We start from the raw sequence: 72089 nt of genomic DNA, 5'->3' as shown, positions 1-72089 counted from the left end.
AAAAACCTGTTCCTAAAATGTTAACTAAAATTTTTATTGGTAGTTCATCTCAGGATAAAATCTCACAATAGGAAATTAACCTAAAGCAGTCATATTATAGCACAAAAAATTAAAGTTTAGAAGCTATCAAGACTACATTATAAAATTTTCAAAAGCCTCCTAATATTTAAATCAAAAAAGAGGGAAAGTAGAAGAATATTATGTAAGGAAAAATATCCTGTAAGTAAATTACATCTAGAAAATTTGTACTTTAGAAAATTAATTGTAATGCTAACAGCAAGACACCTATGAAAAACACACATGGTGTCAAAACAAGCCAGTGGAAAATCATTTGGGCAAAAAATGAAAAAGGATCCCAAGTCAAATATATAGAAAATATTCCTTTATTAACTTTTGGTTGAGAATATGTTTGTATATTTTCAGAAAACAACTATGAGACTATGTGGATTCTGGCAACAGAGAGGAATTGACAGGACTACTCCAACCATGAAGACAGAAGAGAAGCAGTCCAGAGATGGAAGATGCTGAAGACACCTTGCCATAATAGCAGTCAGCAGCTGTGTATCACTGCAGGTTGCCCAGGACCAAACCAGAGAGGATTGGACCTGCATTACCACCATTTGCCCACCATCCAGAACTGAAATATCATTGCTGACATGTACACATAAGGAAATGTTTGACATTGAACTTGGGTCTCAAAAGAACTGTTGGCCCAGAAAGAAACTCACTACGGACTGATTCATATGCCTTTCAGCATAACGATTATCGCTTGTCTCATTTTTTATTCTTTTAAGTATATTTCCAGTAGGATATGATCTCACTCATCTAAGGGAAATGGTGAACAACATAGACTGATGAACAAGAACAGACCCAGAGATAAGGAGCCATGGGTCATACATTACTTTGAATAAAGCACTTTTGATGTTTCTCTTGAAATTCTCATTTTTTTTATTATAAATCCGCATTATTAACTGGTATACCTGGTAAGCAAGAAAGATCCTGACTTGTTTAGAGTAAGTATTATAAAAATATGCTTGCTTTGTAACAAATATATTTGAATTTTATATTAAAGAGGGCAAGCTCAACAGATATGTGTATTTTCTCATACCTGATTAAGTCTGAAAGTATTAGTTGAACAAATATATAAGTTTTAGGGATATAAAAGTAATTGGGAATTTTTTATTTGCTCTAGATTTCTTGCATGTACCAGTGCTTGATGTTCAAAGTTTAAACAGCTTTGTACATATATGCATATCTATACATGGGGTCAGTGGATATGTCAGGAATATTCACATTCGAAAGTCATATTTGAAAATTGAAGTGATAAATGTATCAGTGTCCCATACCTGTTATTTACAAACATTGGACCATTAAAATTATATACCTTTAAAGTTTTCAACCATGATTGATACCACTGTGATTTATCCCAGTTATTAATTATTAACTGGAAAGGAGCAAAGGGAAGCTGCAATGTAGAGACATGCCCAGTATAGTCTAAATGACTTAGAGAGGGTACTTGTCTATGAGTCATACCTGGGAACAAGCCATTGACCAAAATAGGCATGCCCACTGCAAGTGCTAGAAATCTGAGATACATAAAAGGTGTTCTCTCTTTTGGCCCTCTTGGCTCCTGCCCCTCTTGTTGCAGGGGGGAGCACTCCCATGCCCACAGCCATGTGGACTCCATACAATGGATTAATGGACTGGAACTAGCTTCATGCTGTGCCGGACTCAACTCCACTATGGAACTGGATCTCTGGGCACTGACTTTGCTTTTAGTTTTGCTGAATCCACAGCTGCGCCTTTCCAGGACTGGTTTAAGGGAAATGGGACTTTTCAAACCAAGGAATATAACTTCACACAAATAAAAATTACTTTCTTGCCGAAGGCGGTTTGGCTCAGTGGTAGAGCGTCGGTCTGCGGACTGAAGGGTCCCAGGTTCGATTCCGGTCAAGGGCATGTACCTTGGTTGCGGGCACATCCCCTGTAGGGGGTGTGCAAGAGGCAGCTGGTCGATGTTTCTCTCTCATCGACGTTTCTAGCTCTCTATCTCTCTCCCTTTCTCTCTGTTAAAAATCAATAAAATATATTTTTTAAAAATTACTTTCTCCTTGTGCAGAGTCTTAGAAAATTCTTTTCCTCAAGATATCGTGAGAACCCCAGATCCACTAGCAAAAGAGAAATTCCACCCATGTAATTCTCTGATAGCATGATGAAGGCAGCTCTTTTAACATATTTTATCGTACACAACAGACTTTTCAGTTAAATTATGCCAACACCACAAACACACACATTATGCCCCTCAGGAAAGATTTAAACCAAATCAATTTTGCAATTGAAAGTCTGTTTCACTGATCTGTCATAGTGCCAGCTTGAACATTTAGGGTGGCACCTTTTCTTCAGCAGTACTCATCTTTGAAACTTAACATTGACTCATACCGGTAATTGTATTTAAGATGATAAAAACTGAGCCCTCAAAATGAAAGAAAATGGCCCACAGAGTGAGTTAAGCAAGTCAAACCAGAAATGCAAACAAGACCAATGCAGTCTCTTCTCACCTGGGAAGATTTTAAGCCTGAAGGGTAGAGCTCAGAAAGTTTCTTGTAGACTTTAGCAAAATAAGACAATGTGGCATTAAGGATTCCTCAGTGAAGTCTCCCAAGTTGAAACAAAGCTCTGAAACTAGGCAGCCAATTGCAGGATGCCTGAAGAGAGAAAGATGAAGAGACATCAAAGGAGTGGCTAACACCTATTTTCAGAGATTTCACTATTAGGGAAGTTAAAAGAAGTAGGCCAATTACATAAGGAATGTTCATGTTCACTTTTAAGCTTTCTCTCCAACTCAAGTCTACTCTTTTTCTCTTTGTCAGACATAGCTCAGTGTACTATCCCCCAGGAAAGGAACCCCAGCTATTAAACTACAAAAGTCCTGGGCAAGACTCATTTATATTCTCTGACTTTCCCCGCCATGGCAGCTCTGGTCAGAATTTCAGAGGCAGATGAAGGGCTAAAAAGCTATAGGTGAGAAGGAAGAGCTAAGGGGAAGAACAGTCTGATTATTTTAAGAGGTGAAAACACAGCGAGGACTTTCTTTTAGCAAGGTCAGCTTTAGAGAATGGCATGTCTGTCCAATTTTAACTGTTACAAACAATCAAAGAAAGACAAAGTCTAAACAGACTTAAAATAAAATAAAAAGATAATTAAAGAAGTAGATATGGAAGATGTGAGATGGGAAATTATTATACACAAAGAAAGGGCTATCAATCAATTCAAAAATTTGGATAGAATTTTAAAAACACAACAACGAAGAAGCTAGCATGACTAATTTTATTAAATTAAATAATTAGTTGTTTATTTATATATTCTAGTTCACATAAATCATAAGCAAAGTGAAGGCATCTCCTCTATAACGCTGCATAATTCAAAACGTGTTTCAGAGGCTAACTTCCTCAAAGTTATCTGGAGTGCTAATTAAAAATGCATATTATTGGATCCCATCCCCAAACTCATGAATTGGAATTTTTGGAATCTGGTTAAAAAAAAATCAGCATTTTATAGACATTCTCTAAGTCATGAGTTTCCAAAGCATGTCTTTGTTTTGAAGGAGCAAAATCAATGGTGGGTAAAACTGGAAGCTTAGTGTGAATTAAAATAGTGACACCATATAGCAGTAGCTGTAGTGATTATATTCTTCAATGCCATGTATTTGCAGTAAATGCATGACACAAAAAGCCAGTTTAATTTTTAAGTTTTCTCAGTGAATCATCAAAATTAATAGTTTTGTTAAATTTTAATCCTTGAGTATTATGTTTTGCATGAAAAATATCTGCATAAAACATTTTGATAGATAACAAAGTATAATGGCTGCTTTAAAAAAGCATTTGTATTACTATATGAGTTGCAAGCTTAACTAGCTACTGTTTTCATAGGACACTTTTCACTTGACAGATTGACAAACTATGGTTATTGAGACTTGAATTTTTCTTGGTGTTTTCTTGAGAAATTAATAAAGTGAGCCTGTCATGTCAAGGAAAACAACTGACAGTATTAGTTGACAATGATAAAATTCAAGTTTTAAAGCAAAAATTCAAATTTTAAAAACATATCTACAAACAAGAGCATGACACTTTCTGAAACAAAGATATTTTTGTTAAGATCAGTGGTTATTTTAATGAATATGATTGTTGACATGATATAATAAAATGTGTCATTATTAATAAAATCTGTGTAGCTCAGTGAATTAATATTTTCCAAATTACCAATGAAAGATGATACAAAATTATGCATGAGTAAAAAATCTACTCAGAGTGCAAGATAAATAAATGGCTGCTAACGAAACAGAATATGAAAAGTTAATTTAATAAGTTTATTAATATGGTTTGCAATGTGATGTTGTAATTAATCTTTAAAAAGCTACCTCTTATTAAATTTTGATGTAGTATCAAAGAAGAATATCTACAATTATCTATAATGATTATTAAAATATTCATTCCCTTTCCAACTATGTATCTAAGTGTGGCTGGATTGTCTTTTATTACTTCAAAGAAAACAACATATTGCAACAGATTAAATGCAGAAAAGTTATATGCCTTCTGTTATGCCAGATATTACAAAGAATTGAAAAATATAAAACAATTGCATAATTTAACTATATTTTTGTTTTGGAAGACAAAATTAATTTTCATAAAAGTGTGTTATTTCAGTAATTATGTAAAAGGTAAAAATTAGGTTATTCTCATAATTATTAAGAGCATAAATGGATCATATATCCAAAAAGTTTGAGTAGCACTGCTCTAGTTTGATTCTCAATTACATTAGAAAATTATTACCTTAAAAAAAGAAAATCATTATTTTAATAGTAAAGGTAGGGACACACGGGAATATATATATATCCTAATATGCAAATAGACCGAATGGCTGAACAACCAAACAACTGGTCACTATATGTGCACTGACCACCAAGGGGCACGTGCAAACATGGAGGTGGCAGAGTCAGCAGCAGGTGGCAGAGCATGGAACATGGCAGGCATTGGCCACAGCGGGATGGTGGAGCAGGTGAGTGGGGGTGGCAGATCAAGGCGAAGGAGCCAGTCACTGTCATTGGGGCGATCCTCTGGTGGTTACTGAAAATTCTTTGCTCCCATGTGCCAAGATCCCACCAGGTGCTCCCACCTGTTGCCAGCACTCACACCTGCTGCTGGTGCTGGCCCTGATTCCTTGGCACTGTCAGTGGGTGTGAGCAGCAGCTGCTGGCCCCCATCACACCTTAGGGCTTCTCCACCTCTCCCTGCTCCTGAGGGGTGATCTGGGCCAGCAGCCGCCTCTCACACCTGCTGCCAGCAACCACCCTGCTAGCACCCATTGCTGGTGCCAGCCCCAATCGCTCTGTGCCATCAGTGGATGTGATTAGGGCCAGCACTGTCAGAGTATGAGTGGCTGCAGTGGGAGCAGGGCTGCCAGCAGGTAGGGGACTAGGAGCCACGGCAGGAGGGGCTGGGCAGGGACATGGAGGATGGGCTGAGACCCACCCCTGTGCCCACTGCAGCCTTGAAGCCCACAGTTTCTGTCAAGGTACACAAATTCGTGCACTGGGCCCCTAGTTTAATAAGAGTGATAATAATCCCTTTCTGACTAGTCTTAACCATCATGTAATTCCTTAAAGATTTCTGCAAAGTTTGAGTATATTAGTAGAGCTACTTAAAAAAGTAAAGTGGGGGAATTTACTTGAACTCTCAGGATCTTTTCAGCTGTCTTAATCTAAATGACTTTAAAAGTACTTAATCTAAATTTAGTTTCAATGTGACATACCTTGAATTTTATAAACATTTATCAACCAAGGATTTTTTTCAAAGCAAATTATATACCCTGGTCATGCTATATAATTGATTAAATATAAATCCTCTTGTGTACAGAAACTTTTAAGAATTGCTTGGTAGACACAAACACTACATTTGAATCTCATTTTATGCTGGTTTCTGCAGAGTTGCTTAATTATTCAGCTAGCCACAGTCAACAGGGACTCAGGGTACATAAAAGCTCTGCTGAGAAATAAGAGAAAAAAACAAACACTCATTAGGCACCCACTATGCGCCAGCCTCTCTGCCAGGCATATATTTATTGTCCCCAAAAAGTGTACACATTTTTTGACAGCTCAATTGATGTTTCTTTCTTTACAAATTTAAACTATTGGAATTAATAATTATTCAAAGTGTACCCACATTTTTGGGGCCACCCTGTATATATTCCTTTCCTTCTTAGACTTTAAAAACTAGTGAGCAAATGTGTGTGTATTTGTTTTTTCAAGAGTTTTCTCCCAGAGTAGCTGTTCTCTACTTTGTTAAATCTACTCCTATAGTTGACATAGAAATCAGGGAACAAGGTCATTTATAAAATTTAGGAACCATCACCCCATTGAATTGTTTGGCTGCTGGGACCATTCTATGTCTTTCTTTGAACACAGTAAAAACCAGTACCTCTATTAACTTAGAGTGTTCTGTTGTGATATAGCTGTAGGATAAATTGGCAAATAAAAATATAACAAGCTTATATTAAGATTATGAAACCAGCATATTGTAGCTAAAATCATAGGATTTTTTAAAATTTAAATTCTTTATTGTTTAAAGTACTACATAAGTCTCCCTTTGCCCCCCATTGACCTCTCCCTGGCCAACCCCATCCCTCCCAGCACGTGTCCTTATCCCACAACATTGTCTGTGTACATTGGTTATACTAATATACATGCATATAAGTCCTTTAGTTGATCTCTTACCCCCTCACCCCCTGCCTTCCCTCATAGGTTGGACAGTATGTTTGATGCTTCTATGACTCGGGTTCTATTTTTCTTCATCAGTTTATATTGTTCATTATATTCCACAAATGAGTGAAATCATGTAATATTTATTTTTCTCTGACTGGCTTATTTCACTTACCATAATGTTCTCCAGTTCTATCCATGCTGATGCAAATGGTAAGAATATCTTCCTTTTTATCGAAGCATAGTATGCCATTGGGTAGATGCACTACTGTTTGTTAATCCACTCATCTGATGATGGGCATTCAGGCTGTTTCCAAATCTTTGCTATTGTAAATTGTGTTACTATGAACATAGGGGTGCATATATACTTTCTGGCTGGTGTTTCTGGTTTCTTGGGATTCAGAAGTGGGGTTACTGGGTCAAATGGAAGTTCCATTTTTAATTTTTTGAGGAAATGCCATACTGTTTTCCACAGTGGCTGTACCAGTTGCATTCCTACTAGCAGTGCACGAGGGATCCTTTTCTCCACATCCTCTCCAGAACTTGTCTTTTGTTGATTTGTTGATGATAGCCATTCTGACAGGTGTGAGTTGGCAACTCATTTTTATTTTGATTTGCATCTCTCAGATGATTAGTGACTTTAAGCATGTTTTCATGTCTCTTGGCTTTCTGTATATCTTCTTTCAAAAAGTGTCTATTTAGGTCCTTTGCCAATTTTTGATTGGATTTTTTATCTTTCTTTTGTTAAGTTGCATGAGTTCCCTATAAATGTTGGAGATTAAACACTTATAGGAGATAACATTGGCAAATGTGGTCTCCCATGCAGTTGGCTTTCTTGTTGTTTCATAGATTGTTTCTTTTGATGTGCATAAGCTTTTTATTTTGATATATTCCCATTTGTTTATTTTCTCTTTAGTTTCTATTGCTCTAGGAGCTGTAATGATAAAGATATTGTTATGACAAATGTCTGCTACATTGCTGCCTGTGACTTCCTCTAGGATTTTTATCATTTCCTGTCTTACCTTTAAGTCCTTTATCCATTTTGAGTTTATTTTTGTGTATAGTGTAAGTTTGTGGTCAAGCTTCACTTTTTTTTTTGTATGTATCTGTCCAATTTTCCCAACACCATTTATTGAAGAGACTGTCTTGACTCCATTGTATGCTCTTGCCTCTTTTGTCAAATATTAATTGAGCATAATGGCTTAGGTATACCTTTGGGTTCTCTATTCTATTCCATTGGTCTATATGTCTGATTTCATGCCAGTACCAGGCAGTGTTGAGAATAGTGGCTTTGTAGTATAGCTTGATATCTTTGATAAAAATCCAAATTGAAATCATCTTACTTTCTGTGTCAACTAGAGCAAGTCTCCTCATCTGTAAAATTCCTCTGATTCCATCATTTACTAACTCTGTGACCTTAGCTAAGTCTTTTAATTTTCATGAGAGTTCCCTGTTTCTTTATCTGTAAAGAGAAATAATCAGCCCAACCAGTGTGCCTCAGTGGTTGAGCGCTGATCTATGAACCAGAAGGTCAAGGTTTGATTACAAATCAGGGCATATGCCCAGGTTGCTGGCTTGATCCCCAGTGGGATGAGCAAATATAGATAATTTATTTACAACATATTGGATAGTGTTTGGCACATAGTAAGCACCTAATACATGTTAGCTCTCATGTTTTTGTAGTGTGTGTTTTTTTAAACTAACCTACTGGAAATAGCTTTAGTTTAGCACAAATTCTGTCAGATCATCAAACATCATTCATTGTATCTTTCAGAGAATAGCAATAAAACCTTTTATTTTTCTCCCATAACTTCTAAGTTTGTGCCAAAACTACCAAATTACATGTATTAGTGTCTCAAAATTGGTAAAATACTTTCCCCATTTGAAAACCCCACCAAGTCCTGTGGGTGTGGCTTAGTGGTTGAACATTGACCTATGAACCAGGAGGTTACAGTTCAACTAGTCAGGCACATGCCCAGGTTGCAGGCTTCATCACCAGTAGGAGGCTTGCAGGAAGCAGCCAAACAATGTTTCTCTCTCATCATTGATGTTTCTATCTCTATCTCTCTCTCTCTCTTCTTCTCTGAAGTCAATAAAAATATATTTTTTTAAAAAAAGAAAACCCCACCAAGCACAAGAGGAATGCAGAGTGTGTATAATTATATCTTTTTACAGATAAGGAAACAGGGAGCTCTCAAAAAAAATTAAAAGATTTAGCTAAGGTCACAAAGTTAGTAAATGATGGAATCAGGAGTCAAACCCACCTTTGTCTGACTCTGCTGCAATGTTATTTTAATCTTTAACTGACAATGATCAATAAAGCTCAGACTAATGGCAGCAGTCCTAAAAAGATCATTCATCAAAGGAAACATCAAAGGTCAATTCCATTTGGTTCACTAGCACAGACACACTGGGCAACAATGTAGATTTAAATACTCTTAAAAAAGATGTCAATAAAAAGCAAGAAAAATAAATGAGTTTCCATTAGTTTCTAGACAGGTAACTAGGAAATCCCACCAATCTGAACTCCTCCCTTCCTCAGCATTTTGTTTACTGGAAGCTGTTCCCAAGTTGCTTCTCAGGCTGTAACAGAAGCTTTAAGGAAATAATGGTGAAGTGTAGAACTGAATGCAGAGAAAAATCACAGAAGCACTTTAATCAGGAGGCACTTTAAACTTTTATCTTGAAAAGCTGCAAAAAATTGTTGAGCTGTGTGATTGGTGTAAACAACCCTTGATTTTGTAGGGCTCAAAGAAGACATTTGAGATCCTTTCAAGGAGGATGAAATAAGAGGTAGGCAGTAATTGCTTTGACATTTTTCAGGAAAAATTAATAATGAATATGAGTAAAGGGTCAAGGAAAAAATAACAGTTCCACTCTGGGGGGTAACAGAGAATGCGAAAATTAAACTAAAGAGAATGTGATCAATTGTAAAGTGGAGGATTGCTTTTTGTCCCCTAGGCAGTGATTAGGGAAACTTGATTCATTTTTAAAATAATAAAAGGGTCAAACTGACAGTAATGTCAAAATTATTTGACTGCAAGATAGATTTATTACCTAAGATGTACAATAAATATTCATTATGTAAGATGCCGAGGGAATGGTGGGTTCTAGCTAATTAAATTGCTGTGCAATTGAAGCTAAATCTGAGACTTTCTTTAATCAATCTGGTCTAGTGAACATACTTGAATCTATTTGCTAGATGAGTATAGTACAAGTCCTTAAGATCGTCTTTACTGTATGCCACTGGACAAAGTCCAAGCCCACATAAAATGTGATTTTCACCTCCAAGTATTTTTGTCATGTACAAAGTGAATTTATTATTGTCCCCATGTCTGATCCTGCTGATTCTCTTATTTTATACATCACAGTCTGTGGGTCAAATTTACTGTGTCTTGTCCATCAAACTTCATAAATCTTTCCCACTATCTGAATAGGTGCTGTAGCCATCCCTTCCATTTCAACTACTACCTCTTCATTTCTCACTTGGTGAGAATAATAATAATAATATACACACACACACACACACACACACACACACACACACACACATACACACACACACACACACACACACACACACACACACACACACACGTGGAGCCTGGTGCACAGATTAATGAACATTGAAAGGAAGCAGAGCCATGCTCCCTCCTCTGGTTCCAGGTCATATTACCCAAGAACTGACGCTGCCAAGTCACGGCAGCACAGCAGTAAACCAGATTGTGGCTGACAGTGCCTGAGCAATAATGTAACCCAGGGCCAAAGGTGGAATCATGAAGCCCAAGAGGAATCAGCCTTCCTCCTCTCTGGTTCCAGAGTGCGTCACCCAGAACCACTCCTGCCAAGTCACCACAGCTCGGCAGCTCCTGCATTGAGTGTCTACCCCCTGGTGGTCAGTGTACATCATACCTACTGGATTATTGGATGGTCGGGCATATATTTTAGAGAGGAAGGGAGAGGGAGAGATAGAAACAATCAATGATGAGAGAGAAACATTGATTTATCATATGCCTCCTGCAAGCCCCTCACTGGGGATGGAGTCTGCAACCCAGGCAAGGGGCCTGACCTGGAATTGAACTGTGAGTTCCTGGTTCATATGTTGATGCTCAACCACTGAGTCATGCTGGCCAGGCCATTCTTCCTGTATTAAATTCTATAATTCAAGCTATACATTGCATCAGAGATACCTCTCAACTGCAAATACAACCATGACAGTTTGCATGTGAAAAATCTTTAGTAATTCTCCATTGCCTACATGATACAGTCTAAATACCTTAATCTGATGTATGTATACCTTAATAATCTGGCTTCTGACCACAAGTCCAACTTCTATTGCAGCCACAGTCCATTGTGTGCTGCAGCTATACTGAACTACTTGTGTTTTTTACTATGTATATGCATTCTTCCTTCATGTTTTGTTTTGTGTTTTTTTTTTTTTCTCTTTGTCTGGAATGCCCTGTGCCCTTTTTATGCCATTGGCCTACTTCTATTACTTCTTCAAATTTAACTTCATATGTCACCACCTGATGAACCCTATCCTAGGCATTTTATTATATTCCATGTTTGGGTCCATACTTAAGATATTTCACTGTAATCATTTATTTTCCTATTTGTCTATTTCTGTTTGAATGCAAGGACTATGTACTTTGTCACTATACTGGTGCCTAATTCTAACTTAAGGAGTGAATAAATATGTCATTCACTAGATGCTTAATGTGGAATTGTTTCCAGTTATTCCATCCTTTTCTCCTAAACCTGAATCATCAATTATATAATTCAATTAATTGAGGATCACACTTAATAGAGCTCTAGTTGTCTAGGCTTTTAATTGATGTTCCATAGAAATATCTTCATTTAGTAACAGAGATTTTCTAACCTAGCCCTAATGTTTTGTCCAAATAGCAACTAATATGACCACTAAACCTGCCCCCCAAAATCTACAAACATATATTAATTACTGTCTCAATTACAAATGCCAGTACCTTAAGAAACGTATGTTAGTAGTGAAAAGTGCTACATCCCTTGATACCTTGTCCTTTATTCCAGTTCTAAGAGCTCTAAGTCTGTCTGTCAATCTGGAGTTATAGTTCAAGAAATCAAGTCTGGTTTTATGTGTCACTGAGATAAAGCATAGTCCACATAACAGTGCATATAAAACAATCAAAGTCTGACCATGAGGGCATATTTAATAGTGTTAAATAGGAAATGCTATGGCATCAAGGCTTCAGCATTACAATTTATATTCATTCTATAAGTCAGGTGTTTTTGTTTGTTTTTTTCACCACGGTAAGAGGAGAATTTAAAACACCGTTTCTATCTTCACAGAGGCAGCTTCCCAGAAAACACTGGACATTAACAGGAGAGAGAAATAGAAAGTCAAAGAGCCAAAGAAACATACAAGAAATGGTTCCCAATGTAATATGCAATACACAGGAGACACTTCAGAGAGAATCCAGGGCTCTTTAGGTCAAAATGTGATAAATACTCTAAACTTCAAATGATTTGAAACAAGTGTTTAATTAGAGGCTAAAGTGTGAGACTGATGCACTACCACCTACTGTGCTAACAAGTCACCTATAAACATCAAATAAAATGCCCTCAGAGAGAACACTCCCAGGACAAGCAGCACAGGGCACTCTAACAAAGTTCTAAAGAACTTGGATAACTTGAAAATTAAAGAAATGTGCATCAGATGAAAACATAGAAATGTTCTTACCCTTATGTGAAGGCTTCTTTAAAAAAAATCATGTGCATGAAAATTAGATGTTAGTATCAGAGTATTATCTCTGATAATTCCAGCATGTTGTATGTACATATTAGTAACTGTTTAGGAAACTGTAATTTCATGGAATTTGTTTGGTAATCCCTAGCTAAACTACTTGTCATCTCCTGATGATATATGTTTAAAAAGTCCTGTGGCACTTTTGTTGAGAGTTACCTAGAACAGATCAACTCCACTTGAAAATTGCAGGTTCTGGTGCCCTGACAAGGTTCTGAGTGGCAGGCAAGTTAAGCGACATCTCTTACATAAAAGACTTCAACAATGGTGTTCCTAGCCTGGGTATGCTACACCTTTACCAGTGTGTTTCTGACACTCAAGCCACAGTCTAAATGGATAAGATGACTATTATCTGAGAGAAAAACCAACCTTTTCTAATACTTGCAGTAAATAATATTTATTTGCATTAAAATTATTTTGGAGAGATTCTGAGAAGTCTCTAGGATACAGAAGAAGAGAAAAGAGGGTTAATGTCTCAGGACTCAAACTGATAAAGTAGGTTGTCATTTCTGACAATATTATGGACTTCTCAGAGAACATACTTGTTTTTAATTTCAAACAATTCAAGTGTCTCCAGGACTTTATAGAATATCATAATAATAGTCTGATATAATCATGTTTTCCTTTCATACCCTATGAGCACTATATAAGGAAAGGAAATAACATTCATCTAAAGGTGTTATACAATCTGTATATAATTGTGAGTTCCTTTCAATATATTGGAACAGAAGAGGTACAACACATCTCAGCACTATACAACTTCTTTTTGAGAAAAATTGTTGTGAAATTAAAAATGACAGGGTGGGGAGGAAAAAGCAAAAGGCAGATAATTGAAAAGCAGTTCTTGGATTTTTGTGTTTATAGGAAAATCAAAAGAAGTAAAAATTAGTTTCTCAGACCATGAAAAAGAATCTATTTTGAACTGAGAAGTATCCAGACGATAAGACTATATTGTAGCAGGTCCTTCCATTTGTACTTTGCTTCACAATTTTTAACCATCATTGTATGAAAACCCCTTTATATTTTATCACATTCTAGTGTTTCACAAACAGTGTATGTGCACAATGAAACGTATACAGAATATCACCTCTATGGAGCATGATGTCCTAAGTTTTCTCCATTTGCACAGAGATAATCCTATCTAATAAAAGAGAAACATGCAAATTGACTGTACCTCTGTTACACCCATAAGCCATGCCCATCAGCCAATCAGGAACAAGTATGAAAATTAACCCAACCAAGATGACAGTGGCCACGGAGCTGGAGTGAGCAGGAGGCTTGGGTTGTCCCTGGAAATGAGGAAGCCAAGCTTCCTGTCTTCCCTGGCTGACGTTGGCCTCCACTCAAGTCTACAAAGTTTCAATTATAGATGATAAATAAATCCCAGATACCTACTTCCAGCTGGCCCTGGTCTCCACTCAAGGAAGCGCTGAAAAAAAAAAAAAAGAAGAAGAAAAGAAAAGAAAAGAAAAGAAAAGAAAAGAAAAGAAAAGAAAAGAAAAGAAAAGAAAAGAAAAGAAAAGAAAAGAAAAGAAAAGAAAAGAAAAGAAAAAAGGAGGGGCTGGGAGCCTGGATTGCTAGGGGGTGTGGCCAGCCTGAAACAGCCCTCAAACACTCACCCAGGCTGGCCACACCTCCATGGGGTGAAAGTCCCCACTGGGGGACATGACCATCCTGAAAATAGCCTTTAGTCCCTCACCCAGGTTGCCCCACACCCCCCAGAGAACTCCCACCCTGATCTGGGACAACCTTCACAGCAAACCAGCCAGCCCTTCCCCCCCCCCCCCCCGGGCCTCTATCTATACTAATAAAAGGGTAATATACTAATTAGACTGGCAGACTTTTCAGGAAACCTTCTGGACGTTCTTCTGGACAAAGCCATGGTGGCGGGAGCGAGGTAGAGGCAGTTAGAGACCAAGAGGGGAGAGGATTTGTAGGTGATCAGGCCAGGAAGGGACAGCAGTTGTGAGTGATCAGGCTGGTGGGGGTAGGGTCGTTGGAGGTAAGCATACCAGCAGGGGGGCCAGTTGGGGGTCAGTTGGAGGTGATCAGGATAGTGGGGGGGGCAGTTTGGAGTGAGCAGGCAAACAGGGGGGCAGTTAGGGATGAGCAAGCCAGAATGGGATGGCAGTTGTGAGTGATCAGGCTGGTGAGGGGCCGGGCTGTTCCAGGTAAGCAGACCAGCAGGGGGACCAGTTGGGGGCAAGCAGGCCAGCAGTGGGGTCAGTTGAAAGTGATAAGGATAGCAGGGGGGGGGGGAGTTTGGGGTGAGCAGACCAGCAGGGGTATAGTTGGGGGCAAGCAGGCCAGTGGTGAGGGAGGGTGAGGGCAAGCAGACCAGCAAGGGGGGGGGGCAGTTGGGGTCAGCAGCCTGGCAGGGGAGGCAGTTGGGAGCAAGCAAACTCTATCCAATATCCAGAGGTTGAGGACAATAGTCTTGGGGCCAAGTATAGCACTGGAAAGAAGGGCAATGTTACACTCTTGAAAAATCATCATTACTTACTAAGCTAACAGAATAAATTGATTGAGAAAATAAAGGAGATGCTTGGCTAGCATGGGTCAGTGGTTGAGTATCAACCTAAGAACCAGGGAGTCATGATTCAACTCCAGATCAGGTCATATGCCCAAGTTGAAGGATGTGGGAGATACAAGAAGCAGCGGATTAATGATTCTCTCTCATTGATGTTTCTATTCATCTTTCCTTCTCCCTCTTCTTCTCCCTCTCCCTTCCTCTCTGAAATTAATAAAAGTATCTTTATTAAAAAAAGAAAAAAAAGGAGAAATATATGTGGTAGCCACTCATAGAATATTCTAACAAGGTAAAAAACTATTAATGTCCATGTGTGATGGTTGAGAATCTGGAAGGATATCTTAGCTTCAGAGGTGGCCCCTGTGGAGTGAGGAGTCTCAACCTCATGCTGTGTTCAAGAGCCCATAGTACCAGAGCCCTGAAAAGGAGCCCACATAACATATGGCTGTGAAAATGTCACATTGCCCTTTTTTTCCAGTGCTATACTTGGCACCAAAGAGAGATAGAAGTCTTCTAGAAACCCTGATATCCTCCCAAAGAGCCAGGCACAAAAATAAGTTCTCAGGTACTCACCATGGGCTCTGGAAGTGGGACTACAGCTCAGAGCATACTGAAGTTATATAGAGAGAGATTAGGTTGAGTGGCTTTGGGGAAAGGGCTAGATGGTTAGCCACACTGTCTCTGTGCTGAGTCCTTATACCACACCTACCTTTTATCAAATCAACAGAGACAGCCATCTACTCTTGATTGCTTTGTAGCTCCTAACAGGGATCCAAGACCTGGACAGAGAACATCTTACATTGATATGTATTGGAGTTCCTCCAAAGAACCCTAAGAAACAACACACCTGGAAGTAAGCTTCAAAACACATCAGAGCATGACCCAATTAATTTCACAATTGGCACATCTAAAGGAAGATCTCAACAGGCACAAGCCCCTGCTGGGACAAATTCAACTTCAGGGGATAAGTTCTCCTGCAGACACTCAAAGACTGTGGGCAGGGACAATTGTAACAGCTAGCCAGCCTGAGGGTTGAACACACCCTGGGTGGGCTAACAGCAATCAAAACTCACCCGCACCAGGAAGACCCACATAACCCTCACAAGGAACATTGTTGGACACCTAGCTCAGGTGATTAGGGAGAGTGTGCTATCAAACCCCAAAGAACACCTACAACATAAGGCCACTGTACCAAGACTGTGAGATAGCATATCTACCTAAGACACAGAAATACACACAGAAAGGCAAACAGGGAGATAAAGAAACATATCTGAAATGAAAGAACAGGAGAAATCACCAGAAAAAATAAATGAAATGGAGGAACACAATCTACCAGATACAGAGTTCAAAACAATAATTATAACTATGTTCAAAGAACTCAGGAAAAAAAATAGAGGAACTCGGTGACAACATAAACAAGGATACAGTAGTATTACAAAATGACATAAAAAGGAAATAGAACAATGAATGGGTTAACAATGAAATCAAGGAAGAAATAAAAAAAATACTTTGAGACAAAATGAAATAAAAACACAACCCAAAATATATGGGACACAGTGAGAACAGCTCTCAGATTGAAATTCATAGCATTACAGGCCTACCTCAAGAAGGAAAAAAAAAACAACCAAAAACACCTCAAATAAACAATCTAACCATACACATAAATAAACTAGAAAAAGAACAACAAACAGAGTCGCTATGGAAAACATTATAGAGGGTCCTCAAAAAATTAAAAATGAAATTGTGTTATGACCCAGCAATTCCATTTCTGGGCATATTTCTGAAGAAATTTAAAACACTATTTTGAAATAATATACACAGTCCCATTTTATGGCAATGTTATTTACAATAGCCAAGCTATGGAAGCATCCCTCATGCCCATCAATAGATGAGTGACTAAAGATGCTGTGGTACACATATACAATGGAATATTACTCGGCCATATAAAAACAAAATCTTACCATCTGTGACAGCATGGATGGAATTAGAGGGCATTATGTTAAGTGAAATAAGTCAGACAGAAAAATACAAAACCATGTTATTTACTTCTATGTGGAATATAATGGGGGAAAAAATGAAACAGACTCAGATTTATAGAAGACTAATGGTTGCCAGAATGGAGGACAGTTGGGGAACTGGGTGAAAAGGATGAAAATGGATAGAGAAATACAGTGTAGCAGTTATAAAATAGTCATGGGGATATAAAATACAGCATAGGAAATATAGTCAATAATATTTTAATAACTATGTGTGGTGCCATTTGGGTATTAGAAATATGAGGGGGAACACTTAGTCAAGTATGTGATTTGGCAAGTGTCTAATCACTATGCTGTTCTATTATCTAAAACTATTATAAAATATTTAATGTAAACTGCAAGTGAAAAACAAGCTTTATATTTAAAAAAGCAGTAGCCATTAATTGGGACAATTCAGCAATTTGTTCCAATGAAGGATAATTTTGTAACAATAAAGCTATATATATAAAAAAAGAAGATTAATGTCCTGATACTCACAATCCTGACCTGGACAAAGAGGCCACTGGTGGCAGAGTGCTAAATGGGGACAGTGAGTAAAAAGAAACATCAGGAGTAAAGAAATGTGAAAATTGGTGCTCAGGCACAGGAATGAAGTAACAAGTAAGAGGTCTCTGAATCTAAATGGCCTAAATCTTCCTAACAACTTCTTAAACAAATGGATGTATGTAAAGATCAAGAGCATTAACGTGTATGGGCTGTTTCCCGTTTATTAAAAAAATCACTTTTCTTTCTTTCAACTATAGTATGTTATTATCAGTTTTGTGAGGAAGTGTTTGCTATTCCTTTATTAGAAATTAAAAAATGAGGTTCTGAGAAAGTAACATATCTGAGTACACACAGGTGAAGTGTATAACCTGAACATAGGTTTAAACCTCATGTTGAACTGTCCTAACTAATGCTGAAACCACTTATTACTTGTTCTATACTGTCTTTTTACTAGAGCTTAAATCTCATGAGGGCTAGACTCACGTCTGTGTTGTTCAAAATCATATTGTGTTATTTAGTATGGTGTCTGCCCCAAAGCAGGTGGCTTAAAATATTTACTGAATAAAGAACAAACATAGGTTGGCTGTTTCTTCATACAACATAAGTCATAAAGTTCAACTCTGGTTTACAAACTCCACCTAAGATATATGGTGATTTTGTTATAGAAATATATTTGAAGGTCCATTAATGTAGTTATTTATTCATTATCCTGACTTACTAAAATCTGAAAGAAAATTTAATTTAAAAATAATTCAATATAAAAACCAAATATTGTCTTCTGACTCAAAACAAATGCCATTTAGGTTTGTAAAACAATACTGGCATGAAATTTAGAATTATTTCCTATTCCTCAAATAATTGTTGTTAGTCAGATGATTGTTCCCATAATTAATATTTGCTCTGGGCAAGTTCCATTTTCTTGGATTATGAATACATTTTATTCTATATTATTGTCTGCCACTGTGATCTAGTTTCACTCTTCTGTGTTATACAATACCACTGTTTTTTATTTTGTGATATCTCACAAACTTATAATGTAATTAAGGATCATAACAAATACCCAGCCAGCCCTGAAAAAAATGCAAGTTATCTGACAACAATAAAAATAAACTGAATTTTTATTAAACTAAAGATTGTAGGAGTCAGTTTTAAATTCACAAAGAAAATGTTTCATAAATTGTTAATGCAAGTAATTTAGGAAGGAAATGAACACAGGACTTAGATTTATTTCCCCTTTACCCACAGTTATTCTTGTGCATTTCTGGAGTTCAAATCTGCCTGGGACTTAGTGTCACCAAGGAACTGGGAAGATTGGACCAAATCCTAAAGCCATAGTCTCACTTCACAGCTGCATGTTGCTAAAAACAGTGAGTTAAAAAAGGGGGGTGGCAACAACCAAGCCAGGAGCATCCAGGTCGGGAGTGGCCAGGCCCACAGCAGCCGGGCCCAGAGCAGCCTGGTCGAGAGCAGCCAGGTCCAGAGCAGCAGCATCCAGACTGGGAGCGGCCAGGCCCGGAGCAGCTGGGCCCAGAGCAGCAGCAGCCAGGCCCAGAGCAGCAGCAGCCAAGCCCGGAGCAGCCGGGCACGAAGCAGCCGGGCCTTGAGCAGCGGGGCCCAGAGCAGCCGGATCAGGAGCAGCCAGGTTGGGAGCAGCCATGCCCAGAGCAGCAGCAGCCAGGCCAGGAGCATCAGTGGCCAAACCCGGAGCAACTGGTTTTGGAGCGGACCAGAGCAACAGAAGCCAGGCCCGGAACAACTTGCTCCTTGCCTGCCCATGCCCCAGGGCTGCCTCTCAGGCATGGCTGGAAACTTTTGGGGGAACTTGAGGGTCTGCTGAATCAAGTGATGAAGGCTTAGATCTGGATGTGTTGAGTTAGTATAGCGCTGGGGTGTTGATCTGTGAGTGCCTTGTGTGGGGTCTGGATGAGGTTGGTTGATCTATTTGGAAATGTCTTTTGTGTGAAGTGTATCCTTGGGCATGTGGAGGTATTATTGATTTGAGAAAATGCTATGTAACTGATTTACTATCTAAAAAATTTAAAGTTCTGAAAGTTTAAGGTCTCTTGCCAAAAAGAGGTTTTAAAGCTAACACCTTAATTTTAATGGAGAAAGGGGAGGACAAGCCCTTCCCACCCAGAACAGGTAATCCAATTCCAACCAGCAGCTATCTTTAAACAATGTGTTCATTTACATTTGAAAGGCTACACCTTTTGATAGCCTAAGGGCAAGTTTACATGTAAACAAGTTTGCTTCTCAATTCCCAGGGCAGAAAAAACAAGGTTTAAAATTATTAGATTTTAAAATTTATTCTTAGAAGTGTAAAAGTTTATTAATTAAAAACAACAACAAAAGGAGATTGAAAAACCTGATGAACAATATTAGCTGTTGATTGTAGTAGAGTCAGAGATACGGGAGGGGAGTGGACTGACAGTTCTCTGGGAAAGGGGGAGTGGTGAATGCAGGAAGAGACTGAACATAAACTGTGCACCTATGGATGAGGACAATGGGGGGTGGGAAGAGGGCCGAGGGTGGGGTGGGAACCTGGTGGAGGGGGGAAGAAATGAGGAACCTTTATAATAATATGAACAATAAAGATTGATTAAAAAAAAAAAGACATTCCAATGAACTGAGCCCCCTGTCCAGACCTTTAACAACCATTGTATGACCTCCAAAGGTCACATACTCATTTTTGATGTGAAATTGTCAACCTTTGAAACATGCTTTTGTATGAATGTCTGTATGGCATTGTTTACAATGTTTGGAAATAAAGTTGTAGTTTGCATTAAAAAAAAGGGGTGGGGGGTGGGGGTGGGGATTAGAACTTCAGCAGAACTCATTACCCTAAAGGCCAAAATAGAGGTCAGTTACAAAAGGCTTAGATAAATCCATAAATGCAAGGCCCATAGAGGGAACCCGGGAATCCAAAGAGGAAATATTATAATCTTATAGATTAAAATGGTAAGGGATCTCAGGAGAGCATCTGCTCCAGCTACCTGTCTTCAAGCAGGTAAAAACAATCCCCTACTTTGTTGATGAGGCAACTGAAACTCACAGAATAACTTGCCCAAACCACATAGCCAGTAAAAATGAAAAGGACATAGAATTCTTGCCTTGTGGGGCAACATATGTTCCACTGCCCTGGCATTCTGTTTGTCCTCTCATCCCCATTGTAATCCAAAGAATTTCATTTTGAATTGGACCCTTTATCCAAAGATCTCTGTATTTATGTACCATGGCAGCCTTAAAATAGCAGGAGTTGTGTTTTTCAAAATTACATTGTCTTGGCTAATTGCATTTGTTCTCCACTCTTAACATTATTTCTTTTAACTGATATTATTCCATTGAAAATTAAAAATGAATTCCTGGTATAAATAAAAGGCTTCTAAGATCTATATAATGCTTAAACATGTCTGTATTCCAGGCTCTAAATCCAATCTGAACAATTGTTTGGAGTTTGTTATAATAATGTATTATGAACATTTAAGTTTCAATTAGCAAAGAGAAAACATGCATTAACAGTGCCTAATGTAGAGAGTATTTTGCTTTGTCTTGATTCTACACAACTGTACATGGACTGCTTTGTCTTGATTCTACAGAACTGTACATTGACATGTACCAAGAAAAAACAACTTTGATACTCAAGGCTATCTGGTGGAAATAGTCAATTGTCATGAAATTTGAGGGTAATCTTTCCAATGTAGCCTCATTTGTGATTTGGGGCAAGTCATTTTATCTTTCTAAAGATTTTTCCTCTTGTGAAAATATGTTTATTTCTCAGCATTCAAATGTGAAAATATGCCTCATAAATTAGGAAGTAGTAAAGAAATGTTAGGAAATATTTTATTAAGGTAATACTCAAAATGTTTATCTCTGTCTTTCTCCCTTTCACCTTCTCCCCCACACACACACACCTCTCTCTCTCTCTCTCTCTCTCTCTCTCTCTCTCTCTCTCTCTCTCACACACACACACACACACACACACACATATAGGGTTGGTCCTTGAAACAATGATGAGTAAATGAATATTACTATTCCCATACATACCTAGTATTCTCAAGCTTTTCTAAACTGCTAAGATTCACCTCCTAAGGTCATGCCCCTATGGCAATCTTTCTCAATTACCCTCCCTTCATGCTATGTTTCGGACCTCTCGCCTTTCATTCATGAACCTTTCAATTTTATACCTTCTTTTTAGGGCCTTTCTTTCTGCTTTCCAAGGGCAATGGAAAAATTATCATAAAAATATTTTCTCTGGCTTGTCAATGGCTAATAATGGATCTCCACCCCATTATAAACAGGTTTTTTTCTTTGTTCCAGGCCTGGAACATAGAGAATGCTTTATGTCAAAGCAACAACTCATGAAAAAAGGAGTTTTCAAAATTAAGATGTAGTAGCTAGAAGATATCTTGGAGCCAGGAATATTTTATTGTATCCCATATCATAGCCCAAAGTCTACTCATTGTTTATTAATCTTCACCTAGGGATATGCTTTTATTTACTTGAAAGAGAGAGGAATGGAGAGGTAGAGAGAGAAAAACATTGATGAGAGAGAGAAACATTGATGGGTTGCCTCCAAGCCAGGGATAGAACCTGAAATTTAGGAATATGCCCTGAACAAGATTTGAATCTGCAATCTTTTGGTGCACATGGGACCAACAGAGCCACCCAGCCAGGGCTAAAGTCCATTCCTTTAAAGATTTATGGTTTCCATGCAACACTATAGTCATCAAATAATGCTAACATCATTGATGTTTCTATCTTTCTCTCCTTCTTCCTTCCTCTTTGAAATCAATAAAAATATATTTAAAAATAAAGACAGAGGCAGGAACCACATAGAAGTTCTGGGTCCAGGGCAATTTTAAAATTCAGAATTTCCATACATTTTCCTTCTTAGAGTCCACTTTTACTCCTTGGCTCTTGGTTATTTGACTCTCTAATCTCTTGGTTCTGCCCTCTGACTCATCCTTCCTATTTCATAAAAATTAATCTATCTTTGCAGCTGAGTAGCTATCTCAGTTTATTTTCTGATTATATATGGTTGGTATCCAACTTTCTCTAAATTTTATATTTTCTCTGTCCCTCCCAGTCCAAGATGATACAATTATTTCTAAAACTTTGTTAACTTTGTAGGCATTCATTTATTATTCATTCCATTAGGCAAATACCATACCCCGAAACTGTTTCAAGATAAGCCTTTCAATATGTTTTGCTTTCTGTTGAGGCTGAATCCTAGAAAGGCCTTTTGCCTGTCTTAAATGTTCTATGAGGCAGCGTCTTAAGTTTCTTTTTAAGTTTTAACAGTTTTACGGCCATACCCTTGGCTTTATGTTTTTACCTTTGTCTTAAGGCCCTTTTTTACTTTGAAAATCTTCTAATTGTATTGACTTGAGATGAAAAATAGTTTTATTTTTGAATGTATTAAATACTAACTCTTATATTTCCTCTAAAGTATTGACAACTGAAAACCTCTTTCTTTAACTCATCCTTCTTTTTACTGTACTAGGGGCCCAATGCATAAAATTCTTGCAAGAGTAGGCCTTCCTTCCCCTGGCTGCCAGCACCAACTTCCCTCTGGCACCCTGGGCCCGGTCTTCCCTTGCATCCCTGGCTTTGTCCAGAAGGTCATCTGTTCTAATTAGCATATTATGCTTTTATTATTATAGATGATATGTAACTAAAAGGAACTAGTTGATACATTTAACACATTGCATGTGGATCACAAGCATTCTCATGTTTTCATATTACACTGTGTGTTACATGAATGTTAAAGGCATGCCTTAAAATTAAACACCCACTGCATTTTGAAGTTATTTATCACATGTTCTTACAATCTAATATATCTTTAAAGCATGATACATTGTAAAATATTTTTTCTACTTGTTCGATAGAAACGTATCTGGTCACTGGGTAAAGCTACTGGTGCACAATATGTTAACATTCTGCATAAAAATGTCTTTAGCCAAATTCATCAGTTTATGTATATTTTCTATTTGTTTTGTTAAACTCTCTACCACTGCAAATAATACGCCCTTTCCTCTAGCTGCCAGTAACATTTCCTTTTAAGCCCTCACTAACAGCCTCCTTGAGGTACAACCAAGATTCCCCTTACAGTGTCCTCAAGGTTCTTTTGGCTGCCTTCTTTTGCTCAGTTCCAAAGACATACTAGGGACATTCGTTTTTTTAGGACAGTGCCCTCATACTAGTAGCAAAATATCTTATAAATTGTTACAACATACACTAGTTAAAATTACATTACTTAAAAAAATCATTTCTAAATATCTCATAGAACCTGTAGGTCAGAAGTTTGGACAAGGCTGGCTGGGCATTTATTCTGTTACCCATGGTATTAACCAGGGTTCATTTAGTGATGCTGAACTGGTGAATGGGATGAGCTGGACAGTCCAAGAAGCTTCATTTGTATACCTAGTGCCTGGTTGTAGATAGCAGAAAGTCTGGGTTCAATTGATAGCAGAACACTTACATGGCATCTCTAGCATAATAGGGTCACAATATTTGAACTTCTTACAAGGTTCTTACAAGGCATACCTCAAAATGTTCTAAGAAAAAAATAGGATATCTCCAGGGCTTTTAAAAGTCAGCCTCATAAAAAACATTATAAACTGATTAACAAAATAGATACAGAGGCAGAGAAGCATCAAACAGACTGTCAAACTACAGTGGGAAGGCTGGGTAGGGTTGCAGGGGAGGTAAGAAATCAACCAAAGGACTTTATGCATGCATATAAGCATAACCAATGGACGCAAGACACTGGGAGGGGGGTGAGAGCATGTGTTGGAGGGTAGAGAGGCTGAGGGAAGGTCCATTGGAAAAAAAGGAGACATATGTACTACTATTTGTAATACTTTAAACAATAAAATAAAATAAAATAAAAGAGGCCACAAAGCATAACTTTTATTACATCCTATTATTCAAATAGTCACAAGTCAATCTAGATTCAATGAAAAGTAAGCAAGATGTCATGCCCCAGTGTAAGGAAGATCAACGAATTTGTGGCCATGCTTTAAAACTAATGTCCTATATAACCCATTTTAGATTTATTGGTAAATATGTTCATAATACCCTGTTTCCCCAAAAATAAGACAGTGTCTTATATTAATTTTTTTCTCCCAAAGATGCACTAGGTCTTATTTTCAGAGGATGTCTTATCTTTCCATGTGCTAGGTCTTATTTTCAGAGGATGTCTTATTTTCGGGGAAACACGGTAATAATGACTACATTGTATTAAAAACCACTTGTTGCTGAAACTGGTTTGGCTCAGTGGATAGAGCATCCGTCTGTGGACTGAAAGGTCCCAGGTTCAATTCCGGTCAAGAGCATGTACATTGGTTGCAGGTACATCCCCAGTAGGGGGTGTGCAGGAGGCAGCTGGTCTATGTTTCTCTCTCATTGATGTTTCTACCTCTCTATACTTCTTCCTTCCTCTCTGAAAAAAAATTAGTAAAATATATTTTAAAAAAAAAACACATTTGTGTCTAAACATATATATTATCTCATTTAATCCATACAAGGACAAAAAACAAAACAAAACTCCCATGATTTGAAAACTATTGCTATTCCAATTTCAGATGAGAAAATTGAAGGACAAAGAGGATAAGTAATGTGTTCAAGATCCCAAAGTTTATAAATGGCAATGGCAATTAGCAAAATATACCTAGACATAGTATTTAAATCAACCTACACAGCTTATACTTTACTTCATGTAATTTCATGCTAGAAAAAAATCATTTATATACAATGTTCAAATTGCAAATTAAATCAAAATATAAATGCATCCAGGGAGAAAATTTAATAACTTTTTCTCATAACCAAAGCAATATTCTTTTATTGTAACAAATGAGAAAATGAAGACAAAGAAAATAAGTACTATTCATAGTGATTGGAAAGAAATATAAGGAATTTATTATTTTGTATGCTTTAGGATGAGAAGAATATAGGGACAATGATATTCTTAGTAATGTTTTATTTCTCTCATTTATAAAATGATGAAACAAAGTAACAAAATGTTAATAGTTATAAATCTTAGGGATTTAAATAAAGATAATTGATATAGATTTAATAACTTAAAATAAAAAGTTAGAAAAAATGAAAGTCTTCAATAGTCCCAACACCCAGAGAAAATCATTTTATATATTTTGGTGTATATCCAATCATTACAAACTATACACACACACACACACACACACACACACACACACACACAAGCTCACATTACATTTTATAACCTGTATTTTTACTTAATATATATAAACATATTTCCAATTTTTAATATGATTTTAATGGCATCATAGTATTTGAATCTGATGTCCCTTACTACTAGACAGTTTTGATTATAAAATTATTTGATTATAAACAATAATTAAATATTCTTTCAACTGAATCTTTGTCCACATTCACATGGTTATTTTATTAAAATCACATTGGCAAAGAGTATGTGCAGTTTCCAAGTTTTATATTATATTAAAAAAATTATAAAGTAAAATTAAAGTATATATATATATATATATATATATATATATATATATATATATATATGAGTATATGAGGGTGGGAGGGAGAGGAAAAGAGAGAGAGAGAAAGGAACAATTTCTTCCTTAAAGTTTCCTGTTTTATCTTTGGAAGTACTCAAAATATCAGCATGTCACATGTCTTCAAGTTAGGTACCTGCAGTGCTGGCCTCTGACTCTCATGAAGAGTTTCCCGAAGGGAAAGGCGAACCCTGAAGAAGAGAGTCCTTAATAAAATAAAACCCCAAAGCTATAGAGCTGTGTGTCCAGAGCTGCTGGCTTGTCTTAAAATAATTGGCTCATTAACTAGCTAGCTTGGCTTAGTCCCATTATCAAAGACAAATAGAAGAATAGAATGTGGGTTTGCATACTCTCTGGGCATACTAATTATTCTTTGCATACAATGCTGTGAGGAGAGTGTACTTTAATATTAGGAAAACATTAAGTGGGCTTTAGGTCTGAAGCTGTGATCTAGGCACACAGACTATAGAGAGGGAGACAAGATATGATAAAAGGAGTCAACACTTGGAATCACAGAAAGGAAGAAAAGGAATGTATTAAGGATGTGACAAAGGTTTGGGTCGTCTCTTTACATTGGCAATTTTTTTAGTTCATTTGAGTGGGCTTTGTGAGAGGGTCATTAGTGCTCTGAATGGACACAAATTCTATGGTTAGGGAGATTATTGCTATCAAGGAAACTAGCACTGTCAGTTTCCAGGGTCTTCCATCTCCCATCCCCCACTGCCACTCACTTTTTGTCACTGCACCAAAGGCTAAACTGGAAACATATTGACCAAGAAACTGTTCAAAGGCAATAGGTTTGCTGGGCTGTGTCCCTAAAGAAACCTCCCTAGTTCAACACCAAAGCCTATTTTCTGAGGCACATGTAAGGCAGTAGACAGAATCATATTAAGAGAAGAGCAAACTGGGCAATTGCTCTGGCAGTCACTCAAAGAGATGCCCAAATATAAATTGTATACATTGACTAATGTAAATTGATCTTACTCCCACAAAAGTAGGTAATAATTTCAGCTGGAATTTAAAACATAAAATAAACTAAAACCTTGAGCCCTCCTTTTCTGCAGACCTATCTCTCTTGAGTAAATAAGTCTGTAGAGTCACACAACTACCATGTTTCCCCGAAAATAAGACATCCTCCGAAAATAAGACCTACTTACAGGTTTCCTTCTGAGTGAAATATAAGGCATCCCCCCGAAAATAAGGCCCCCCTAGGCTAAACATGAGAGGTTTGGTCCACTGATTCTGAAAGAAATGGAGTCACAAGAAATTCACCAGGAAATTCAGAAATTGGATTGTTATGATGATGTTCCAGAAGATGATGACATGATTGTCATTGAATAAATGAGTAAATTCTTGATTCTGTAGGATTCACAGTTGTCTGGTTTGTGTTGACAACTACCGTACTACTGTACCGTATACAGGTAATAAATGTCCTTTATTTTCATTTAACAATAAATGTATAACATATTATTCTTCTTCATGGAAAAATAAGAGATCCCCTGAAAATAAGACCTAGCGCATCTTTGGGAGCAAAAATTAATATAAGACACTCTCTTATTTTCGGGGAAACAAGGTAGCAACCAGCTCAAAGAGAATGTTCTCTTCACTGTTCTAAGTAGGCTCTCTAAAACAAGGTATATCTGTAATCAAGTTAGCTTTTGAGCTACTATGTGGGAATGAATGAAAATGTTGTTGATGTTATTGTTTTTTAATTTATGTTGATCATTTTCACTTATTTTTAGAAATGACCCTTACTTTGTTATCATGCATGCCTGATTAGAATTGTAAAGTAAATCATTTTCTTTACACCATCCCCCTATACAATACAAGGAACCTTGGAATTCTTTCATTGCAGTTATACCTTTCATGTTTTACATGACATTTTGTATATTTTTATTTATGCCTTCTGTTAGGTCCACATCAACAGGAGCCAGCTCAAAGATGTTCTGAGAGTTTATGAAATTTTGTTACATTTTTAAAAAAATATATATTTTATTGATTTTTAACAGAGAGAAAGGGAGAGAGATAGAGAGATAGAAACGTTGATGAGAGACAAACATCGACCAGCTGCCTCTTGCACACCCCTCACTGGGGATGTGCCCACAACCAAGGTACATGCCCTTGACCAGAATCGAACCTGGGACCTTTCAGTCTGCAGATCGACGCTCTACCACTGAGCCAAACCGGCTTCAGCTTGTTACATTTTCTAACAGCAGGCTGAGACCAGCTGTCAGTGTCAGCACCGAGTAGGTCTTTATGTTTCCTTATAGAATGACTGGGTCAGGGTTGCACTATCCACGTGGTGCATTACCTGAACAATAGGACATCTTTGGAAGATAGCAGAATGTCTTGTGGGTGCACAACTAGGTCAGGTAGAGGGGAACAACCAAGTCGGCTGAGAAGTGTATCTTACCTTCTGCAGGTGCAGGCCATTTGCTTCAAGATATGAAAAATAACTTACAACAATATATTTCAGAAAACATATCCAAACAGGAAAGTAAGGGGTAGTACATTCTAATACCTTGTTTTATATTTTGTGGGGAAATCATAGGCTTTGGTGTCAGATTGGTCTGTGTTGAAATTCTTAAAATGTGGTTCATCTGTGCAATGGAATATTATATTTTTATTGTGAATTATGATGTAGGTACTTCTTAGAACAGTATGAGTTTATATGGAAGGACATATTAATATACTAGTGGTCAGATGCACAAAATTTGTGCATGGGGATTAGGGGTGTCCCTCAGCCCAGCCTGCACCCTTTTGCACTCTGGGACCCCTCGGGAGATGCCTGCCTCAGCCATCACTTTCGCAGTCCAGGACTCCTCCCTCTTTACCACCCACTGCAGCAGAGGCAGGAGAGGCTCCTGTTACCACCCCTATGCTTGCCAGCCTTGATCTCAGCTTCTCGCTGAACTGTGTTCCCCCATCAGGGGCCAGCTGCTTCATTGAGTGTCTGCCCCATGGTGGACAGTGCACATCATAGTGACTTGTCATTCGCTATTCAGTCAATTTGTATATTAGGAATTTATTAAGTAATTAAGATAGAATAAACTTGCTTAAGTAGACCTGCTTTCTGATATATCTAAAGTTTCTCCAGCCCAGAGAAGCACTCCAAGTTCTCTTTCAGGTAATTATTAGCAACACAGCAGTAAATATCAACACGAAGCAGATTATTATTGTAGATCATGCAGGGAGAACAAAGGGTAAAATATTTAACTGCAGCAGTATCTGACTCTATTCTGCCATTGAGAAAACCTGAAGTCATTTTCTTTTCATTTCTTTCTTCTTTTCAGTTGGGTCAAGTTTCTAAGCTTTCTAAATCTCTGTTTTCTGGTGAATGGAATGAAAACAGGATTCCACCAAGTTTCCTATGTACCTACTCCAGGACTTCTGTGAGGATCAAATGAAATGAGGCATGGGAAAACAGTTCACAGACATTTGGTTAAAGTGTGAAAGGTTTCCACCCGTGTTCCTGGACAAAAGAAACTGCAAGGGGCTATTTGTCACTAGGGAGAGGAAGCTGGGCGTCACTACACGACATCATTACCTGGCAACCACAGCCACCGTTTCCAGGCAGGGATGGATTGTGGGCCACATTTTGTTCCATGGGGTCTCTGCAGAATTGGCTGAGATTTGATGAACTGTCACTCCTGCCTAGTGGCAGGGCCTGTGTCCTACTTAGGGGAAGCTGAATGTTGTTTTTTGGGCACCAGGTCTGTGGTGCCATTTCTCTGAGTTCTTCACAGCATTGAGTGTTGCCCCCTAGTGGTCAGTGCATCTCATAGTGACCAGTTAGAATGTGGGAAGGACACATAGCATATTAACATTTTATATAGATAGATTATATGATAAAATATAAATATCAGAGTACTATAAATAGTATGCCATTGTTTATAGCTTTTATTTTTCAATTATAGTTTATATTCAATATTATTCTGTATTCCTTTCATATGCACAGCATAATAGTTAGAGGGTCATATACTTTTTTATTTTATTATTTTCTATTGTCTAAAGTTTTACATATGTCTCCTTTCCCCCCAGTTGATCCTCTATCCCATCCCTTCCTAGCCTGGGCAAGCCTCAATGCCCCAGTGTCTGTGTCCATTGTTTATGCTACTAAGCATCTATATAAGTCCTTTGGTTGCTCTCTAAACCCCCACCTACCATTTGTCTCTAGATCAATCTATTCTTCATCAAATTATGTTGATCATTATATCCCACATATGAGTGAGATCATGTGATATTTACATTTCTCTGACTCACTTATTTCGCTTAGAATAATGCTCTCCAGTTCCATCCATGCTGTTGCAAATGATAAAAAAAAAAAAAAAATCCTTCATTTTAATAGTGGCACAGTATTTCATTGTGTAGATGTACCACAGTTTTTAAACCCACTCATCTGCTGATGGGCACTTAGGGCTTAGGCTGTTTCCAAATCTTGGCCATTGTAAATTGTTCTGCTATGAACATAGGGGTGCATATATCGTTTCTGATTGGTGTTTCTGTTTTCTTGTGATATAGTCCTAGAAGTGTGATTACTGGGTCAAAATGGAGTTCCATTTTTAACTTTTTCAGGAAACTCAATACTATTATCCACAGTGGCTGCACCAGTCTGTATTCCCAACAGCAGTGCAAAAGGGTTCCTTTTTCTCCACATCCTTGCCAGCACTTGTCATTTGTTGATTTGTTGATGATAGCCATTCATACAGGTGTGAAATTATATCTCATTGTTGTTTTGATTTGCATCTCTCTGATGATTAGTGACTTTGAGCATGTTTTCATATGTCTCTGGGCCTTTTGTATGTGAGAATTATATACTTCACAAAGTGATCCTCCCAATATTTCCAGTACTCACTTGGCCTCATACATAGTTATTACAATGTTATTGACTATACTCCCTGTGTTATAATTTACATCCCTGTGACTATTCTGTAATTACCAATCTGTACTTCCTAATCCCTTCATCTTTTTCACTCAGCCACCCAAAGTCTCTCCCCTCTAGCAACCAGCCGTTAGTTCTCTGTATCTCTGAGTTCGTTCCTGTTTTGTTTGTACATTTATTTTGTTTTTAAGATTCTACATATTTTTAAGTCTATACATGAATATTATATATGTGCAGGAAATATATCTGAAAGAACAGATACAAAAAAATGAACAGTTTTCATCTCTGAACAATAAGAGAAGTTGTCTTAACTTTTATTTCACATATCCATTTTGTATATAATTTGTGCATCATTATTATGATTTCATTGAATAATTTGCTTTCATTCTAATTTTTTAAATTCACCAATACTGTTATTGTTATAGAGCTCTGACATCTATACAGAAATTTCCTGCCTGATGTTATCACTCTGAAGTTTTTTATCTGAAGCCTGGATGGGGAAAAAAAAATTTATATATATAAATAATGCAAAGTGTCCTGCAGGAGATTGACTGGGAAACTGGGAAATCTATCACTCCCTATCAGTGCAGTGACCCCCAGGAGGTGGTGCAGAATGAAAGAAGGCCCCGGCTGGCAGCCGGTGGCCAGGGAAGAGAGGACTAGCTGGTGATAGACAGCTGGAAAAAAAAGCCCTGGCCAGCAGCCAGAAGGCCATGGCTGGTCCTGATCACCAGCCAGGCCTAAGTATCTTACCTGTGCATGAATTTCATGCACCAGGCCTCTAGTATTAAGATAAGTATTCTTAACTGGAGTAGTCATTTTCAAAACAAAGCATTCCTCAGATCTAAATGGAGTAGATTGCTTAGCTGTTATATGAGCAAGTGCCCATATGCAGATGTATAGATTGAGGATGTTTTTACTTTCTTAGACTCAATCTTAGATGGACTACTATTTTGTAAATTTTTGCTAAATTATTACTACAATATAAACTCAACTAAATCTATGTTATATTTTTAGATTATTTCTATCCATTGTTCATACTACCTCCCTAGCCTACCTCACTCTATTTTGCTATACATACCTGCATCTGACATCTTTGAACATCATCATTTCATTATCTTCCCACCATTATGTCTGCTTGGATAGAAAGAACAATTTTTTTTTCTGAGTGTAGATATTATTTCACTTGATAGGCTTTGTCTAGCCTCTGGCCTCTGGATACAAACTGGGAGCCTTCAATGATAGAGTCTGATTGTTTTGGTAGCTCCAGAAGCATTGCATATGCTATAGATATTTAGGAATCCCTAGTCCCACCTCCCATAATAGACTTCCCAGATTATAGATTCCCCCACAGGTCCCACATGGCTCCAATGTCTCTTGGCAGAACAATGACATTTTCCAGTACACATTGTGTGCCTGGTTTTATAAGCAGTCCCTATGGCAGGTTGTTTGTCTCACTCTGAACTCTAGCCAAAGCAGATTTCTACATTAATATAGAGAATAATGGAGTTCTCCATGGTCTGTTTCTCCCTGCCTATTTTTTCCTCAATCTGTCTCTAACTCAATCTGTCTCTCTTAGGTTGACTCTGACTTTTTTTTTTTTTTTTTTTTTGCATCTGTGACTGTGAAAGTGTGTTTTTCTTGTTGTTTCTGTCTTTCTCTCAAGCACTGTCTTAGACTGTATCTCAAAGGATACAGAGAGTATTTCTAGGAGTCAAGTCTCTGAGAAAATGAACTTCAATTGTCCTCAGAGACTTTGATTGATTCCATTCCTTCACCTTGGTGTTCGCTATGTCATCTGTTTCTCCTGCCCAGAACTCTTTTTGCACACAGTGGGAAAGTTTGTTCCCTGATGGATGTTACAAAGGAACATGTGTTTTTAGCTATTTCACAACAGCAGTCTCCAGTAGTCTTACATAAGTTGTAAGCCAAGCCTGGAAACAGCATGTGGCACTTCAACGTCAAGAACTCTCTATATCATCCAACTGGACATTCACAGATGAGAAATCATCAACATAAACAGACATTACCCTCCCTCTGAATAAAAGGTCTTAGCTTCTAAAAGGTCAGAAAAGTCCATCTCTAAAATCAGAAACAATACTGCCCTTTAAAGAACTCCTCTCAACAAATATCTCACATCTGCTTGCTACCAGTGAGGAATAAGTGGCTACAGAAATAGTCATTTAGAAAAATGGAGGCATTGGCCCTGGATTTTGAAGCAGTGTGGTACAAAAATAATCCTGCATTTTCAAAAAAGGAAGAGGAAAATGTATGCATTTTTATATATATATAAGCTAGCACTTGTTTTTTAGTAATGATAATGGCAAGTAAATAGCTCTTTTGAAAAATAAAATTATTGACAGTAATAATGTCCACCAAATTGTCATTTGCTTCTCCTGGTTTAATTTAGGAACAGATTAGAATTTATATTATTATGCTATATATTTAGTGGACTATAATACAATAGAAGCTTTATTATATAGAATAAGAGCTATCATGTATCAGGCAGTATTTTATATGCTTTATAAAGCATCTTTTCATCCAGTCATTATAGTCACCCTAAGAGATGGCTACATATAATTGATTTTAGAGATAAGGACATTTAGATTCAGGGAAGTAAGCATCGTATTAAACATCATGCATCTAATAAGTGGAAAATTATCAGGCATATAGATTTGAAAAAAAATATTAATGTGTATCTCTGTCACAACCAGATTTTAAAATGTTGATGAGGTAGAGAATGATACTCAAATTTCTTCTCTTTTTCCTTTCTTACAGAAATCAGGACTTACTTCCCAATCTCCTAAACCCACTCCTACTTTAACATTTATTTGGTCAGCCTGTACCTACCTCAAATGCAAACCACTCTGCCCTTTTATTGCTTTCTCTCAGCCCCTACAAATGACTAACCTCATTTTCACAATCATGTTAAGATTACTTAACAAACAGCATCCCTTAACATTAATCTTATGTCAATCAAATATAAACATAGAGAATAAATTGTTTTTAGTAAAATAAGCCTTGCTTTGCAAAGAGTTGATCATTTTGCTCTAACCAAAGTTATCTTTTGCTATAACCTTGGCTCACACACACAAAAAAAAATAATTAAAAAATAAACACACACACACACACACACACACAACAACAACAACAACAACATCAACAACAAAAAGCTAGCTAATCCCTATAAGATTTCAAGCAGTCTATTTTTTCCCTAGTCTACAATACAAGCTCTTTCTTGTTTTAGTTCAAGCCTTCATCTTCCTCAAAAACACATCAAAAGGCACCTCTTAAGAGAAGCATATCATATTAACCCATACCCCATTCTGACCCTTCTTCCTCCCCTCTCTTCAGGATCCAGGTGTTATATTATTTTGCCCTCATTATATTTAGTTTTATAGTTGGTCTCAAGTTGTTTTATTAAATATAAAATCGGGATAAAAAGCAGTTGAGTGACCCTTAACAAGATGGTACACTGGCCCTACCTAGAGAGAAGGATCACATACTAGTATAATGAAAATGGCATTGAACTTGGTAATTAGACTACAATCTGAATGCTCTACATGCTGCTAACAAATGACAGGCCTTTTGAATGTTAATTTGCCAGTTGTTAAATAAAGCATCATATGTTCCCCAAGGTCTTTAAAGATTCTTTCTGCTTAATAATTCTATTCTATTAGATTTTCTAAAGCCTTTGTGATGCTGACCCCAATCCTGTACCCAAGCTACTGTTTCTTTCATAGTACATATTTCCTCATACTCCAGATTTTGATAAGATATTCCTCAATTAACTATAACTGATAAAGCTGTTTCTGGAGATAAATCAAGACTATTAAGGGCTATAATGGGACCTAAGGTATTTAAAATATACTTGTTTCCAAGTACTATGAAATACTTTAGGGTAATATCCAGAGAATAGCTTAAATACTATGCAATATTTATTTAGTACTTACATGACAAAGTTCAGATCAACTGGACAAAACACGGTACCTGATCTCAAAGAACTTATATTCTAAAAGGGAAGAGTGAAGAAATTTATTCTTCAAATAAATAAATCCATATATTGTTCCCGATGGTGTTCAGTGCTATATAGAAAAATTCAGAGTATGAAAATAGGATTTGCTGATTTTGGAAGGGGTGCAGTTTTATTTTTTAATTTCTTTATTGATTAAAATATTACATGTGTGTCCTTTTAAACATAGGTTCCGGAAAGACTTCACTGGCAAAACGAGATTTCAGCAAAGATCTGAAAAATGTGAGGAAGAGCCATGTTGATAACTTAGCAAAGAGTTTCCAGGAAGAGAAGAAAGCAAACACAAAGTCCATGAAAAGCCTACATGACATGTCTGAGAAATAGCAAAAATGACAGTATGACTGGAATGAAATGATTAAGAGTAAGACAAAGGAGAGGAGGTCTGAGAGATCATAGGGGCTTGATCGTAAAGGACCTTGTAAGGCCATGTAAGGACTTTAGGTTTCACTCTGTAATGAAGGTAATTGGAGGCAGCACAACATTGATAAGTCATAATCAAACAGGTTTAAGTAGTCACTTTGATTGCTGTGCTGAGAAAAAATCTTGAGTAAGGTGGGAGCAAGGGTAAAAGTAAAGAGCTATTGGAAGGCTACTGCAATAATTAAGGAAAGAGACAATAGTGAATTGGACCAGTTCAGTAGAGGTGGAGGTAATAAGTAGTCAAATTCTGGATATATCTTTAAGATACAGCCAACAGCATTTCCTAATGGACTGGGATATCAATTGGAAGTTTCATGCTCATTAACAAATCTGGAAAGCCCAACAATAACAGTAATACTAGAATTAAAGTAATTCTAGAATGAAAATTAGAGCTAACACATAGCACTTACTACCTACCAGGCACAATTCTAAGTGCTGTATGTGCAGAAAATTGTTTAATCCTCATAACAACCCTATCAGATAGGTACTACTTTAATCCCAATTTGATAGATAAAGTAAACTGAGGCCCAAATAATCTGCCTCAGGTCACACAGCTAGTACATGGTCCAGCTAGAATTCGAATCCAAGCGGTCCAGTTTCAGAGTCCATGCTCTTTAACTCTATGATACATTGTTTATCATTGTTCACAGTACAATAAAAATACAGGTACACATAGACTAGAAAGTTTCCATTACCTACTATTTTAGAAAAATATTTTCAATTGGCCCTGGCTGGTTTGGCTCAATGGATGGAGTTTTGGCATGTGGACTGAAGGGTCCCAGGTTCGATTCCAGCCAAAGGCACATGCCTGTGTTGCAGACTCGATCCCCCATAGGGGGCATGCAGGAACCAGCCGATCAATGATTCTCTCTCATCATTGATGTTTCTATCTCTCTCTCCCTCTCCCTTCTTCTCTAAAATCAATAAAATATTTTTAAAAAATATTTTCAATTGAGAACTCAGCTTTTTGTTGCCCTTGTCATGGACTTCAGTGACCTCTTAGTAATGTACTTTTCAATGTATGAGATAAGTGTTATCGATACAACCAGCCAGAGCAAGCTTAATAGCATGTTGAATAAATAATGTCCTTTGGAAACATCTGAATTGTTTGAGTGTGTATATAGAAAAAAATGATGAAATATAGCTAACCATTCAGAGTAAAAATTACTATTTCATGTAACAGTTTTCCTTCATATCCTAAAGGAAATTTCCAAACACTTTTCAAAGTTATTAACTCTTTGGATACCTTACTAGGATAGATATAAGCTACTGTGCCCATCCTACAACTGAGAAGCTAAGTGCTCTGAATTTAACTAGATGAGCCCTGGTAGGTATGGCTCAGTGGTAGAGCATCAGCCCATGCATTGTAGGGTCGCATGTTTGATTCTGGGCAAGATCATATACCTGTGTTATAGGTTCTGTCCAAGCCCCAGTTAGAGCACAAATGGGAGGCAACCAAATTGATGTGTCTCTCTCACAACAATGTTTCTCTCTCTCCTTCTCAATGAAAAAAAAATCTTCAGGTGAGGATTAACCAAAATAAATAAATAAGAAAAAATAAACTTAACTGGGTGATCCATGCCTAAAAAGTAAATAGATGAGACCTATGGCCGCCAAAAGTTGTGAATGTATGTCCTAGAAATCACATGCACAAAAACAAGAGAAAGGTAGGGAGAGTATAATGTAGCATTGTGTATGATACTCCACTTATTAAGCTCAAAATGAAACAGCATGATCAAAGGCTACCAAAGAGCTAATGTAGTGTAACCCATTAAATAATAGTACTAACCCATTATCCGCTGGTTAGACCACACTTTTAGTAGTTTTAAATACATTTTTTATTGATTTCAGAGAGGAAGGGACATGGACAGAGAGATAGAAACATCAATGATGAGAGAGAATCATTGTTTGGCTGCCTCCTGCATGCCTCACACTGGGATGGAGTCCGCAACCCAGGTATATGTTCTGAGCAGGAATCAAACCATGACCTCCTGGTTCATAGGTTGACACTGATCCACTGAGACATGCTGGCCAGGCCACACTTGTAATATTTTATTGACTTCTGGCCACCACTCTTTCAGAAGATAGTGCACCACTTGGGGATGTGTTCAGGAGCAGTAGATCAAACAGAAACTTTTGAAATCTAGACAGATAATTATAAAAGCTACCACTTATTAAGCACTTATCATGTACTGTGCTCAATAATGTATATGTATTATCTCATTTAGTCCTCACAATAGTTCTTTGAGCAAGACTACTCTTTTAGGCTTATATATGTTAAATAACTTGTCCGAGTTCAAACAACTAATAAGTTGTGGTGCCAGTATTTGAACTAATATTTCAATGATTTCACTGTACCATATTGGATTTTTGCAAGAAAAGAAAAGAGCATCTCTATGTGCCAACACTTATAAATTATCTACTAGTAATTGAATACTAACAACAGTTCTATGAGGTAGGTATCAATGTTAGTATCTCTGTTTCATAGATAGGGAAACCAAAGCTCAGAGTGGTTATGAGCTTACCCAATGACACAACTCAGAAAATGACATAAGTAAAATATAAAAAGAAGAATAGTTGGAGTAGGGTTGTTTATCCAGAAAAAGGAAATTTTTGAGTACCATTTAAAGATGGAAGCTTGGACACAAGTCCTTTGGTTGATCTCTGAATTGTGTCTCTTCTGTCTTCATGGCTGGAGTGCTTCTGTCTATGGGGAGGGTGGATGGGAAGGGTTTGGGATGGGAATGGGGGAATAAGGACAATTATGTGAGACCATAATCAATAAATTAAAAAAAATAAAGATGGAAGCTTGGAAACAAGTTTGAAAACTACTGACACTTTTCAAATTTGAAAATTTTAAGATCAACCCATTATGCTCTGCATATGACTCATTTTGACCACCATATATGTATACCTATATTCATTTAACAAATTATTTTTTCACCTACTGTATGCCAGGAACTGCATCCCATACACTGGGAATGTAGGAATAACCAAGATAGATAAGGTATTAGCTCTTATGGAATTTTGTTATTCTGCTTTTTCTTTCTTTATACTCTGTTATTCTATATTTTTAATCTTCTTCAAAACTCAAATTTACCTAAAATGTCACTTTGTTCTATGCTAGGAATCTCCAGTAATAAATCACTGCTTCTCTACATTCCCTCACCCCACAGACACAAACACTTTACTGCTAGCATTGCTTTGTTCTTCGTGTATTCTAATACTCTATTATTGTTGGTAATGATTTATTTTATTTCATTCATTCACTCATTTGTTCACTGATCATTTATTGAGAACTTATATAATGCTACATGGTACCCTAGAGTCTGGGGATGCAATGGTGATCAAGAATGAATGTACCGCCGTAACCGGTTTGGCTCAGTGGATGGAGCATCGGCCTGTGGACTGAAAGCTCCTGGGTTCAATTCCAGTCAAGGGCATGTACCTTTTTGTAGGCACATCCCCAGTAGGAGGTGTGCAAGAGGCAGATGATTGATGATTCTCTTTCATCAATGTTTCTAACTCTCTGTCCCTCTCCTTTCCTCTCTGTAAAAAATCAATAAAATATATATTAAAAAAAAAGAATGAATGTACACTATTATGTTGCCTTCTCAGTTTTATTCCAAATTTACTTTTATTATTTTGTCTTACCTTCCCCACTCCTTATCTACCTAGCTGTTACTGATGCATTGATGTGGAACACTTTAGGGCCTCTTAGAGAACAATTTGAAATCTATTAATCTAGCTAAAACCCCCATCCAGTTCTGGAATCCTATGTGCTAAATCCCAGGTGGTTGACCATGTGGGTTTAACTAGAATAGAGAGTAAAGGTGAATTTACCACTTTTCAAAACAGTCTGTTGTAATGTCACAAAGGCCTTTTTCTACATTGAATTTAACTGAGTCTCATTTTGTTTTTCATTTTCTGGTCCTAGTCCTGCCCAATTCATCTACAAAGAACGAGTTATATCATTTTATACAGCATCCTTTCAAATATTTGAAGACATTTATTGTACCTCCATTTTGCTTCATCTTCATGAAGTTAAGTAACCATATCCCCTCAGTTGAAATGGTTTCTAAACAGCCTTCTCTAGATACTTTCAACTTTGCTAATATTTTTCAACATACTAGTATATTTTCTTTGTTTATTTAAAGCAGGGGTGGGAAACTTTTTCCCCCCAAGGGCCATTTGGATATTTATAACATCATTTGTGGGCCATTTAAAATTATCAACTTAAAAGTTGATCTGCTGTATTTGGTCAGACATTTAATTAACTCACACCTAAGGCCTTGGCAGGGCCAGAACAAATGATTTTGTGGGTCGGATATTCCCATTTAAAAAAAAATAAATAAAGTATCCACCCAGCTAACTCTTTGTTTCAGGACTGTGTGACACTTCTTTTTTTCTTTTTCTTTTTTAAAGAAATGACACCATAAGGTAAACTCTATTTTAAAGCTCATAAAAAGCTTTATAGTACTCATTAAACACAGAAACCACATTTCTTCTGTTTGATGCCTTCACATCACAGTGCCTTGTATAACGAGAAATATATTTGAAAGATTTGTTTTGCATGCTGCTAACACATGTGAACAGCATTCGCATTACTCAAATTTTAATATTAAAGTAAAAAATTATCTTCTGTTGTACAAAATTACATCTTAATAAGAACAAACCTACACTTAATCTAAGTATTTCAACTTCATGCTAATTATAGAATTGAATTTCTTGCTAAGACGTTTTTCTGGGGGTAAAGGGTAAGAGCTAGAAGCCAGAGTGAGTGGTTTCCCAGTATGAGGCTGAGATGGGATTCTGATATGCTTTTCCATGCCTTAGGAACTGGTGGCCTACTTACTTGAGGGCCTGAGAAACCTTCTAGAAGAGAATTTTTTTCTAAGTGAAAAGCAAATATTGGCACAGTTTTATTTCTTGAGTCAGTACATATTAGAGTAATGTTTGAGACTAATGGAGAAACATTAAAACCTAAAATAATTTACTAATATACCAGTAGAAGTTTTGACATCAGCACCAGTACTTGAGTGTGCCTGTAATATAATGGAGCACAGAGGGAAAGAAGGGAACTCAGTTCATATGGTTGGCAATTAAATGCCTTTGACATGTTGGGGGTTCTGGTTTATCAATAGTGACAGAGGACAGTAGTGCCTGGCAGACAAGGCAATAGCTGGCAAAGGGGACAGTGCTTTGTGGGCATGAGGATACACAATGCATATTAGTGATAACTGGAGGCAGGTGGCAATTAGCAATGGAAAACTTATGCAAGACTATACAAAAAATCCCCTGAGAACTTCCAACACTATCTTAGGTGTGACCTTTGGAGGAATATGGAGATTCTATGTTATTAATTGGGCAAGAACTACATAGTAAAATTTATATCACTGTTTTTAATACAACTCAAATTGTTACCCATAGGCTGTTGTTAGAAATTAAAACATTCTTAGAGAACAGTGCTTACTAACCAAGGTATATTAGTATTTTTTGAAACATGAAACCCAAGAACCACCCAGGAATGTTCGTATTCTATAGAACCAAGGTAGGTTTTCAGCAATCTGTATTTAGAAAAATTCCTCCTGTAATTGTGTTGCACATCTCTAATTAAAAAACTGGTGATATAGAGCAGGTGTTATCAAACTTTTCATGTAAAGGACTAGCTATTAACTATTTTTGGTTTTGTGGGCCATGATCTCTGCAGCAACTATTTAACTACACTGTTGTGGGAAAGCAGCCAATGATAATACATAGATAAGAGCCTGGCTGTGCTTCAATAAAATGTTATTTATAAAAAACATTTGCCCAGTCCATAGGACATAATTGGCTGATCCCTGATTTAAATTATTAATAATTAAATTAGTGGCAAGTTCTGCATGCCAACTTGACCAATGCTGCTTAGATACAATAAAAAATTAGAAGCCACTGTAAATATTAGGCACAGGAATGTGGCAGCACTAAGACAGCCTGAATGACATTGTTGATATATTTCTCCTGCTCATGAATCCAAAAAGAAAGACTTGCATATTCCCAGAAGTTTAAAACTAAACTTCGTGGCCACACTCCAAATGTGAAACTCTAGGAGAAAAGCTTTGGGACCAATAAACTGAAGTTGTAGTGAACACAGTGTTTCAAGACAGGAAGCAGGCAGGTAATATAAACTGGTTCAAGAAGAGTTTCAATAATTCAGTGAATGTCCTCTCAAATGGACTATAAAGGGAAATGCGGGTTGTTTAGAAGGTCCTTAAGCTTTGAGGATGATGTCAGGAAAGATAAGCAGGTCTGCCCCCAAGACATCTTTTGGTTTGGAACCCCAGTTTTTGTCATTGTAGCCTGGATGGAACTCAAGTGGGACTTTTCAGGCTCTTCTACAAGAATGCTGATTCAGTTGAAAAGTTTCACTAGTGACAGGGTCCAACTAAATATTCAGTTCTTGAACTATGGTATAACCCTCTAAAGCCCATTCCAGCTCTAAAATTTTATGATTCCATTATTCATTTTCCTTTCACATTCATCTTAAGGGACCTCCTCATATATCAACAACAAGCCATCGAACTGCAATACAATTGGGAGCACAACTGAGAAAATGACTCTCTACAAAGCCCTCTTCTCCTTAAGGAAGAAAGTGTGAAGCACATGGCTAGGACTTCAGGTAGCTGCTTTGTTGCTTTTGACCCCTTTCATCTAAAACATTTGAAGAGCCCTAGCTCCTCTGGCTCAGTGGAGAGAGCATCAGCCTGCTCACTGAAAGGTCCCACATTAGATTCCAGTCAAGGGCACATGCCCTTATTGAGTGCTCTATCACCAGTAGGGGGCATGCGGAAGCAGCCAAAAATGATATTCTCTCTCTCTCTCTCTCTCTCTCTCTCTCTCTCTCTCTCTCTCTCTCTCTCTCTCTCTCTCTCTTCCTTTCTGAAATCAATAAAAATAAAACATTGAAATAGAAGAGATCCAAATTCATTATTGAGTCTAGAACTAGACCCATATCAGAGGTGACTTGGTTGTGAGTTACTCACCTCTGGGGAAAACACTCCTTTGCACATTAAATCACCTATCTCCAAAACCTATTTTTAATTTCTCTTCTTCCCAATTGAATTAATCACAAATGTATCGTTTCTAACTATGGCTTATCCATTAAGCCCATGTGACTGTCACTGGTTGCAGGAGGGGGGAGCAAAGACTTTAATGACTTTCTTGAAAAAGGAAACTTACTTTGAGGAGTATTTGTATGTTTTTCCCTTCCCAGCTATTACTTTCCCATTTTTACATCTTAATGTCTCATCTGGTTGAGCACCTTATCACTACCCAACAGGGGAAGGTGGTGTTTGTATTTGTATTTGCATTTATATGGCATTTTCATACAGTGTATCTCACACTGCTGACAGAGCAATGAATCACAGGCCTGTAGCACCCTCTCTACATGCATCGCGGGAGCAGTCATCTTCCACATGCTCTACAGCAGCAAACTAATTAATCTTTCTTAATTTTAATTCATAAGGAAGATGCTGTAGTCAGAGAAGCATGGAAGAGTGTCTGGCTGCCTGTTTCTCCCCAATTTCAGAAAGTTAGAAATACTAACAGAGCATCACAAAGGCAACCATGGTTCCTCACAATCTGTCCTTTGCTGACATGGTTACTGGCAGGATCCTGGATGAGTCATTGTAGCTTCTGTGTTACTTTAAACATTTGCTTTTTTTTTTTAAGTTGATAGAATAAAAGGGTGGAGGGAGGGGAAACATATGGGTCTGGCACACAATTACTATAGCATCACCGAAGGAGTTGAGTTTGGTTATCACATCTGCTCCTCTTCACAGTTCTCACTCAACAGGTATCCATGCCCTTTTGAAAAACCAGGTGTAAGGTTTTGTGTTATCTGTGAGCTATTATTGGTAATGGAAGGTCATTGTGGAATTAATTTTATGGAAACCTGGGTCCACTCAAGAGCTTTGAGGTGGGCATTAATAGCTTGTTGCTCAAAATAGAGGTGCCTACATTTCCCTTATCTCACAGACCCTCACTCTTTCCCCAAACTATTCCAATTGCCTTGTCAGAGGTTGAACCCTGAGCTGGCCTGTTCAGGCAAATTTTGATGCAGCATTTACTATGTTCTTATATATAAGACAAAATGGACATCCAGCCCCATATACAAGAAATATAGACACAGAGATGCTCCAGCACCCACAATTTTAAGACTCTCTCTGATTTTTATAGAGGAGTGGACCTGAGAATTTCTTGAATTGCCTACAAGATGCAGCCTTTTGGTAATTAGGGAACTACTGAACTCCAGCTTTATGGCAGGTCCCATAGGTTTTCATTAAAGGACATAATGTTACAGCATTTAGTGAAATGAATAATTAGCTGCACATGGTGTAAACATCAAGCCCACTCTTATTGTCCCCTACTCCCTCCATTACCTTGCTGCAGATGTCCTGCCTGGAGGCTCTATTATGATGCTTGAATAAAACATGGCCCAGGAATAAATCCTGTGAGGGTAAGGCCAAGAAATTCCTCTGGCTGGGAACATTTGAACCTCTCAAGCACAATGCAAAGATTAGAACGATATGCAGAGCCTGCAGGTGTCATTTAAATTAGGGTTCATGATAGGAAAACAAATAGTTGGGTGAGATAATGGGAGCTTGCATGATATTCTGAATTCCTCATTTTTACTTTTAGCCAATTAAAATTAATTCCTGCAGCCTCACAGCCCGGAAATCCCAAGTTCCCAGACATGTCAAGTTGTGGTTCAATTTTGAGATAGAAGCAATTCCTCAAGAAACCCCAGCCTGACACAATCAAATAAGCCTTGTCAAAGTCCACCTAATCAAAAACACTGCACTTAATCACATCAGTTTCTTTAGTTCAAACTAGACAGACTCCCATAAGGGGATAGGAGAGCTCAGTCAAAGCAGCCGGTTATTCAAATAATCTGAGCTGAAGCACTCCACAACTGCAACCAGGTTATGGGAAATCAACTGCAGCTAATTAAAAGTGGTGCTCTGTCTCCCACACCTGAGTCTCAGCTCCTCCTGGTGGCCAGGGACACACTGTAATGCTTCTTTAATCACAGCACCGCATCAGGGACCTGGACCAGGCAATTAATGAGATTGTGAAACCCAGAAAATCAGCAAGTAAAAGCAAAGCTGAAATTTGTGACAGGAAAGGGGGAGCCCAGTAAAAGGTATGGCTCAGTGAGACACCTTCTGGAAACATACTCCGGATTCACACACTCGGTAGCTCATTGGCAGACTGAGCCTCAAAAGTACTGATGCTCCTTCACATCTCCAACATCCACTCTACCTTCAAAATGTTTGGTTCAGTGATCCAGGGCCTTCCCTTGCAGCAGTATTATGTCATACAGTGGCTTATTATCACTCCAATTCAAATTGACAACTAAAGACTTTTGCTGTAGCTGGCTAAAATTCAGAGGTGAAGTTTAGGTCATGTTTTTCAATATCAATTGAGCTAAATACAGTGGTGTGATTGTTCGAGATAGGTTCTGGTGGTAACAAGTACGGTATATAAATTCTGTCTCTGTCATTTATTTACTAGCTGTGTGTTCCTAATCACTTCCTTAGATCTCTGAGCCTGTTTATTCATGAATAAAATGGAGATAATAGTAAAAAAAAATAACATATATAAGCTGCTTTTAACTTTCTCTTGACATAGAAAATGGTAAATATATTTTAGATGGTTATATGATGATATATATATACACATATATATACATATATACACATATATATACACATATACACACACACACACACACACACACACACACACACACATATATATATATATATATATATATATATATATATATATATAGAGAGAGAGAGAGAGAGAGAGAGAGAGAGAGAGAGAGAGAGAGAGAGAGAAATAGGACAGTGACAGTGTTTGAGAGAGAATAAATTAAAAAATGCTAGTTTTCCTCCTTTACTCTATCAAAAAAACAAACTTAAGTAGAGCCTAATAAAAAGAGGGACTAGAGCTGAAGCCAGTTTGGCTCAGTGGTAGAGCGTCGGTCTATGGACTGAAAGGTCCCGGGTTCGATTCCGGTCAGGGACATGTACATTGGTTGCGGGCACATCCCTGGTAGGGAGTGTGCAAGAGGCAGCTGGTCGATGTTTCTCTCTCATCGACATTTCTAGCTCTCTATTTCTCTCCCTTCCTCTCTGTAAAAAATCAATAAAATATATTTAAAAAATTTAAAAAAAGAGGGACTAGATAAGAATATAGATAGCCACAACCCCCCCCCCCCCTTTTCTTTGAAAATCACTCAAAACTCACATGGCACTAATACTGGATAAGCAATGCCATTTCTTTGTAGGTGGTACAGAGAACTTGTGAATCCATAGTGTACCTGTTTATTGTTTTTCTCCCCTAAAAATACTATACATTGCATGAAAGCAGGCATTTGTTTACACTGTTGTACCCACTTTTCCTAAAGCAGACAGTAAAAGCCCAAAATGTCCAATTTGTTGAGTAAATTATGAATCCAATTGTTGCCATCCCCCACTTTAAACAAAACCTATATTCATGAAAACCTGTATGTAAATACAAATATGTATTAAATGTTTCTTAATAGGTTGGAGACTCTAATGAAGCCTTTTATTTTTCTCATTCATTTAGCAAATATTTATTGGGCACCTGTGACATGCCAGATAATGTGCAAATCATGGGAAGTAATAGTGACCAAAATGTATATTCCTTGCCCTTCCTTGCCCTCCTGGAATTTAAAATGCAATCGAAAGTCTGCAATTAAAAAAAAAAATAAGTTGAAACCGGTTTGGCTCAGTGGATAGAGTGTGGGCCTGCGGACTGAAAGGTCCTGGGTTTGATTCCAGTCAAGGGCATGTACCTTGGTTGTGGGCACATCCCCAGTGGGGGTGTGCAAGAGGCAGCTGATCGATGTTTCTCTCTCATCAATGTTTCTAACTATCCCTTTCTCCTCCTCTCTGTAAAAAATCAATAAAATATATTTAAAAAAAATAATTCTCTGGTAAGTATTTAGAATATTTCATTAATTTTATTTTACTTTACTTAAATTAGAGCCAATCCACATTAAGATGACTACAGCCAATGATGCATAATGCCTACCTTAGACATTTGGTTTAAGTTATAACTAGTCCTGATTCATTCAGTTCAACTTCCAGTATTTTTATTTATTTATTTTTTTTTTTTTCACTTCTTGTAATGTGGACTTTTATTTTTTTTATTTATTTTTTTTTTTAATTTATTTATTTATTACATATTTTCTTGATTTTTTTTTTATTGCCCCCTCCCTCCCTTCCTACACATCCCCTCCCTCCCCATAGTTTTATGTCCATTGGTTGTACTTATATGCATTTATACAAGTCCTTCGGTTGATCTATTATCTCCCCCTGATATCCCTACCCTCCCCACTGTAATTTGACAGTCTGCCTGTTGCTTTACTTTCTCTATATCTGTCTCTTGGTTCATCAGTTTATAAAGATCTTTATCATCCACCGATGTGTGAGGTCATGTGGTGTTTCTCTTTCGTTGATTGGCTTATTTCACTCAGCATGATGCTCTCCAATTCCATCCAGGTTGCTGCAAATGATGAGAATTCCTTCTTCTTTATGGCAGCATAGTATTCCATTGTGTAGATGTACCATTGTTTTTGGATCCAATCATCTGCTGACGGGCACCTAGGCTGTTTCCAAATTCTGGCTATTGTAGATTGTGCTGCTATGAACATAGGGGTGCATATATCCTTTCTGATTGGTGTTTCTAGTTTCTTGGGATATATTCCTAGAAGTGGGATTACTGGGTCAAATGGGAGTTCCATTTTCAGTTTTTTGAGGAAACTCCACACTGTTCTCCACAGTGGTTGCACCAGTCTGCATTCCCACCAGCAGTGCACGAGGGTTCCTTTTTCTCCGCAACCTCGCCAACACTTGTCGTTTGTTGATTTGTTGATGTTGGCCATTCTGACAGGTGTGAGATGGTACCGCATTGTTGTTTTGATTTGCACCTCTCGGATAATTAGTGACTTTGAGCATGTTTTCATGTGCCTTTTGGCCTTCCTTCTGTCTTCTTTTGAAAATATTCTGTTTAGGTCCATTGCCCATTTTTTAATTGGATCATTCATCTTCCTTTTATTTAGTTGTATAAGCTGTCTGTAAATGTTGGAGATTAAACCTTTATCAGTGGTAATATTTGCAAATATGATCTCCCACACCGTGGGCTTTCTTGTTGTTTTATTGATGGTTTCTTTTGCTGTAAAAAAGCTTTTTATTTTGAAGTAGTCCCATTTGTTTATTTTCTCTTTAGCTTCCATTGCCCTAGGGGCAGTATCAGTGAAGAAGTTATTTTGGCATACGTCTGAGATTTTGCTACCTGTGGATGCTTCTAGTATTTTTATGGTTTCCCGTCTGATGTTTAAGTCCTGTATCCATTTTGAGTTTATCCTTGTGAATGGTGTAAGTTGGTGATCTAGTTTCATTCTTTTGCATGTGTCTGTCCAATTTTCCCAACACCATTTATTGAAGAGACTGTCTTGACTCCATTGTATATTCGTGCCTCCTTTGTCAAATATTAATTGAGCATAGTGATTTGGGTTGATATCTGGGTTCTCAATTCTATTCCATTGATCTATTTGTCTGTTCTTGTGCCAGTACCAGGCTGTTTTGAGAACAGTGGCTTTGTAGTATAGTTTGAAGTCTGGTATTGAGATCCCTCCTACTTTACTCTTCTTTCTCAGAATCGCTGTGGCTATTCGGGGTCTTTTATTGTTCCAAATGAACTTTTGGAGAGTTCTTTCTAGGTCAGTGAAATATGTCGTTGGTATTTTAATGGGGAGTGCATTGAACCTATAGATTGCTTTAGGAAGTATGGACATTTTGATGATGTTGATTCTACCAATCCATGAACATGGTATGTTCTTCCATCTCCTTACATCTTCCTCTATCTCTTTTTTCAGTGTCGTGTAGTTTTCCGCAAATAGGTCCTTTATTTCTTTAGTTAAATTTATTCCTAGGTATCTTAATTTTTTTGGTGCGATGGTGAATGGAATTGCTTTTTTAGCCTCTGTTTCTGTAGTTTCACTGTTGGTGTATAGAAATGCCATGGATTTCTTGGCATTAATTTTATATCCTGCTACGTTGCCAAATTCATTTATTAAGTCAATTAGTTTTTTAATGGAGTCTTTTGGGTTTTTTATGTACAATATCATGTCATCTGCAAATAAGGATAACTTTACTTCTTCTTTTCCAATTTGGATGCCTTTTATTTCCTCCTCTTGTCTAATTGCAATGGCTAGTACTTCCAGAACTATGTCAAACAGGAGTGGCGAGAGTGGGCATCCCTGTCTTGTTCCTGTTCTTAGAGGGAATGGTTTTAGTTTTTGCCCATTGAGTATAATGTTGGCTGTGGGTTTATCATATATAGCTTTTATTATGTTGAGGTATGATCCTTGTACTCCCACCTTTTTAAGAGTTTTTAACAGGAAAGGGTGTTGGATTTTGTCAAATGCTTTTTCTGCGTCAATTGATATGACTATATGGTTTTTATCTTTCAATTTGTTTATGTGATGTATCACGTTTATTGATTTGCGGATATTGTACCATCTTTGCATTCCTGGAATAAATCCTACTTGGTCATGGTGTATGATCTTTGTGATGTTCTTCTGGAGTCGATTTGCTAGAATTTTGTTGAGGATTTTGGCATCTATGTTCATGAGGGATATTGGCCTGTAATTCTCTTTCATTGAGTTGTCTTTATCTGGTTTTGGTATTAGGGTGATGTTGGCTTCATAGAAGGAGTTCGGAAGTGTTCCTTCCTCTTGGATTTTTTGGAATAGTCTGAGGAGGATAGGTTTTAGTTCTTCCTTGAATGTTTGGTAAAACTCTCCTGTGAAGCCATCTGGCCCTGGGCTTTTGTTTGCTGGAAGCTTTTTGATGACGGTTTCAATTTCTTCCCACGTCACTGGTCTATTGAGATTTTTAGATTCTTCCTGATTGAGTTTTGGCAGTTTGTATTTTTCTAGGAATATGTCCATTTCCTCCAGGTTGTTTAGTTTGTTGGAATAGAGTTGTTCGTAGTATTTTGTAACAATCTGTTGTATTTCGGTGGGGTCTGTTGTTATTTCACCTCTTTCATTTCTGATTTTGTTTATTTGGGTCCTCTCTCTTTGTTTCTTGGTTAGCCTGGCTAGAGGTCCATCAATCTTGTTTATCCTTTCGAAGAACCAGCTCTTGGTTTTGTTGATCTTATGTATTGTTTCTTTGGTCTCTATGTCATTTATCTGTGCTCTGATTTTTGTTATTTCCTTCCTTCTGCTTACAGTGGGCTTTTCTTGTTGCTCTTTTTCTAACTCTTTGAGTTGTAGAGTTAGTTCATCTGTTACCATTTTTTCTAGTTTTTTGCAATAGGCTTGTAAGGATATGAACTTCCCTCTCAAAACTGCTTTTGCTGTGTCCCATAGATTTTGGATTGTTGTGTTTTCATTGTCATTTGTTGCCAGGATGTTTTTAATTTCTTCCTTGATTTCTCTGGTAACCCAGTCCTTGTTTAATAGCATGTTGTTTAGTCTCCATGTATTTGATTTCTTTGGATTATTTTTATTGTAATTAATTTCCAGTTTTATGCCACTATGGTCTGAGAAGATGCTTGATATGATTTCTATCTTCTTGAATTTGAATAGACTTTGCCTATGTCCCAAAATGTGGTCTATCTTTGAGAATGTCCCATGTGCACTTGAGAAGAATGTATATTCTATGGCTTTGGGGTGGAATGTTCTAAAGATGTCAATTAATTCCATCTGGTCTAGTGAGTCGTTTAGGATTGATATTTCTTTGCTGATTTTTTGTTTAGATGATTTGTCGAAGGGTGACAGTGGGGTATTAAAATCTCCTACTATGATTGTATTGCTATTAATCTCTCCCTTAATGTCCTCCAGCAGTTTTTTTATGTATTTGGGTGCTCCTGTATTGGGTGCATATATATTTACCAGGGTTATTTCTTCCTGTTGGATTGTACCCTTTAGTATTATGAAGTGACCTTCATTATCTCTTGTTATGTCCTTCACTCTGAGATCTAATTTGTCAGATATAAGTATTGCTACCCCAGCTTTTCTTTCCTTTCCATTTGCCTGGAAAACTTTTTTCCATCCCTTCACCCTCAGTCTGTGTGCATCTTTTTTTCTGAGGTGGGTTTCTTGTAGGCAACAGATGTAAGGGTCTTGTTTTCTTATCCAATCTGACACCCTATGTCTTTTGATTGGAGCATTTAATCCATTTACATTTAAGGTTATTATTGATAGGTACTCATTTGATGGCATTTTTATTCTATACCCATGTTCCTTCTTCAATTCCTATTTCTTTATTTTTACAGTAGACCCTTTAGCATTTCTTGCATTGCTGATTTGGTGGAGATAAATTCCTTCAGTCTTTTTTTGTCTGTGAAGCTCCTGATTTCCCCTTCAATTTTGATTGATAGTCTTGCTGGGTACAGTATTCTTGGATTCAAACCCTTCCTTTGCATGACTTTGTATATTTCATCCCATTCCCTTCTGGCCTGATATGTTTCTGTTGAGAAATCAGTTGCTAGTCTGATGGGGGTTCCTTTGTAAGTAACTTTCTGTCTCTCTCTGGCTGCTTTTAAGATTCTTACTTTGTCGTTGTTGTTTGCCACTTTAATTATAATGTGCCTTGGCGTCTGTCTTCTGGGATTCATTTTGCTTGGGACTCTGCGAGCATCTTGGATTTGTGTGGGTTTTTTCTTCTCTATCTCAGGAAAGTTTTCTGTCATTATTTCTTGAAATACTTTTTCCACGTCTACCTCAGTTTCCTTTCCTTCTGGAACCCCTATTATTCGAATATTATTTTGTTTTGTAATGTCCCAAAGCTCCCGTAGGCTCTCCTCCTGCTTTTTAATCTTTTTTTCTAGAAGCTGCTCTAATTGGGTATTTTTTTCCATCTTGTCTTCTAGCTCACTGATGCGGTCTTCCGCTTCATCTAGTCTACTCTTGATGCTTTCTATTGAGTTCTTCATGGTAGCGATGTCATTTTTCATTTCTTCTTGGTTCTTCCTCAATTCCTGATGGTTCTTCCTCATTTCTTCTTGGTTATTGTCAAATTTCTCTTCCATTCTTTTTAGCCAACCAATAATCATTATTCTGAACTCTTGCTCTGGTAGGCTGCTTGCCTCTGGCTTGTTTACTTCCTTTTCTGGTGATGCCTGCTTTTCTTTCATTTGTGGGGTGTTTCTTTGTCTTCCCATGGTATCTCTTTTCAGGATGTCTGGTTATGTGGTGTTCTTTCTCTTGCGTTAGTTTATAGGTGCAAAATACAACACTACCATGTACAACACGAGAGGCACTTAACAGGAATGTATTTACAATATTAATAACCTCTAATAAAGGTAACCCCTAGCTAGGATAGGCAAATTAGGGTATAGGAGAGAAGGAAGGAAGGAAGGTAAAAATAAAATAAAGAAAAATTAAAAAAAAAAAAAAAAAAAAGTCAAAGAAGAAATAAAGTAATGACAAAATGAAGTTAGAAAACAGGGAGAAAAAGAAGAGAGAGAGAGAAAGAGAGAGAGAGAGAGAGAGAGAGAGAGAGAGAGAGAGAGAGAGAGAGAGAGAGAGAAGAAGAAGCAAACTAAAAAAATGGGAAACAAACTATATATATGTGGAGAAAATTGCCATAGATCGACCACTGAGCCCAGCCAATGCCGGTAACAATACTTGGAGATTAATACAAACTACAATACAATATCCACTATTATTAAGTAAGGTTATGATATACAGAAGTCAAAGAAACAAACAAAAACAGAGGATTTAAAAAAAAATACAAAGCAACAATAACAACACTGGAATAAGGATAACAATTTCACTGAAAAGCACCAATATTCACAATAATCAACCTTCACTCAAACAATGAGAAAAGGATAGAAAGTAGAACCGTTTTTTTTTTTTTTTAACTAGTTAATATAGTGCAGAGAGTGATATTTATACACTTGTATCAGGGGTTGGAACTTAGGTCTATGAGTATAGTAAGAGCTTTAGCAGGGGGTATACAGAAAGAATAGAGGAAAAACTAAAGCCGGAAAGGGATAGGATAAACTGGAGACTAAAAGGTTAAAGTTTAGTAAGAGAGTGATGGGTCGAATTGAGATAGGGTTGAATGATGCTATAGTAGAGATTAAAATAGAATGAAGGTTACTCCCAATGTAAAATAAAGACGAAGTAAAATGGTACTGGGGAGGAAAAGAAAAAAGAAAAAAAAAATTGCAAAATAGCAGTAGTAATAGTGAAGATAGAGATTGAAAAATGTAATAATTGAAAAGGTAAAATCAAGTAAGGAAAAAAGAAAAAAAATCGTTTCTGAAGTAAAAGATGTAAAAAATGAAAATTAAATAAAAAATGTAAAAAATGAAAATAAAATAAAGAATAGTATAATTAGCATAAAATTGTCCAGTAGAGTTCAATCACTTCCTCTGTTATTGTATTTGGTATGCCTGGTTCTTGGATCAGAGAGTCTTGCAGTTCCCAGCTTTCCACTGCACCTCAGTTTTGTAAGGTAGTCCTTAATTTTAGGCAGGCTATATCTTAGTTATTTGTGTCCATTTATTTTTGATTAATTAAAAGAAAAAGAAAAAGAAAAAAGAAAAAAAAAAAAAAAAAAAAAAAAAAAAAGGCAGTTTGTAGTTCAGCCCTTAGGTGTCAGTGTTACCGGTTTGACCTCCCAGACTTTGGTTGCTCTGGCCTTCTTTCTCTCTGGGGGCGGGCCCTCGCAGCTCTCCTGGGCTACAATATAGGCGGGGCCGCGGCCGCACTGGGGGCGGGGCCTCGCGGCGCCTCTGGAGGCGCGCTCAGGGCCGCTCTGGAGGCGGGGCCTCGCGGCGCTCGGGGCCGCGGTGCTCTGGGCCGCTCTGGGGCCGGGGCCTCACGGCGCTCCTGGTGGCGCGCTCAGGGCCGCTCTGGGGGCGGGGCCTCGCTGGAGCAATGGCGCTATTGCAGCCTGAACTCTCAGCCTAGCCACGCAAACTCTGACCTTTCTGTGGGTGGTTGAAGAGCTTCCTTGAATCCACCCGCTTGCTCCGATCGGGGCGCCACAGGTGCTCGATGGACTCCTCGGCTGTGGGTTTTCCAGGCCTCAGAGAAGCTGCTCCCTTCCTGGTAGGGTGGCGCCGCCTTTGCGCTGAGCCCGGAGCTCCGGGAGAAGTCGGGAGTGCTGGCCGCTTGGTCAGGAAAAATTGTCCAGGGGACACTTCCTTACCTTCCTAGAGTGATCCGCTGCCCCTTAGCTGCTAATCAACATTCCCTGAGCGACTCAGATGTTGCTTCTATCTGTTTTGGGACCGGGGTCAGAACAAGTCCATCTGTTCGGTCGCCATCTTCAAGCTCCGCCTTCCAGTATTTTTAAAAGAGCCTATAAACTCTCACTGCTCCTTTACTCTTTACACCTGAAAATATCACTGCTGCATCATTCACTCTATTTGTTTTCTTCTGTTTTACAAAAAGATGTAGTCCTATTTTCAAGACGCACAGCTCAATTGGTACCTGTATTAGTTGCCTATATCTGCTGCAACAAGTTATAAGAAACATAATGGCTTAAGCAATGCAAAATTCTTACCGGATTGTTCTAGAGGTCAGAAGTTCAACTAGGCTAAAGCAAAGTGCTGGTAGGTCTGTGTTCTACTCTAAATGTTCCAAGGGAAAATCCATGTCTTTGTATTTCCCATGTACAAAGGGTACAAAGGCCACCTACAGGCTTGCCCCTTGCCCCCTTTCCTTCTCTTTCAAAACCAGGAGGGCAGCATCTTCATATCACTTTCTGACTGACATTGTTTTCCTAATGATTACATTGGGCCCAACGCTATAAAACAGGATACTCTTTTAATAGTAAGATCCTTAACTTAATCATACATACAAACCCCCTTTTCCAGGTAAAGTAACACATTCTCAGGTTCCCGAGTTAGACTGAACATCTTGAAAAGGCTGTCATTTTTCTACTATACACAGTACCCATGACCTCATCCTATAGAACTTGTTTCTACCACCTAGCTCTGCCTTCTCTAGGTTCTTGTTTCTTCCCTTTGGTTTTAACTAAACTCCTTATTTCTTCGTTCATTAAAAATAACCCTTATTTCTTCGTTCATTAAAAATAACACTTCTTGGGTCCATTCTATCTTTTGAGTCTTATTTTTCATATACTTCAAACTAACAAACATCTTGAAAGAAAAAACTATACTTTGTTTCTAAATCCTCAATACCAATTCCCTTCACAGTTCTCATCCTACTTCTTTAACATTTCTTTGACTTATTTTGTTGTCTTTTTCCTTCTATAAACATGAGCAGAGCCTCCAGCCAATCACAGGTTCTTTCCTTCCCACTCTATTCCCACACTATCTTAAGTATATACCGAGGTTTCATCTAGCCACTTTGATTTCCTCATTCATCCAATATTAATTGAACACCTGCTCTGTGTTACTTATTTTCATAGACATTGGATAGGGATGACCTAGAAATCTACACTTCAGTTATAATATATCACAAAGCAATTCATTTCTCTTCATCCTCACTGCTACTGCCATCATTTGGACAACAAAAAATAGTCTATCTAGTTTCCCAGCATTTTCCTTTGCCACAATGAAATCTATTCCACATTCAGTACTCACAGTGACTTTTTGAAAATGAAATGATGGTGTAACTTTCCTGCTTTAAAACTTTTCAAAAGTCCCCTATTGTGCTCTGGATAATGTTGGGACCCCATAGCATGGCATAAAGCTTTTCTACACTCTGGGCTCTGATTTCATTTTCCAGCTTGTTTTTATTGCCTATGCCCACCCTTGTAGTCTATTTTCCTATGTACAAAGGGTACAAAGGCCACTTACAGGCTTGCCCCTTGTCCCTTTTCCTTCTCTTTCAAAACCAGGAGGGCAGCATCTTCATATCACTTTTTGACTGACATTGTTTTCCTAATGATTACATTGGGCCCAACCCTATAAAATAGGATACTCTTTTAATAGTAAGATATTTAACTTAATCAACTTTGCCAAATTAATTTCTATACCTTAAAAAAAACACTAAAACTTAGAATATTCTCTTTTCCTTTCTTCCCCTTCACACAATGTACCTTTCTCTTCTTTTCCCCACCCTCTTCCCACCACCTCTCACACACACACACTTCATTTAGAACTTCTCCTAGAGGTCACTTTGTTTAGAAGCCTTCCCTGCATACCCAAGTATAGATTAGGTGTCCCAGTTCTATGTTTTTCATATCAACAGCAATAAAAATGTAACATAATAGTATTACAATGTATGCATATTTTTTCTCACTGTCCATAATTGCATACTCCTTGAGGGCAGATTATGTGTTTTACCAGTATTATATGCCTAGCAGGTGGCACTATGCTAGCAAAATAAGATACATGTTTATTAACAATGTTGAATAAATGAATGAATAAAATTATAACATAGGACAAAGATTTTACTTGAGTATCAGTGTAGAACAAGAGAGTATTTCCAAATGGCCCATCTCTAGTCTTCGTGTACCACTATGAGGTTACTTCTATCTTTGTTTCCCAGACTCCACACCACACTAGGATTCAAAAGGGGAAGAATCTAGCCTTTTACCATCTGAAGTGGGAAATCCTATAGTACCCACCTTGGCCCACCTCAACCCCAAATCCCCCAATTTTCACAATCATTTATTACTATGGGTTAAGTCATTACATGTCAATGAGATAGAAATTCCTGTTCCAATGTCAACTTAAGTTGCACTAGGTTGAAAATCTGTCAAGTTATCTGTAGTTCTAGACACCATCATAAGAAATGATTTATCACAGGATCGCAGCAGATAAAACAGAGATTCTATAGGATCATACTAAAGCCACTGTAATTTTGCATGAGAATATGGGCTAGCAAGTGGTAAATATTGAGACTTGAGAGTGAAACTGAATAAGTGGGTTTGGCTACCTGTTGCAATGAAACCGAAACACGATGATAGCCAAACTCATGAGACAGGTGCTGGTGCAAAAGGAAAGAGATTTGCCCTAACCGATTTGGCTCAGTGTACAGAGCATCAGCCTGCAGACCAAAGGGTTCTGGGTTTGTTTCTAGTTAAGGGTATATACCGCAATATGTCTCACATTGATATTTCTCTCTGTCTTTCCCTCTCTCTTATACTCTCCCTGGAAATCAATGGGAAAATATCCTCGGGTGGGGTGAGGATTAAACAACAAATAAAAAAGAAAAGAGGTTTATTCAGGTGCTGACCTGGGAGAATGCTGGACTCCCTTTTCAAAGGCCATCTCATCTTCCTGTTTAAGCCAGTAATTCTTTTAATAAATAATATATATATATATATATATATATATATATATATATATATATATATATATATATATTATTGATTTTTCACAAAGAGGAAGGGAGAGGGATAGAGAGCTAGAAACATCGATGAGAATCATAGACCAGCTGCCTCCTGCACAACCCCCTACCGGGGATGTGCCTACAACCAATGTACATGCCCTTGACCAGAATCAAACCCAGGATCTTTCAGTCCGCAGACCGACGCTCTATCCATTGAGCCAAACCAGTTTCGGCAAGCCAGCGATTCTTACATGGATAGGAATTTTTTCTCAATCCATTTATATTGCTAGCTTTTGGTGTGCTCTGGGCCTTACCCAGTCATATTTCTAGCCTTTGGCATTCTCAGTGTAAGAACCTCTTCTTGTGCCATCTTGGCCAATGGGGAAGACCCCCCCTCCCCCCCAATGCTCCTTGACTGTACATGGTATCAGTGTCAGTGGGCTGCAGGGGCTGCTTTCAGGAAGCCTGGAGATGCTACAACCCTCAGCCTGCTTCTGAATGCTGGACACAATGCCCACATATTATCAGGGGAGCTGGTTGGAGTCCGTATAGCACCCTTAGATCCCAGTTTGCCTGCATCCTCTGTGCAGCCTGTGCATGGCCCACCTGTCTGACTGACTGTCTATAGTAGTAAGAGGAGGACAGAACATAGAAAAGATAGCACTCCAGTAGCCAAGATGAGTCTGAAGGCATGAGGCTCTTGGGATACCCCTGGGAAATGAAATGCTGCTTTAAAGGAATGGGTTATGCACCAACGCCAACTGTGGCTTGCAGCCTTGGTTCAAAGAAGCAAGAAATTTAAGATCATGGGGATTTCAAGAGGCCAAAGGCAAGAGAGAAAAGATGCTGATCAAAATATCCCTTGGAGATTGCTAACAATGCTATTTAATAGAGGGTATATTTTAATGAAATGGAATATTTTAAGTTTAACTTAGCCTTCAAAATTAATTAATCTTTCCAGAGCTCTAGAGAATAAATAATTATTTGAATCCAGCTTTATTAAATAATACAAATTCAGCTCATTGGTAATAAAAATAATCATAAGTCACCAGAGGAAGCTGAGAGATCTGACCTTTTAATTAAAGATCAGCAGTCTCCAGCAACAGTGTGCTAAAATCATAAAAGCAACATGACCTTTAAATATCTTTGCTAAGGATGAAAATGGGGTAAATGCATGTGTGTGTATATATATATATATATATATAGTACTTTCCCACAGCATTGAGACTGAAGATGCACTGATCTCCAAAAATTTGAAAAATCAGCATAATTCTCAATAAAGTTAAGGTAAAAAAAACAAATTGAAATTTTATTTTAATATAATGGCCCATGCATACATGTTACTTATTTATATTATCTTTGCAATCACTAGAAAAATTTCCAATATAAAATATTCATCCAGTTTTTAAAATATGTACTTAAAATATTACTTTGTTTTTCCATGTAAATCAAGATCAAAATCAAGTGACTATCTTAATTAAAGTTCATAGTAAAGCAAGGAACAAAAAGTAAATTAAATTTGACAAGACAAAAAAAAGGTGATAAATTATAGAAGAATACAGGAGTATGTCACAGACCCTAGGTTAGGGAGCATAGGCAGGAACCAGAAAAATGATCAGAACAAAGACTCCTTTTGGGGGCAGGGGCAATTGTGCCTTCTCTTTTAATCAACCTCTCACATTCTCTCTCATTCTCTCTCTCTCTCTCTCTCTCTCTCTCTCTCTCTCTCTCTCTCTCTCTCTCTCTCCCTCTCTCCCTCTCTCCCTCTCTCCCTCTCCCTCCTTCTCCCTCCCTCTCCCCCCTTCCCTCCCTCCTTCCCTCTCTCCCTCCCACCTGGCTTTCTCTGTTCCATTGGCACATAGCCTAAACAAGGTCACTCCAGCCTCACTGTCACATGATATCCCAGTTAGAGTGTTAAAAAAAAACTGGTCCATTTCCCAGTTCTCAAGGAAGAAAATCTGTTTAACATAATCTTCCTGTACTATGGACACTTTATGCGATATAATGTGGGGTGTTGGCCAGGCCATATACAATTATTTTAACACTTTTCTCCCATAGGGTGGCACCTGCAGCTTTGTTAGTATTATCCCTTGTGCTCAGATGGATGAAGAACTGGACACCTCAGCCAAAAGACACATTGTAATATTTAACATTATATTTAATATGTATAAGCATATTTCCAGATGGAAATAATCAATCTCCCCCAAAATGACATTAACCTGTTATATGGAGTCATGCTAATTTATTTAGGAAGCATTCATTTCTCTCCCAAATATATCACAATTTAAAGCCAGTTACAGAGCTGAAGAAAAGCATATATTTCAAGACACTAATTCAAAATTCTATATCCAGTTGAAGCAAGAGACAGTCAACCTTAACTATAAAATGGAAAATATCATCATCACTTAGATGAAAACTGTATGATTCTTCTATTACAAGAAGTGATACCTGCTTCACTTGGCGGTATCACACTTATCTAACACCCTTCTCTGAGGGGCCAGAGGTGTGATTCAGGTGCCATTTAATTAGTCCTTAAAATAACTGTCTCTGAAAGAAAAGAAACAGTATCTAGGTTCCTGATTTTAAAGTCAAAACTCATGCTCAGCATGCTATTTAAATTCTACACAATAATCCAGTTACTGTCATCAGACCTGTTTAAAGAAATCTGTTTTCTGGGATGGTCAAGGGATATGGTGAATCTAAGCTTCTACTTGATAATTAACATGCTGCATGAGACAACTTTCAAAGAATGAACAGACCTTGAACTTTCTTTTGATGACTCAGAAGGCACTTTGTGAAGCCACAGGGTCTCAGAGCTCATGTTATGAACATCAGTTCTCTTTAAATAGCAACTGTGGGAAGAGACCACTTAATGGAGAGTTATTGGCAATAGAAGGCCAGGTAAATCGGCTTTTACTAATACAATAAAATATGTATGTTGCAATATTATATATGTATAACTTGTTTTGCAGAAGGCTGAATTCTTTGAGATTTTATTTCAAACTAGATCATATACAACAATTCTGAAATCCCCAGAGGTTAAAGAACAGGTGTCTATAAAGAAAAAATGTTTGCCTTATAAGCAGTGTTCCCAGTAATTTGTTTAAGTTGTGATCAGACAACCATGCTATATCAGCAACAAACTGTGAAGATAGGAAACATGTAGAAATCACTGCTGTAATCCAATAGAATTTCCACCAATATTGTTATTCAACGCACATTAAATGACCTACATAATTACTAATATGCCACCTACAAACTAGGTTTTTATGTGTATGTTTATTTTGTTTGTTTATTTTATATTGATTTCAGAGAGAGAGAAAGGGAGGAGAGAGAGAGAGAAAAACATCTATGATGGGAGAGAATCATTGATCAGCTGCCTCCTGCATGCCCCCCACTGGGGATTGAGCCCATAACCCAGGCATGTGCCCTGACTGGGAATTAAACCGAGACCTCCTGGTTCATGGGTTGATGCTCAACCACTGAGCAATACCAGTCAGGCTAAACACATATGTTTTTAAACATACATTTACTAACATTAGTTTTGTGATAAATGCTATGCTAAATGTTATGAGTACAAAATAAGACCAGTACCTCAAATATGCACATGGAGAGCCCAATCTGCTCTGAGGAATGAGGAGTGAAAAAAAACTAAATCTCTCTGAAGGAGGGAATATATAACTTGATTCTGAACACATAAGTAGGAGTGTACTAGGAAAAGGACAGGAGTGCAATAGATACAAATAGATTATAGGGGCAAAGGCGTAGTGGCAGCACAAGCACTGGAATGTGTATAAGAAAAGGCAAGCAGCCCATCACAGCTGGAGTATCAAGTGTCAAGTGCGAATAAGTTTGAGAAATGAAGGAAGAGCCAGATCAAGAAAGGTCTGAAAAGCAAAAATGCCCTATTAATTTCTCTTTGTAATTTTAGGTCTTTAGCATCATTATAGGCACATACTGACCCCATTTAATCATCATACTCACTACACAAACTAAAAGCAACACAGGTCTCAGATTCTCAGATTTTAGCCTCTAAACCTGAAATTACCCTCCAAGCATCTATTCTTCCCCGCCTTGTTGCAGAACTAAGTGTCCCTGTGCTTTATCAGCTAAAAGCCAAAGTGCCTGACCTCTCTCTTGCCCCAGTCAAATAATCTTGATGCAGAATATTCTGAGACACCTGATCCTCTTGACTACAATATTTTGAATTGCTTTCTAGGCTTCATGGATTAGAAATGAACATGATCACAGTTCTAGGAGGAATATTTCCCCACATCTAAGAATCCTGGGGAAGAACAATGAGAGAAGATAAGGCCAGTATTAATAAAGGAAAAAAAAAGTAATAGTAATGATGACAGACAATTTTCTGATAATGGCATTTACCGAACTCACATAACACTCTGCTAGGGGTTGATAAGTATCATCTTGCTTAGTCTTATGAGGTAGTTATTGTCTCCATTACATAGAAGAGGAAAAAGCCCTGAGAGGTTACATAAGTTACTCAAGGTTTCACAATTAGTATGTAGCAAGATTCAAACCTAGGTCATTCTAACTTCAAAATGGAAGTAATCTAAAATACATACCTTACCAAGTGGAAGAATAATGGCAAAATAAGAACTAATTTATTTTTTGACTCAGGTAACTAAGGATAAAAAAAAAAAAAAAAAACAACCTTCAGCCAAAACCTGTTTGGCTCAGTGAATGGAGCTTCAGCCTGCAGATTGAATGATCACAGGTTCGATTCCGGTACTGGGCACGTACCTTGGTTACAGGCACATCACCAGTGGGAGGTGTGCAGGAGGCAGCTGATCGATGGTTATCTCTCATCAATGTTTATAACTATCCCTCTCAATTCCTCTCTGTCAAAAATCAATAAAATATATTAACAACAACAACAACAAAAAACAACCTTCAAGAATAGCAAGGGAATGGATGTTTAATTCTTTCATGGATATATCAACTCTCTAGCTCCTAAATTCCCTTAATTCCTTACCCCATTCCCACCTAATAATCCTCCAAACAGTAAGAAAGAAAATAAAATTATTCTAGCCCCAGCTAGTTTGCCTCAGGGATAAAGTGTAGGCCTGCAGACTGAAGGGTCCCAGGGCATATGCCTGGGTTGCAGGCTCCATCCCAGTAGGAAGAGTGCGGGGGGGGGGGGGGGGGGGGCGGGCAGCTGAACAATGATTTTTCTCTCATCATTGATGTTTCTATCTCTATATCCTTTTCCCTTTATTTCTGAAATCAATAAAAATATATTTTAAAAATAAAATAATTCTATTGCTAACGACTTAAAATGTATGGTATTTGGAGAAAGAAAGGGACTTGAATCTGAGCTTCCGTTCAAACTATCTGAGAAACTTTAGGCAACCTTTCTGAGCCAAGCTCATATTATCTGTAAACTGGATACTATAATTAGACCATGAAGGAAAATTATCTACCAAAATGAGTTTGGCTTAGAAAATGCACACAAATTGAAAAAATATATTCAATCATACTCTCTTATCACTGCCTCAAACCTCAATCTTTTAACATTTATATATGTGTATCCACCAAACTCATAAATTAATTGGTTTATTGATGTTATTAAAGTATCCATTTACTTTTTTCTTACTCCTAGAGGGCTAAGGATTGCTGGGGAAAAGTTATGTGAATATCATGATGGGCTCTTTTATATCAACTCTTGTTATCCATCCTTGGTTGTACTTTCAGAGATGATTGACAATGCTTTGATTTTTCACCAATCCAGCCTACTTGGGGAATCTTTCAAGGGACCTATGCTAAAGATATTCCACTTTTCTCAAGGTGCTCAAGCCTTCTATTTCAACAGATGACCTCTTCTATCTGCTTTTTTTGAGGGGAAAGGAACATTTCATATGAATTATTTCGGCTCTCAGTGATCCAACTTCAAAAATTCCCTATATTTTTACCTTTCTTTCTTTTAATTCTTACTTCTTATTTCAAAGGAAGAAGTATTCACTGCTTTGAAGACTAATCTATGAATCTCTGCTGTCAGTTCTTTTGGCATCCACTAATACCTTACACTGTGAGTTCGGCCCTTCTTCCTCTTACATTTATAGTCATTTTTCTTTGCAATTGAGTACTTCTCTTTGACCCATAAATCTGTTCAAATCTTACTCTAATTAAAACATTATGCCATTCAATAAAGTGCCTAGGAAATAGTACACAATCAACAGATATTTATAAAATGAATGCAAAGTATCTTTTCAACAAGAAAACATATTATAGCTCTCATTCTCTTTACTCAATGTTTGTTAAAAGAGTAGTTTATACTCAGTTCTGCTTCTTCATGTCCAATTCCAATTCACTGCTCAAATTACTCTAATCTGATTTCTGCCTTCACCTCTTCACAGATATTGCTCTAACCAAATTACCAATGAATGACCTCTTTATCACCACATCCAGTGCCCTTGCCAAGTGAAATTCTATTCAACTTCAGACTACATATGTCAGCATTTATCCACTGGCTTCAGTGATACATTTATTCACTCATTTGGCAAGTATTTCTCGAGCAATTACCAGGCTGAGACACAAATACAACAAATTCTCTGAACTCAAGAAACAGATGAGATATGAGTATGCACAAATCTCTTTATCACATTTCTTTCATTACTCTTGTTCCAATATCCTTGTGAGCTCCTTTCCTTCATCCTGCTTCATCAACATAGGATTTGCACAAGAAAATATCCTCAGTCTTTATTTCTCACACTAGACCCCCACTCTTAGTGATGCTACCAGTCCTATTGGTTACACCTATGATATCTTCCAAGTCCATATTTTTCACTCTAAATTTTTTCTTGAGAATCATGCTGCATGCATTTCCAGCTGCCTACTGAAAATCTCCATCAGAATATACAAGTAACTCCCAAGCTCAGCATGTCCTGATCTGATTTCATCATCTGTCTCCTCTAACTACTCCAGTGATTCCATGTTTGATTTATGTATTAAATTTCTCCCAGTTGATTATGATTTATATAATGATATAACCTTTAAAGCCTCCCTCCCTTTGTGTATCTGTTCTATTCACTAAAATTCTGTAGATCTTTCTCCTGTCTTTTTATCTATCCCACCTTCTCATCTTCTCTGCCAGTAGACTGGTTCAAGGCATCATCAGAAATCACTTAAGCAATTATAGTAGCTTCTTAACTATTTCCCATCCTTCAGACTTCCACACTTCAACCCAACATTCACGGTCCCATCAGACTTATGTTTTTAAATCAGAGCTCTCACCTTCAAAAATCAGTGAAGGGTTGCTATATCATAAAGAATGAAATCTATTAAACTAGTTCTCCTAATAATCAATTTATTAGTATCATCTCCCATAACATACTTTTCATGCACTTTATATTCTAACCACAGGAAACTCCTCACTGTTCTTGTTTGGAACCTGTCCTACATTTTGTTTTTAGTAGATCTTTTCAGCAGCTCATAATGCCCTTCCCCAACATCTTTATTTGCTGGGTAATAAACTTTCAAGTCCCAATTAAAATCCTAGTTAAAACCAAACCACTTCTTATATACTCCTGTTATATTTTGTTTGAATTATACTTATAACACATTTTATAGTCTTGTTTCTGGATTATCCTAAAGCCTGTCTTATAAATTTTATTTAAATATCAAGTTATTAATTTATTGAGGATGGAATTGTGACCCATTAGCCTTTATATCCACCACATCTGGCCCAGTTGGTACCTTGTCTAGAGTAGATGCTCAATAGCCATTGATTTGAATTGAAGTACAAACAACACCTGGCAGAAAAAGCATCATCACAGGAATGTTGCAGAAGTAAAGTGATCAAATTATTTCCTGGTTAATTATAGGAGGAAGATAGAAATCAGCAGGGTTCTGAAAATTTGAAGAGTACTTCAAGGGGCAAAAGGAACAAAATGGGAAGGCTGAAACTTCTATGAAAAATTTGGCAAACTACAGTTTTGCCCCCTGCCACAGCTTTCCTAATGTTCACTTCAACAGAGAAAAAAAATCAGTGTATAAAGTTTGCCTGCTATCCTGAATGGGAAAGCACATTCATATCTTAGACTGATAATTTAGCATCAACTTGAAACCATATTCCTTGTTTCTCCCAAGTGACAATTTATGCTGCTTACTACCATGGTGAACTGTGAAGATATAGTTATCATTATTAAGTGGCTTTAATTCCTATGAAATATGATTCATAGTATTATGTCCACATATATGTAATGTTTTATAGTACAATAATGGTATAATGGCCTATGCAAATCAAATTTAAATAATTCAAATCATATTTTAATTCTAATTGCTATTACCACAGTATTCTTTCTTCCATCCTCAAAAGCTACTGTATGCTTTAGGATTTAGAGATAATATAACTGTGCACTCTACCCAAGAGAGAAGGCCCTTTACTCTGCTTACATAAAATGCAAACCACTCCCATCTTCTAACTTACAAGTTAGAGAGCTTGGTGTGATCCTCCCTCCCCTCCTCACATTTGTAGATCACCCAAAGAGAAAATAACAAGAACATGCTACAGTACTCTTACTGCCACGATGGGCCTCATCCCATGGATCATTATACATATTTACATTTATCAATTTAATAGATATTCACCTAGTATCTAATATGGGCCTGGCACTGTGATAGTCAGTGGGGGTACTGGATAAACATGGCCTTTGAGTTCATGAATTCAGCTTTTTTTAAGTTAACTCCTCTAATTAAAGCAGATACATTTATTCTTAATATCTGTATAATATTAATAAAATAATTATTTATTTACTAGAGGCCTGGTGCATAAAATTTGTGCACTAAGGGTGGGGAGTCCCTCAGCCTGGCCTGTGCCCTCTCACAGTTCGGGAACCCTGCAATTGATCACCCCAAAAGGTAAGACCCAACCACCCACAACAGCATTGCTGCGGGTAGCCTGGGTCCCCCTCTTTAGGGCGATTGTGGAGCCCCCCGGATTGATTGCCCACTGGCCAGTGATCTGGGCCTCCTTCTGCAGGGTGATCATGGGGTGATGGCCGGGCCTCCCATCAATCACATTGCACCTGCCTTGGTTGGCTTGGTGTCATTGGGTGCCATAGCATGGTCATCAGGACGGTCATTCTGCTGTTCGGCCGTTCAGTTGATTTGCATATTATGATTTTATTATTATATATTAAACATTAATCAAATGACCACTATGTACCAAGCTCTAGACAAAGGGAAATTTTCCATTTTGGAGGGGAGAGAAAGTGGGTAACTCAAACTCTCTCAGAACTGCCTGTCACTTTAGGTTTTTACTTTCTATTCTAATCAGCAGCTTTCAATTATTTCTAACTCAATACCTAGACTTAGAAAATGGGCTCTTGCTTCATAGAAAATATATCAAAGCTCATACATAGACTCACTCAGAACTGATTCATGACACAGGTGCTTTAAATTGTATCTTCTACTTGACTCACTTGTTTAGATGCCTCTGATTACTGGCCCCTAACTAGTTGGCTAACATTATACCATCCACTTTCCTCTGTTCTTCTAACTCCTGAGGATCACCTCATAGCCAAGCATTCTCCAAGACTATGAAACTAACATGGATTTAGCTCCCTGATGGTTTTATTAACTGGTTCATGTATAACTGGCTTCCTACTCAGAAACTGACCAACTCTTTTATTCTCATGACTTTTCTAACACTAGATTTTTCACCTAATGATGACTTATAGTCTGCCTTGAACTCTGATACCCATATGACCCTAAGCCCCTTTAAAAAAATGATTGTGACTCTTTTTTTGGTGCACTCAACCTGCTGCTACCACTTCTATCACCTATTTCCTCCTCATGCCTTCTGTCTCTAGGTCCAATGTGTTCTTATGTATAGGAAATTCAGGTGGAAAACTGAAATTGAGATAATTCACTTTTCTGAGAACTCTCCCTATTAAATTGGTTCAAGAAACTTCTAAAGCCTTCTAAGGCCTCTTCTGTAGAAAAACTCCCCACTATCTTATCTATTTTAAAGCTATGACTCAAAGGCAAGGTCATTATCTCTTAAAGTTTACTTATTAGAAACTCTGTAGTAGCAAGGACCTCTTCCATTAATATGTTTATCAGTTTAAGGCTAGGAACTTGAGATTAAAATTTTGCATTGTTTTTCTAGAACTTTAGAACACTACAACAATTTGCATAAAGATCCCTAGGGTTTGTTAGAGACTTGAAGATGGTAATCTTGTCATATCCCCTACGTAAAAATTAAGATAATCTCCTAGAAGGAGGTAACCAAAGGAATACTGTAATTCTTAGGCCATATAAAAACTCATACCAAGCAAAGGGAGATCTTACTCTTACAAATCCTGCCTCAAGACATTGTCAAGCTCTCTTGGGAATCAAGTAGAACCCTGTGGTGACCCTAAAAAGACTTCTCAGGACAACTCTGGGGTATGGGAGTCAAACAGCCTTACAAGTTCTAGCACTTAAAGGACTATAATCCACAGAAGAACAGCCATGCAGTAGAACTCAACAGAAAGCTAACTATGATGTCACATTACCATCCACAGTGATAACATGATAAGGAATATAGCATGGTGGTACCCAAGAGAAAGCAGTGTGGCCTATAGATAGGTCTAGAATGAGATGCATGGAATCTACTTCCCTAATATGCACATAAACACTTGACCTAAGGAGTTTGGGAACCAGAGTTTTCTCCGTAGTAATGAAGACATTTCAGTACAAGAGAGCTACATCTTGCCATTATACATCCTGTAGAGGAAGTGAGCTAAGTGATAGGCTATCAGTTTGTACATAAAGGATATGACATGAAGTCCCAACAACAGAGGAAAGACATTGGGTAATAATAAATCCTGGTATGTCAAAGATACCAACAGAAGAAATCAAGGAAAATACAATAAAGAGAACCCGCATATGGTTCTCAATTTGAAGGTAAACTCTCCAATGACAATAACTTTGGTAGGACCCCTAATACACTGTCCTGGAGAGAAATTGAGATAATTCACTTTCCTGAGAACTCTCCCTATTTAATTTAACAACTTGTAATAGCCCCACTGTGTCTCTGAAAACCACAGAGCAATAAGCCATGTTGTCAGTGAAGATAAAACAATGTGAAAATCTTTCTGATGGCTGTGATCAACAAGTTCAGATCTGAAATATTGACAAGGGGAGCTAGGGGAGGAAGGACGCAGTAAGGGGAAGAAAGAAAACCATTTCAGCTCCCAAATCTCTGTGTGCCAGACTTTATCCACCTAACCCTGAAGTCAAAGAAAGCATTTCCACACACTTTCCCACATTTGTTTCCCCTCCCCAGTTTCCCAGAGGCTCTTCAGTCTCAAACAGGAGATAATCTTCAGATCAATGAGGGCTGATGTCAAACTCTTACTAAGCCATGTTTTCCCAGCTGGGGGTAAATTCCGCTTGCTTGGATGTAAAACTTCCTAATTAGAAATGTCAAGTCTCTGTTTACATTGCAAGGAAAGAACTAGGAGTGAGGAATACTAGGATATACAAATTTTAAAATTAACTCTTCCCTCACTCTGAATTTCAAGGCCTTGGGCAGTGAAACCTGCTTTTCTGCTTAGTGGGATTTGGGGGCTGCAGGAGCGTGGGGTGCTACATGATGGGTGGGAGCTAGGAAAGCTCTTAAATAATTGATTCTTGCCCTAGCCAGTTTTATTCAGTGGATAGAGCAACTGCATGCAGACTTAAGGATCCTGGGCTCGATTCTGGTCAAGGGTACATGTCTGGGTTGCAAGCTTGATCCCCAGTAGGGTGTGTGCAGGAGGCAGCCAATTAATGATTATCTCTCATCATTGATGTTTCTATCTCTCTCTCCCACTCTCTTCCTCCCTGAAATCAATATAAATATATTTTTAAAATAATAATAATTGACTCTTGAGTAGCTGGAGAAGATAGTTAAGAAATCCTCTGTTCCAGAATACTGCTAATCCAAGTCCTTACTGCATTGACTTGAAATCTCTGTCTGCCTTCTATGAGTTAAGACTTTAAAGGACCATCAAAAAGATTGAAAAAAAAATGCCTGGTAATAGAAATGAAGTCATATTTTTTCATTAGCACCTTTATTCAAATATGTTTATCATAGTAATTAAGGGTATGTGTATGTAGAGGAAATGTATGAGAGGGTGTTTAAAATGTCACCTTATTCTTTGGGTGGGAGAAAACATGAGAAAAGCAGACAGAGTGACACAATTTGATCATATGATACTATATCACTTCCAATTAAAAAAGGATTTGGTGTGTTGAGCTAGCAACTTCCCTGTTAGCTTGTATAGTTCTCAGGATAACTGAGAAAGATTTGGATGCATTTTTTAAAATCAGGAAGTGGAGAACTTCTATTCCTCCTATGTATCTCATTTCTCCAAGTGGTTTTGAGCTCATGTCAGGGTATTATTATTTTATAGGTTCAATCACCAGCTGACATTTATTATTGAAGGTTGTTTGCTACTGGAGCATTGAAAATGATAAAGTAGAAAGTGATGTTTGTCTGTTGTTTTCAAAAAGCTAAAGATATATACTATATATATATATATATATATATATATATATATACACACACACACACACACACACACACACACACACACACACAAATATATACACTAGTAGCCCGGTACACAAAATTTGTGCACATTAAAAGGGAATTAATTAGAGGAAATGTTTTAATATAGCTATTTGCCCTTTCTCTATAATAGAAGTGTCAAAGATGAAAAAAAAATTAGTAAAATGTGTATGAAAATCTCCCTCCTGTCAGAGTCTGGGGAGCACTGGGGGACCCAAAATCAAGTCCCTGCCCACCCACACATGCCTCAAAATTGCTGGATAACCAGACCCAGTTGGCCTCAGCCCAGTCAAGACCCACAGGGCAGGGGGCACAGCTTCAAGTCCCCCAACCCCAGCGCCAGAGTTGGGGGCACAGCTTCAGGTCCCCTGCCTGGCCTCTGGTCCTCTGGTGCAAGGGTTCAAAGGTATGATGACCATTTGCATATTAGCTCTTATTATATAGGATATACTGTATATATTAGTAATAAAGGAGAGATGGCCAGGTGATTTATCCAAGTTCTAATTGGATAATATTAATCATAGTCTTATCCCCAGTGCCAGTTTCAAGCAACTTTCCTGTTGAGTTTCTGGCTGAGGTAGGCATGCCAGGCAGAAAGAGAGGCCACCAGCTGTCACAAACCCTTATCCTCTGTCAGGCTCACCTCATCTGTTAAAAAATATAGAAACTTATAAGATGTTCAGTGCATGACAGGAACCCCATGCACCATTAGTTTGGTTTCATGGGGCACCATGACCAGCTCCATCAAGTCAGAAGTATTAGATTTGTTGTTGAAGAAGTGGTATGCTCTAGAAGCAAAATGGGTAGGTGCTTTCTTTCTTTAATGTGATCTTATTAATACGGCACCTGAATTTGTTTCATTTTTCTTTTGAAAGCTGTTAAGTAGAATAAGGAGTTCAGTTGGAGTTAGGTGACACATGGATTTTGCTATGGGACAAAGAATACCCAGCATGGCAAGAGCTAGGTGACAATTACACTGCATGCTAGGGATTTCACTATTTCTCTGTGTGTGTTTTTTTCAAAATGAAAATTTGTACATTTATGTGCTAAAGAACAACTTAATAATTATTACAAAATTGACATTTACAGGTTACCAGATACATTAATTTAAACAAAACAAATTAGCTGAAACGTAACTGAACATGTTTTCTCTTTAATTCTTTGTGGTGAGAACCAAGGACTTTCCCCCTGAAGGGTGAAGACACAGAAGCTTCATTATGCCAATATTTAAAAAACAAAAAGAATCAGATTGAAAGATCAAACCCTACTTTCTGTGGTGCGATCTTCTGTATCAGCATGCCAGAGAATGGCCAAAATCCCAAAAGGCAGGCAGACGAATGGAAGAGTTCAAAACCTTTGCTATAGGACTCACTCATGTTAAAAAAAAAAAAATAGGTGACAAGGAACAGGTTAAGAAAATGATGGAACTGAATGGAAAACAGGAGGAAAAATAAGCCATGTTCTTCAGTTCCAACCCCCTCCAGTCACAATTCCAGAGTAAGAGCATATACTGCATATACAGTAGTAATATTTTATGCTCTTTATGCAACAGGCAAGATATGTCTCTCTTTTTTTCTTGAACCACAGGAGTAACTAACTAGCTTTTCACTTACAGACAAGTGCTAGTCATTCATGTTTATGATACAAATGACAAGCACCAAAACATTAACGGCTGCAATTTGATGTCAAATCACATTACTGGCTAAATTTTTAAAATATTTAGTAATTCTAATCTTCATCAAATGACAGCTATTCGTTTTTCTATACACATAGTATTGGGATATACAAATGTGTGTACAGAGAATACATATATGCACTGGCAGATGACACTCCAAAAGGCATGTATGAATTATCCCATGAAATAGAAGCTGCACTATAAATAAAGCAGTGCAGGTTTCCAATGACAAAGAACACCTAAAAGTCTTGGCTAAAAAGAGGGATTTTTAAAAACATGTTTAAGTAATAGATGTTATTTATGGAAATTTCTACACCAGGTAACACAATATTACTTTTATGAAAAGGGATTTCACTATTTCTTATATATTTTTTTAGCACTGTCTACACTGCCATTGGCCCTGAGTTGCAAGCTTTGACTTGCTTAGTTGAACCATGACAAGTCATGACCTTTATCCCTATCATGTCCTTCCCAAGATAAGAATAAAGGTCAGGGAATGACTTCATGTCTCAATGTGGGTAAGTAAACCAGTGCTATACTTTAAGAACCACATCTGGCTGTCTCTGTAGGTGGCATATATGTTGAACTACACATTTCACAGTAAGGCCATGAGACCCTTAAGGATACTCACAAGAGTACAAGAAATGAGAGTCTATTATCTCATTCCAAGACCTAGGATTATTTTACATATAGACTGAAAAGAAAGCATTATACACTAGCTGATCACATTATGTGGCTTCCCATACTCACCCACTGAGGACTTTTCAAATGCACAGAAGTCAGTGAGGGGAAAAAAAATCCTGCAATCAATGGACAATACAGGCCAGGAACTTAAGTGAGATTGAGGGCACAGAATCTAGGCTTCATTGGACCCCAGAGCTGGATTCTGGACTTAGGCAACAATACTGACTGCTGAGAATAAAATTCATGTCTCTTAGAGGAATTTAGTCCCTATCTATGGTCAGCTGCAGGAAATATTTATAGAGAAAAAATGTAGAAAAGCAAGCCTCTCTAAAAACAGCTACCCTGGCCCATCT

Source organism: Pipistrellus hanaki (genome assembly GCF_964339955.1).
Source record: "Pipistrellus hanaki genome assembly, chromosome: X".
In the NCBI taxonomy this organism is placed as follows: Eukaryota; Metazoa; Chordata; class Mammalia; order Chiroptera; family Vespertilionidae; genus Pipistrellus; species Pipistrellus hanaki.
Note: the sequence above shows the minus strand (reverse complement) of the source record.